Source organism: Pinus tabuliformis, chromosome 9 (assembly GCF_031772625.1).
Source record: "Pinus tabuliformis cultivar Carrire ecotype Pingquan chromosome 9, CPIR1, whole genome shotgun sequence".
NCBI lineage: Eukaryota > Viridiplantae > Streptophyta > Pinopsida > Pinales > Pinaceae > Pinus > Pinus tabuliformis.
In genome coordinates, this window is record NC_142307.1 from 1,242,522,423 (window position 1) to 1,242,594,511 (window position 72,089).

Consider the following 72,089-nt stretch of genomic DNA (forward strand, 5'->3'; position numbering starts at 1 on the left):
GATCCATGATTGGAAGTCTTCTTTATTTGACAGGCACTCGACTAGACATCATGCATGCAGTGGGAATAGTTGGAAGATTTCAGGCAAATCCTAAGGAAACCCATCTTTAGGCAGTAAAGAGAATTTTCAAGTATCTCCAAGGAACTCAAAACTATGGCTTATGGTATCCAAGAGATACAGATCTCACTCTTCATGCTCATACAGATGCAGATTGGGCTGGAAGCGTGGATGACAGAAAAAGCACAAGTGGTGGTGCATTCTTTATGGGTTCTAGATTAGTATCTTGGTTCAGCAAGAAACAGAGTTTGATTGCTTTATCTACAGCTGAAGCGGAATATGTGGTTGCTGCATCTTGCTGCACTCAACTCCTTTGCATGATGCAAACCTTGCAGGAATTTCAGATCACTTGTACACCACCTATCTCCATCTTATGTGATAATACAAACGCAATCAGTATTTCAAAGAACCCAGTCATGCATTCAAAGACCAAGCACATACCGATCAAGTATCACTTTCTCCGGGAACAAGTGTTGGAACAAAAGGTCAAATTGGAGTATGTTCCTTCTAAGGAACAACTTGCTGATATTGTCACCAAACCACTGCCTAGGGAAACTTTTTAATACCTTAGGAAGATGCTGGGAGTAGTTGATGCATCATGTTGCTGTTAAAACTTGTCTGTTTCAGAGAAAAATGGGTGTACGCGAGTTTCCTGAGGAGGATCCACGTACATACGTCGGTTTGTGCAGAGACAGTCACGTATATGGAGGTTTTATGGATATCAGTAGGGACAAGCTCTGGTTGAAGATATTCTGATATGGGTCTGATAGAGACCATTCGGCATAGGTTCAAGGGGAGTAGATAAACTTCTAATGACGCATTGTTGGCATTATCTTAGAAGCTTTTGGTTCTACTTCACAGCTGTTGTTGGTTTCAGGTGGAACAGAGGCAGAGGGAGAACAAAATGAAATACTGGTTGTTGATCTGAAAGGTGATTGACAGATGCTGCTGATATCAATTATTGAGTCTTGCTCTAGATATTTCGTCTCTATGTCATGTATCTATTTTATGGTGTCAAGGTCATGTAATGGTTTATTTTGGTTTCCCCACTATGCCTGGGATGAAGATGTAATGCACTTGGTTGTCATATGTAAATTTCTGATGTATCCCCACTTGGCTGGGTGGATGATCCGCACTTGGTTGGGTGATGGATGTATGTATTGAGTCTTTTGGTGATAGGAAGGTCTTTTATGATGTATAAGTCATGGTTCTTCTTGAAGAACATCTTTCTGTAGATCTTTCCTATAGTCAGGGGGAGCATGGTCAGCACAGCAGGGTAGAAATTTCAGCATGTACTCAGGGGGAGCACAACCCTTTGCCCTTGATGACAAAGCGGGAGAATGACTTTGAGGATCTTGGGGTTGCCATCAAGTCCAAAGGGGGAGATTGTTGGCATTATGGCACTAATTTATAGCTATGGCACATGTGTTGTCCTTGATGGCAACTCACTTTGGTGACAGATCTCAATACAGGCTCTCAAAATGAAGAAAAAGATATATACGCAGGTTCACCTAGACTAAGGCACGTATACACACGGGTTAGACGTTACAAAGGCACGTATGTATATACACGCACTTTCACGCAAGGAAAAGCGCATATATGTTGGAGAACATACTTTTGGTCCGTGGTAGTTAGTCCTTGGCATTTGAACCAATGGTTTTGGACCATGGCATCTCGTCAGAGGTGTCGATCCCAAGTATTCGGTCCATGGTATTGTTTTATTATCGTTTTAAACCGTGGTATTGTGAAAGGGCTAAGACTATAAAAGAGGAAGGAGATCATTTGGCAAAGAATCATCTAAATTAATTGAATATCTAATAAGTGCTAGATTTGAATTATTGGTGATTGGGGTTATGGTGCAGATCTGGATCTGAATGAAGGAGGAACCTTAGCGCAAAGAGAAGGATAAGTTCTATTGATGGGTCATAATCTTGAATGATAGTATCTTTTTATGATTGTGATATGTTATATGTGGCGCATGCTTGATCTATAAATCTGATAATTTGGGTTAATTAGTGTCTGAATATTTGAAAGAGTGAATTATCCTTTATAGATCTGTATGTACGTTCAGTGAATCAAAGGCATGTATACACGCTGGTTCAGTGAATAGAAACAGCGTATACGCAGGTTGATCCAGAAACAGAAGCATATGCACGCAGGTTTCAGGTTATTGAAGTAGTGTATATCTTTTGAGTTGTGATCTAGCTACTTCTGTTTATTGTTGCAGTGGTCTGGGTTCAGAATTTGGTGTGTGATTATTGTTACCTGTTTTGGGTACAACCGTCAGAGAAGTATCTACTTGATTGAGTTATAATCTTTGAAAAGGAGATAGTTTGATGCAGAAATTTTGATGATTGATTGATGTTCATGGATCCAATCTGAAAATTTATAAAATGTGGTCCCTGGAAGAAAGAGAAGTTTGTAGGCTTCAGTAGGCTAGCACCTATGTACTAGTATCTTGGCTAGTGCAAGAGATAAGGGGGTTGTAGCTCCCTTCCAGAAGAAGTTGGAAAACGAGAGAGGGTTGTAGCTCTCTGCAGGTTGCAGCTTGCGTACTGGTAAAGGACTGCACCAGTACATTGTAAAAATAAGTTTCTAATTAAAAGAAGATAGAGACGAATTGCAGCAGGTGGTTTTCACCCACATTAGGTTTCCACCTTATATCTTGTGTTCTTGTGTGTGATTGTCTTCTGCTCTGTTTTACTGTTTCTGGTTACTGGTTATTTGATTCTGATACACAGATTAATAATCAACATCTGTAAGAAAAAGTAAATTATAAGTTTGCATTGTATATGTGGGTTTCTTTCTACATAGTTGCATATATACACAATTTTAATTAACGGAAGTAGCGTATATTATCTGGATTTGAAAAGGGGAATATTTGACTTGATAATACTGATTCACCCCCCCTCTCAGTATTATTTCAAACAATTGGTATCAGAGCAGGTCCTTCTAAAGAAGCTTGATCGCTTGAAGGAAGATCCATCATCATGAGCAACTACGAGAGAGAAGCATCTATCAAGCCACCAATTTTTGATGGGACAAACTTCGTATATTGGAATGTAAGAGTTAGTGCCTATCTTCAATCTCTTGGTACAGAAGTCTGGGATATCATAGATACAGGGTACACTTTTCCATTAGCAACTCCTACAGATCCGGCTGAGAAGAAGAAATATGAAACAAATGCAAAGGCTGTCAATACTCTATTAGGATGTCTATCTCAATCAGAATTCATGAAGGTTATGCAGTATAAATCCGCAAAAGAAATATGGGACAAGATTGTTCTGAGCTATGAAGGAGATGAATAGGTAAAATGAGAAAAACTTCAAACCCTCAGAATTCAGTATGAAAATCTCATAATGCACAATGATGAAAGTGTGGCTAAATATTTCCTTTGTGTAGATGAGATTGTTAATTGTATGAAAAATTTGGGTGAAGAAATAAAAGAGGCTGTTGTGGTTGAAAAGGTTCTAAGATCTTTGTCCTCTAGGTTTGAATCTAAAGTTTTTGGAATAGAAGAAAAAGAGAATCTACGAAACCTTACCATGTCACAACTGCATGGAATTTCGACTGCTTATGAAATGAGAAAAGGAGGACCATCAGACAGGAGAGAATTTTCCTTCAAGGCTTTAGGCAAAGGAGATTACTATGAGTCAGGACACGTGTCAGAAGAAGAAGAAGAATCAAATTTTGTCAAAAACCTTCAACGGGGTGCTGGACGATTCCGAGGTAAGTTACCTTTCAAATGCTTTGCTTGTGGAAGAGTCGGTCACTATGCTACCAAATGTACTCATAAGGATAAGATTGACAAGGGGAAGGAACCTTTTAGATGGAACAAGAAACAGAATGCAAATAAGAAAAGCTATTACACTCATGAAGATAGTGATGGACTTTCAAATAGTGACGAAGATGAACGAGGTAATAATTATAAACTTTTAATGGATTTTGAAGATGATGATTACATGGATGTTATTGATGAAGAAGGTCTTTATGAGGAGATTTCTAAAATCAAAATTTGTTTAGAAGAGAAAAATGTGATTATTGATTCTCTGCATTGTCAACTGGCTAAAAGGGAAAAACATCATGGAAAATTGGAATGTGAAATTGTGGGACTTACAAAAGAGATTGAGAAAACTAAAGCTCTTAATCTTAGATTTGTTAAAGGATTTGAAACTCTAGATGAGATTATCAATGTGAAGCATTCCCCACTAATCAAGATAGGTATGGGATATAATGAAGAAGCATCTCAAGCACAGAAACCATCCACCTAAAAAAGTTATCTTGATGCAGCAAGGAGGAATGAGCAAAAGCAAAATGGAGATCACCAGGTAAAACATGGATGATTTAAATCAAGAATTAACAAAGACTACAAGGTAAATTGGGGGCAATCCACCTTAAGGATGAACAAAAGCTACAACCAGCCACAGGTAAAATCTTCTCAATTTGCCTCAAGAATGGATGACAATAGAAACTACAATCATTTGGCTGGTAGATTTGATAATCGCAGGAGTTTCTTCAATGGCCAATGTTTCTCTTGCCATAACTTTGGCCACAAAGTAGCTCAATGTGTTGCCTATAAGACAATCATGACTAGAGAAGCTAAAAAACAAAGAAGTATGACTGGAATCACGAAAAGGACCTATAACAACTTTTCCGCCCTTGAAAATGAAATTGAATGTTCTATTTGTAATAACTTCGGTCATGAAGATTCTGAATGCAGGAGAAGGTTTCGGAAGACAACTCAGAAGGAAAAAATCTCAAGTGCCAGAACATGGAGAATGAAGGAACCGCAACCAGAAAGATGTGGGATAGCTTTATATGCAGAATGATAGGAAAATCAACGGTACATCAACAGTGGATGTTCGAAGCATATGACAGGTGACAAAGAATAACATCTATCATATAGTGCTTTAGAAAAAGGAAAGAAAGTTTCTTTTGGAAATGATACCCCTGCAGTCATAAAAGGAAAAGGCACTTTTTAATTGAAAGAAAAAGTCAAAGATGGAAATGTTTTGTGTGTTGATGGCTTGATGCATAATCTACTAAGTGTCAGTCAGATGTGCGATCAAGGAACTGAGGTAATATTTCGATCAAATGGATATAGTGTTCGTGATCTTGATACATGAAAAACAGTGATCAAAGGCATAAGAACTCCAAATAATTTATACATATTTGAAGAAGGACAACAACAATGTTATTTGAGCAAGAATGATGAACACTGGTTATGGCACCAGAGGTTGGGGCATCTAAGCTTTTCACAGATAAGGAAAGCATGCAAATACCAGGCAGTTCGTGGTCTTCCAAACATCAGAATTCCGGACAATACAATATGCAAATCATGTCAGTTTGGTAAGCAAACCAAAACTAACCTCCCTGAGAAGGAAGGATCAACTAGCAGGCCTCTTGAACTAGTCCATACAAATGTATGTGGTCCATCTAGGAAAAGGTCACCTCGAGTAGAAGAATACTTTATATAATTCATTGACGACTTCTCCAGGATGGTTTGGATAGGACTTATGAAGCACAAAGACGAAGCCTTCGAAAAATTCAGATCTTTACAAGCCTTGGTTGAAAACGAATTAGATCACAAAATTAAGTGACTCAGGTCTGATAGAGGTGGGGAGTTTACCTCAAATGAATTTTTCGATTTTTGTGAAGAACATGGAATAAGAAGGGAATTCTCTACAGCTAGGACTCCTCAACAAAATGCAGTAGTGGAAAGGATGAACAGAATGGTTCAACAAATGGCTCGTGCTATGCTTGATGAGTCTGGAACTCCCGTAACCTTTTGGGGGGAAGCTGTATTTACTGTGGTTGTTATTCTCAACAAAACATATGTCCGGGTGAACAACACTCAAACTCCTCATGAGCTTTGGTATGGTGAGACTCCTTCGGTAAAACATTTCAAAATTTTTGGAAGTGAATGCTATATTAAGAATAATGATGAACATCTTGGCAAGCTTGAACCTAGAGCAGATGAAGGCATTCTCCTTGGTTATTCTCCCCACAGCAAAGCATATAAGTGTTACAATAAAAGACTTGGAAGAATTGTTGACAGCATTGATGTAGTGGTTGATGAAGAAGGAAACATTCCTAGGCAAGTAAATTATGAAAATATCGAAGAGGATGAAGACCATCCTTAAAATTAGACTGATGATGAAGAAGAACCTCAAGAGGCACCAGAGGAATAGATAAGGATAGAAGAGAAGACTCCATCCAGGTACGTTCAGAAGAATCATCCAGAATCTCAAATTTTGGGGTAGAAAGAGGCAGGAATACAAACAAGAAGAACAATTACAGAAGCCTCAAGCTATTTTGCATTTCTCTCCTCCACTGAACCACAAAATGTAAAAGAGGCATGCAAAGATGAATGCTGGGTCAAGGCAATGGATGAAGAACTTGAGTAGATCGAAAAGACTAACACTTGGGAGTTGGTTCCTAGACCAAAAGATAAGAATTTCATAGGGACAAAATGGATCTTTAAAAACAAGTTGAATGAAAATGGTTTAGTGATTAGAAGCAAGGCCAGAATTGTTTGTAAAGGGTATGCTCAATAAGAAGGAATATACTTTGAAGAAACTTTTGCTCCTGTTGCTAGACTTGAGGCCATCTGAATGTTCCTTGCTCTCTCAAGCTTTCAGAAGTTCAAAATATTTCAAATGGACGCGAAATCAACCTTTCCGAATGGAGACTTAGAAGAAGAAATGTACATTGAGCAACCAGATGGTTTTATTCTTGGGAATGATCCAAATCTTGTATGCAGACTAAAAAAGGCTCTCTATGGTCTTAAACAGGCTCCAAGGGCTTGGTACTACCGTTTGGACAAATATCTTCATCAACAAGGTTTTTCAAAAGGATCAGAAGATAGCAATCTTTATATAAAAATTGAAAATGACAAATTGCTAATAATTGTTGGGTATGTAGATGATATTATCTTTGGCAGCAATGAAGAAGCTATGAGTCAAAGCTTTGCCTTGGTGATGCAGAAAGAATTCGAAATGTTTTTGCTTGGAGAACTGACATATTTTCTTGGATTGCAAATCCAACCAAATGAATGCGTTATCTTTTTGTCTCAAACCAAGTATCTCAAGCAAATCTTGAAGAAATATGGCATGGAAGATGCAAAACTATTATGTACACCTATGGTTACAGGATGCAGCCTTAGTGCAAATGATGAATCAGCAGCAATGCATCAACCAACCTATAGATCCATGATTGGAAGTCTTCTTTATTTGATAGGCACTCGACCAGACATCATGCATGCAGTGGGAATAGTTGGAAGATTTCAGGAAAATCCTAAGGAAACCCATCTTTAGGCAGTAAAGAGAATTTTCAAGTATCTCCAAGGAACTCAAAACTATGGCTTATGGTATCCAAGAGATACAAATCTCACTCTTCATGCTCATACAAATGTAGATTGGGCTGGAAGCGTGGATGACAAAAAAAGCACAAGTGGTGGTGCATTCTTTATCGGTTCTAGATTAGTATCTTGGTTCAGCAAGAAACTGAGTTCGATTGCTTTATCTACAGCTGAAGCGGAATATGTGGTTGCTGCATCTTGCTGCACTCAACTCCTTTGGATGATGTAAACCTTGCAGGATTTTCAGATCACTTGTACACCACCTATCTCCATCTTATGTGATAATACAAGTGCAATCAGCATTTCAAAGAACCCAGTCATGCATTCAAAGACCAAGCACATACCGATCAAGTATCACTTTATCCAGGAACAAGTGTTGGAACAAAAGGTTAAATTGGAGTATGTTCCTTCTAAGGAACAAGTTGTTGATATTGTCACCAAACCACTGCCTAGGGAAACTTTTGAATACCTCAGACAGAAGCTGGGAGTAGTTGATGCATTATCTTGCTATTAAAACTTGTCTATTTCAGAGAAAAATGGGTTTACGCGAGTTTCCTGAGGAGGATCCGCGTACATACGCCGGTTTGTGTAGAGACAGTCGCGTATATGGAGGTTTGATGGATATCAGTAGGAACAAGCTCTGGTTGAAGATATTCTGATATGGGTCTGACAGAGACCATCCTGCTCAGGTTCAGGGGGAGAAAATAAACTTCTAATGATGCATTGTTGGCATTATCTTAGAAGCTTTTGGTTCTAGTTCACAGCTGTTGTTGGCTTCAGGTGGAACAGAGGCAGAGGGAGAACAAAAGGAAATACTGGTTGCTGATTTGAAAGGTGATTGACAGATGCTGCTGATATCAGTTATTAAGTCTTGCTCTAGATATTTCGTCTCTATGTCATGTATCTATTTTATGGTGTCAAGGTCATGTAACGATCTATTTTGGTTTCCCCACTATGCCTGAGATGAAGATGTAATGCACTTGGTTGTCATATGTAAATTTCTGATGTATCCCCACTTGGTTGGGTGGATGATCTGCACTTGGTTGGGTGATGGATGTATGTATTGAGTCTTTTGGTGATAGGAAGGTCTTTTATGATGTATAAGTCATGGTTCTTCTTGAAGAACATCTTTTTGTAGATCTTGCCTATAGTCAGGGGGAGCATGGTCAGCAGAGTAGGGTAGAAATTTTAGCATGTACTCAGAGGGAGCACAACCCTTTGCCCTTGATGACAAAGGGAGAGAATGAATTTGAGGATCTTGGGGTTGCCATCAAGTCCAAAGGGGGAGATTGTTGGCATTGTGGTACTGATTTAGAGCTATGGCACATGTGTTGTCCTTGATGGCAACTCACTTTGGTGATAGATCTCAGTACAGTCTCTCAGAATGAAGAAAAAGATATATACGCAGGTTCACCTAGACTAAGGCACGTATACACGCGGGTTAGATGTTACAAAGGCGTGTATGTATATACACGCACTTTCACGCAAGGAAAAGCACATATATCTTGGAGAACTTACTTTTGGTATGTGGTAGTTAGTCCTTGGTATTTGAACCAATGGTTTTGGACCATGGTATCTCGTCAGAAGTGTTGATCCCAAGTATTGGGTCCATGGTATTGTTTTATTATCATTTTGGACCGTGGTATTGTGAAAGGCATAAGACTATAAAAGAGGAAGGAAATCATTTGGCAAAGAATCATCTAAATTAATTGAATATCTAATAAGTGCTAGATTTGAATTATTGGTGATTGCGGTTATGGTGCAGATCTGGATCTGAATGAAGGAGGAACCTTAGCGCAAAGAGAAGGATAAGTTCTATTGATTGGTCATAATCTTGAATGATAGTATCTTTGTATGGTTTTGATATGTTATATGTGGCGCATGCTTGATCTATAAATCTGATAATTTGGGATAATTAGTGTCTTAATATTTGAAAGAGTGAATTATCATTTATAGATCTGTACGTAGTTTTAGTGAAGCGAAGGCACGTATACACGCTGGTTCAGTGAATAGAAACAACGTATACGCAGGTTGATCCAGAAACAGAAGCGTATGCACGCAGGTTTCAGGTTATTGAAGTAGCGTATATCTTTTGAGTTGTGATCTAGCTGCTTCTGTTTATTGCTGCAGTGGTCTGGGTTCAAAATTTGGTGTGTGGTTACTGTTACTTGTTTTGGGTACAGCTGTCAGAGAAGTATCTACTTGATTGAGTTCTAATTGTTGAAAAGGAGATTGTTTGATGCAGAAATTCGGATGATTGATTGATGTTCATGGATCCAGTCTGAAAATTTATGAAACGTGGTCCCTGGAAGAAAGAGAAGGTTGTAGCCTTCAGTAGGCCAGCACCTACATACTAGTATCTTGGCTAGTGCAAGAGATAAGGGGGTTGTAGCTCCCTTCCAGGAGAAGCTGGAAAATGAGAGATGGTTGTAGCTCTCTGCAGGTTGCAGCTTGCGTACTGGTAAAGGACTGCACCAGTACATTGTAAAACGAAGTTTCTAATTAAAAGAAGATAGAGACGAATTGTAGCAGGTGGTTTTCACCCACATTGGGTTTCCACCTTATATCTTGTGTTCTTGTGTGTGATTCTCTTATGCTCTGTTTTACTATTTCTGGTTACTGGTTATTTGATTCTGATACACAGATTAATAATCAACATCTGTAAGAAAAAGTAAATTATAAGTTTGCATTGTATACACGGGTTTCCTTCTACATAGTTGTGTATATACGCAGTTTTAATTAACGGAAGTAGCGTATATTATCTGGATTTGAAAGGGGGAATATTTGACTTGATAATACTGATTCACCCCCCCTCTCAGTATTATTTCAAACAATTTGTATCAGAGTAGGTCCTTCTGAAGAAGCTTGATCGCTTGAAGGAAGATCCATCATCATGAGCAACTACGAGAGAGAAGCATCTATCAGGCCACCAATTTTTGATGGGACAAACTTCGTATATTGGAAGATAAGAGTTACTGCCTATCTTCAATATCTTGGTACAGAAGTCTGGGATATCATAAATACAGGGTACTCTTTTCCATTAGCAACTCCTACAGATCCGGCTGAGAAGAAGAAATATGAAACAAATGCAAAGGTTGTCAATACTCTATTAGGATGTCTATCTCAATCAGAATTCATGAAGTTTATGCAGTATAAATCCACAAAAAAAATATGGGACAAGATTGTTCTAAGCTATGAAGGAGATGAACAGGTAAAATGAGAAAAACTTCAAACCCTCAGAATTCAGTATGAAAATCTCAGAATGCAAAATGATGAAAGTGTGGCTAACTATTTCCTTCATGTAGATGAGATTGTTAATTGTATGAAAAATTTGGGTGAAGAAATAAAAGAGGCTGTTGTGGTTGAAAAGGTTCTAAGATCTTTGTCCTCTAGGTTTGAATCTAAAGTTTCTGCAATAGAAGAAAAAGAGAATCTACGAAACCTTACCATGTCAGAGCTGCACGGAATTTTGACTGCTTATGAAATGAGGAAAGGAGGACCATCAGATAGGAGAGAAGTTGCCTTCAAGGCTTCAGGCAAAGGAGATTACTATGAGTTAGGACACGTGTCAGAAGAAGAAGAAGAATCAAATTTTGTCAAAAACCTTCAACGGTGTGCTGGACGATTCCGAGGTAAGCTACCTTTCAAATGCTTTGCTTGTGGAAGAGTCGGTCACTATGCTACCAAATGTCCTCATAAGGATAAGATTGGCAAGGGGAAGGAACCTGTTAGATGGAACAAGAAACAGAATGCAAATAAGAAAAGTTATTACACTCATGAATATAGTGATGGACTTTCAAATAGTGACGAAGATGAACGAGGTAATAATTATAAACTTTTAATGGCTTTTGAAGATGATGATTACATGGATGCTATTGATGAAGAAGGTCTTTATGAAGAGATTTCTATATCAAAATTTGTTTAGAAGAGAAAAATGTGATTATTGATTCTCTGCATTGTCAACTGGCTGAAAGGGAAAAACATCATGGAAAATTGGAATGTGAAATTGTGGGACTAAGAAAAGAGATTGAGAAAACTAAAGCTCTTAATCTTAGATTTGTTAAAGGATCTGAAACTCTAGATGAGATTATCAATGTGAAGCGTTCCCCACTAATCAAGACAGGTCTGGGATATAATGAAGAAGCATCTGAAGTGCAGAAACCATCCACCTAAAAAAGTTATCTTGATGCAGCAAGGAGGAATGAGCAAAAGCCCAATGGAGATCACCAGGTAAAACATGGATGATTTACATCGAGAATAGACAAAGACTACCAGGTAAATCGGGGGCAATCCACCTGAAGGATGAACAAAAGCTACAACCGGCCATAGGTAAAATCTTCTCAATTTGCCTCAAGAATGGATGACAATAGAAACTACAATCATTTGGCTGGTAGATTTGTCAATCGCAGGAGTTTCTTCAATGGCCAATGTTTCTCTTACCATAACTTTGGCCACAAAGCAGCTCAATGTGTTTCCTATAAGACAATCATGAGTAGACAAGCTCAAAAACAAAGAAGTATGACTGGAATCACGAAAAGGACCTATAACAACTTTTCCGCCCTTGAAAATGAAATTGAGTGTTCTATTTGTAATAACTTCAGTCATGAAGATTCTGAATGCAGGAGAAGGTTTCGGAAGTCAACTCAGAAGGAACAAATCTCAAGTGCCAGAACATGGAGAATGAAGGAACCGCAACCAGAAAGATGTGGGATAGCTTTCTATGCAGAAGGACAGGAAAATCAATGGTACATCAACAGTGGATGTTCGAAGCATATGACAGGTGATAAAGAAAGACTTCAATCATATAGTGCTTTAGAAAAAGGAAAGAAAGTTTCTTTTGGAAATGATACCCCTGTAGTCATAAAAGGAAAAGACACTGTTCAATTGAAAGAAAAAGTCAAAGCTCGAAATGTTTTGTATGTTGATGGCTTGATGCATAATCTACTAAGTGTCAGTCAGATGTGCGATCAAGGAACTGAGGTAATATTTCGATCAAATGGATATAGTGTTCGTGATCTTGATACAGTAAAAACAGTGATCAAAGGCATAAGAACTCCAAATAATTTATACATATTTGAAGAAGGACAACAACAATGCTATTTGAGCAAGAATGATGAACACTGGTTATGGCACTAGAGGTTGGGGCATCTAAGATTTTCACAGATAAGGAAAGCATGCAAATACCAGGCAGTTTGTGGTCTTCCAGACATCAGAATTCCAGACAATACAATATGCAAATCATGTCAGTTTGGTAAGCAAACCAGAACTAACCTCCCTGGGAAGGAAGGATCAACTAGCAAACCTCTTGAACTAGTCCATACAGATGTATGTGGTCCATCTAGGAAAAGGTCACCTCAAGGAGAAGAATACTTTATATAATTCATTGATGACTTCTCCAGGATGGTTTGGATAGGACTTATGAAGCACAAAGACGAAGCCTTCGAAAAATTCAAATCTTTCAAAGCCTTGGTTGAAAACGAATCAGATCACAAAATTAAGTGCCTCAGGTCTAACAGAGGTGGGGAGTTTACCTCAAATGAATTTTTCGATTTTTGTGAAGAACATGGAATAATAATGGAATTCTCTACAACTAGGACTCCTCAAAAAAATGGAGTAGTGGAAAGGATGAACAGAACGGTTCAACAAATGGCTCGTGCTATGCTTGATGAGTCTGGAACTCCCGCAACCTTTTGGGGGCAAGCTGCATTTGCTGCGATTGTTATTCTCAAAAAAGCAATTGTCCGGATGAACAGCACTCAAACTCATCATGAGCTCTAGTATGGTGAGACTCCTTCGGTAAAACATTTCAAAATTTTTGGAAGTAAATGCTATATTAAGAATAATGATGAACATCTTGGCAAGTTTGAACCTAGAGCAGATGAAGGCATTCTCCTTTTTATTCTCCCCAAAGAAAAGCATATAAGTGTTACAATAAAAGACTTGGAAGAATTGTTGACAGCATTGATGTAGTGGTTGATGAAGAAGGAAACATTCCTAGGCAAGTAAATTATGAAAATATCGAAGAGGATGAAGACCATCCTTCAAATCAGACTGATGATGAAGAAGGACCTCACGAGGCACCAGAGGAACAGATAAGGATAGAAGAGAAGACTCCATCCAGGTATTTTCAAAAGAATCATCCAAAATCTCAAATTTTGGGGCAGAAAGAGGCAGGAATACAAACAAGAAGAACAATTGCAGAAGCCTCAAGCTATTTGGCATTGCTCTCCTCCACTGAACCACAAAATGTAAAAGAGGCATGCAAAGATGAATGCTGGGTCAAGGCAATGGATGAAGAACTTGAGTAGATCGAAAAGAATAACACTTGGGAGTTAGTTCATAGACCAAAAGATAAGAATGTCATAGGGACAAAATGGATCTTTAAAAACAAGTTGAATGAAAATGGGGAAGTGATTAGAAACAAGGCCAGACTTGTTTGTAAAGGGTATGCTCAACAAGAAGGAATAGACTATGAAGAAACTTTTTCTCCCGTTGCTAGACTTGAGGCCATCCGAATTTTCCTTGCTCTCTCCAACTTTCAGAAGTTCAAAGTATTTCAAATGGACGTGAAATCAGCCTTTCTGAATGGAGACTTAGAAGAAGAAGTGTACATTGAGCAACCAGATGGTTTTATTCTTGGGAATGATCCAAATCTTGTATGCAGACTAAAAAAGGCTCTCTATGATCTTCAATAGGCTCCAAGGGCTTGGTACTACCATTTGGACAAATATCTTCATCAACAAGGTTTTTCAAAAGGATCAGCAGATAACAATCTTTATATAAAAATTGAAAATGACAAATTGCTAATACTTGTTGTGTATGTAGATGATATTATCTTTGGCAGCAATGAAGAAGCTATGAGTCAAAGCTTTGCCTTGGTGATACAGAAAGAATTCGAAATGTCTTTGCTTGGAGAACTGACATATTTTCTTGGATTGCAAATCCAACAAAATGAATGCAGTATCTTTTTGTCTCAAACCAAGTATCTCAAGAAGATCTTGAAGAAATATGGCATGGAAGATGAAAAACCAGTATGTACCCCTATGGTTACAGGATGCAGCCTCAGTGCAAATGATGAATCAGCAGCAGTGCATCAACCAACCTATAGATCCATGATTGGAAGTCTTCTTTATTTGATAGGCACTCGACCAGACATCATGCATGCAGTGGGAATAGTTGGAAGATTTCAGGCAAATCCTAAGGAAACCCATCTTTAGGCAGTAAAGAGAATTTTCAAGTATCTCCAAGGAACTCAAAACTATGGCTTATGGTATCCAAGAGATACAGATCTCACTCTTCATGCTTATACAGATGCAGATTGGGCTAGAAGCGTGGATGACAGAAAAAGCACAAGTGGTGGTGCATTCTTTATGGGTTCCAGATTAGTATCTTGGTTCAGCAAGAAACAAAGTTCAATTTCTTTATCTACAGCTAAAGCGGAATATGTCGTTGCTGCATCTTGTTGCACTCAACTCCTTTGGATGATGCAAAGCTTGCAAGATTTTCAGATCACTTATACACCACCTATCTCCATCTTATGTGATAATACAAGTGCAATCAACATTTCGAAGAACCCAGTCATGCATTCAAAGACCAAGCACATACCGATCAAGTATCACTTTCTCCGGGAACAAGTGTTGGAACAAAAGGTCAAATTGGAGTATGTTCCTTCTAAGGAACAAGTTGCTGATATTGTCACCAAACCACTGCCGATGGAAACTTTTGAATACCTCAGACAGAAGCTGGGAGTAGTTGATGCATTATCTTGCTGTTAAAACTTGTCTATTTCAGAGAAAAATGGGTGTACGTGAGTTTCCTGAGGAGGGTCCGCGTACATACGCCAGTTTGTGCAGAGACAGTCGCGTATATGGAGGTTTCATGGATATCAGTAGGGACAAGCTCTGGTTGAAGATATTCTGATATGGGTCTGACAGAGATCATCCGGTACAGGTTCAGGGGGAGCAGATAAACTTCTAATGATGCATTGTTGGCATTATCTTAGAAGCTTTTGGTTCTAGTTCACAGCTGTTGTTGGTTTCAGGTGGAACAGAGGCAGAGGGAGAACAGTAGGAAATACTGGTTGCTGATCTGAAAGGTGATTGACAGATGTTGTTGATATCAGTTATTAAGTCTTGCTCTAGATATTTCGTCTCTATGTCGCGTATCTATTTTATGGTGTCAAGGTCATGTAATGGTTTATTTTGGTTTCCCAACTATGCCTGGGATGAAGATGTAATGCACTTGTTTGTCATATGTAAATTTCTGATGTATCCCCACTTGGTTGGGTGGATGATCCACACTTGGTTGGGTGATGGATGTATGTATTGAGTCTTTTGGTGATAGGAAGGTCTTTTATGATGTATAAGTCATGGTTCTTCTTGAAGAACATCTTTTTGTAGATCTTGCCTATAGTGAGGGGGAGCATGGTCAACACAGCAGGGTAGAAATTTCAGCATGTACTCAGGGGAGCACAAGCTTTTGCCCTTGATGACAAAGCGGGAGAATGACTTTGAGGATCTTGGGGTTGCCATCAAGTCCAAAGGGGGAGATTGTTGGCATTTTGGCACTGATTTAGAGCTATGGCACATGTGTTGTCCTTGATGGCAACTCACTTTGGTGAGAGATCTCAATACAGGCTCTCAAAATGAAGAAAAAGATATATATGCAAGGTCACCTAGAGTAAGGCACGTATACACGCGGGTTAGACGTTAAAAAGGCGCGTATGTATATACACGCACTTTCACGCAAGGAAAAGCACATATATCTTGGAGAACTTACTTTTGGTCCGTGGTAGTTAGTCCTTGGTATTTGAACCAATGGTTTTGGACCATGGTATCTCGTCAGAAGTGTTGATCCCAAGTATTGGGTCCATGGTATTGTTTTATTATCGTTTTGGACCGTGGTATTGTGAAAGGCCTAAGACTATAAAAGAGGAAGGAGATCATTTGGCAAAGAATCATCTAAATTAATTGAATATCTAATAAGTACTAGATTTGAATTATTGGTGATTGGGGTTATGGTGCAAATCTGGATCTGAATGAAGGAGGAACCTCAGCGCAAGGAGAAGGATAAGTTCTATTGATGGGTCATAATCTTGAATGATAGTATCTTTGTATGATTTTGATATGTTATATGTGGTGCATGCTTGATCTATAAATTTGATAATTTGGGTTAATTAGTGTCTGAATATTTGAAAGAGTGAATTATCCTTTATAGATCTGTATGTAGGTTCAGTGAAGCGAAGGCACGTATACACGTTGGTTCAGTGAATAGAAACAGCATATACGCAGGTTGATCCAGAAACAGAAGCGTATGCACGCAGGTTTCAGGTTATTGAAGTAGCGTATATCTTTTGAGTTGTGATCTAGCTGCTTTTGTTTATTTCTGCAGTGGTTTGGGTTCAGAATTTGGTGTGTGGTTACTGTTACTGTGTTTTGGGTACAGCTGTCAGAGAAGTATCTACTTGATTGAGTTCTAATTGTTGAAAACGAGATTGTTTGATGCAGAAATTTTGATGATTGATTGAATGTTCATGGATCCAGTCTGAAAATTTATGAAACTTGGTCCCTAGAAGAAAGAGAAGGTTAAGCCTTCAGTAGGCCATCACCTACGTACGAGTATCTTGGCTAGTGCAAGAGATAAGGGGGTTGTAGCTCCCTTCCAAGAGAAGCTGGAAAACGAGAAAGGGTTGTATCTCTCTGCAGGTTGCAGCCTGCATACTGGTAAAGGACTGCACCAGTACGTTGTAAAAATAAGTTTCTAATTAAAAGAAGATAGAGACGAATTGCAGCAGGTGGTTTTCACCCACATTAGGTTTCCACCTTATATCTTGTGTTATTGTGTGTGATTGTCTTCTGCTCTGTTTTACTGTTTTTGGTTACTGGTTATTTGATTCTGATACATAGATTAATAATCAACATCTGTAAGAAAAAGTAAATTATAAGTTTGCATTGTATATGCGGGTTTCCTTCTACATAGTTGCGTATATACGCAGTTTTAATTAATGGAAATAGCGTATATTATCTGGATTTGAAAAGGGGAATATTTGACTTGATAATATTGATTCACCCCCCCTCTCAGTATTATTTCCAACAGAGTGATCCACCTTACAACTGGATCCATGGATCCCCCAACCATATTGTAAGCTCATAACTCCCACTTCTAACAAGATGTCGTTGCGTAGTGCTGCTACTTGTTGGAACCCATATGGACCTAATATCTAAACCCTCTATGTATCCCATGGGTGGACCCCAAGTATCGAGATTCTGTCCCACACAAGCCAACCTTCCCTACTTCTGCTAGACCACGCAGTGAAATCTGCTATCCCAACTCTTGACGACACACCTGGATACTGCTTGGAGTCTCGGTGCCCTACTGTAGACAAATTCTACCATCCACTATCCTTTGGGCTCTTATGATACCTCAAACTATCTCTCTATAAGTGCATCATGCAGTTCCCTTACAATTGACTCCCCGTGTGTGAGTCCGGGAGTGGAGCCTATGCTACCTCAGTGATAAACCACGCCATCCCTAAGCCTGTATCGATCAGCTCATGCCTCCACCAAAACGTCTCAACTAGAGAGTCATGGGTGGGTAGTTCCCTAAGGATAGGATCAAGAGTCTACAGGGGTACCGAAGAATAACCCTATGGATTCCCCTCTCTCTACCTCAAATCTACCGATAAACTAGTCAATGAATGGTCTCTGTTGAATATGGTGTCCTTAGGAGCTCAACCACGTCCTCATCGATCCTGGGTGAGCTACAGCCATCAATAAATCTAGTGTCCTTGTCCACAAGTCTCATTGGAGGCAATGCTCTAAGGGCCCACCATGCCACACCATATGCCACTTCATAGCACCAAGTACCACCGCATTCCTCAAAATTCCATTGTATGCCGCAACCTGTCCCTGTACACCGCAAGATATCACCGACTATCGATATACCACCTTGTACCATCCCTTGCCATGTCTGTGTGAAGGCACCATTCACTCCTCACGTGTACTGAATGTGATGTAAGACACTCCTACTCCAAAACAAAATCCAACACACTATGGTACACCACCATACATCTCCATGTCTACTTGTATACAACTGTTCAATGCTAGATGTGATGGCCTATAGCTGTGTCTCTACATGTTGGGCCACACCTGATGAGTATCATCACCTCCACCATCGCATCATTGTACCAGCCGATGAATGCATATTTACTCCAAATCCTCCCTGAGGGACCCAAAAAGTGAATCTCCCTATGTGTCAGTAGTGATGCCCCCACTGCTCTGCCCCTTTACATCATATGTGCCCCACACAAATGTGATGAATTCCCAACTCCATACAAGACATCGTCTGGTGGCTTGCTAATGCCACCTCCTCCAACAAAATCTTGCTAGAGTATGCTGATTAGCATGTGATCCCGTGTACAATCATCATATGAAGACAACCCATGGATTCTTTCCATAAATTGGTTGGCCACTGGTGATGGTCGAAATTCCCCTAGAAAATGTTCACGCTACCCTACTAGGTCAATTGTACCATCCAGGTCGTAGTCAATCGTCATACGTGGGAAATGATAGGTAGTCCCACAAGGATCTGAATGCCAGTCTGGGCTTCTATTATCCCCAGTGCATAGAAACTCTGATGAGCTACACAATGGTCCACCACCATCTCCATAGGCCACTCCTCCAGATACCAACTCAAAATCTCTTGCCATCCAACCCTAAGAAATGGATTGAATCCATGAACTCTCGCATATAGAACAACCCCAACATGTGGATGTTGCACACTGTGCAACTCCAATCATCTCATCCCGTTATCTTGGTCAACACATGAGATCTGACTAGGTAGCTCTGTCTCCGTCTCTATCTCTCTCTCTCTCTAATCGGCAAAGGTGACCTAATAGTTATGCTAGCCCTGTCTATGTATGCATGAAGAGGGCTACTTCAACTCTCCAATGTGCCCTCTAACGATACCATTAAGGAATCGAACCATTCCCCAATGTGAGCCAACTTAGCTACTGACTCTTCACAAACCACTGTCATGTCATCCAACTACTCGTTTTGTAGTATAATAGCCTCTCATATTGATGTGGCCTTCCTTTTTAATGATAAAAGGTCGGCGTGAAACTGATGACACTATTGTGTGTGACAATTGTCCAACACCTGTGTATCTCCTAGCGCCTCACCAATGGTGGATACGTCTCCTAGCACCTCACCCATTTGATATGTGCTACTATCCCCCAAAATCTCAGACACGACCCTGGTCACCAACTCAATGGATTACACTACTAAGGTATGCTCTACTCTCTCCACTAAGATATTAATTGGCATGATCAGGAAAGTCTCCAACACAGGTGATGTAAGTTCCATACTAGGTGTATCTACTTGCTCCCCACAATCCTGTGTAGATGGCTTCACCCCCACGGCCTGCGCAAATCTAGTGTCTCTTATGTAAGGAAGAGGATAGATCTGGTCCAACACCTTCATCAATCGGGTCAAAAATTCGTGCATATTAAATCCCCTTTGAGCCATGGGTCATTTATGGTTAAACCTGTCACTATGTATACATGCACGAATCTTCCCTGATCTAGTTGGCTACCCCACAACTAGCCAAGATCATGGCTCTGATACCACTGTAATATTCCTAATGGAAATTTATAATGATAAAGAAAGAAAACATAACAAAAACACGTACAAAAATCTACATCACATAAAATGACCAGAAAATTCCAAAATTTGCGTTGAGCTAAGCCTTTTTATTGATATAATTGTTGGGTATAAAAGTAAGATCAAAACGCATGCACCTAGGCTTTCCCAAGGCAAGCTAACAATATCCAAGTGATGAAATCAGTTCCTCTAACTTGCAATTTGGTTGTCCCCAACAATCATTGTGTTGTCCTGGTGAAAAATGTATGACCACCTACAAATAATAGCTATTAGGGCCTCCTTTGATACTTAGAAATTCCAGGAAACTAACCCCACGCTCTCCACCAATAACCCACAAAAACCTACAAAGGAATTCACAAAATGTTGACCTCAGAATTTCGACCCAATTTTTCCTATGTCCTCTAGCTGCTAGATGACTTGGGACCCTTGTTTGACCCCTCAAACCTAAACAGAAAATTCTGTTAAATTATTCTTGGTCTCTCCTCAATAAACCCAGAAAAACCTGAAAAGTATTTGCACTAGTTTTGATGCTCCAAAATTGACCACCCAAAGGCTTGGTCCTTCTCCACTGCCAGAAAATGTCACCTATAGTAGATATTGTGTTTGTTGATCCTGAAAAGAGTTGAGAACGCTCCAAAAATCTCCTCCAATTAAATTCCAAACACCTCAACTCCTCAATTTCTCTCTTCAAGCCTTCCCCATACTTGCACCCCACAAATGACTACGTAGTCCTGGGCAAGATGACATAGGCTCCATCCCCAGAAATTTGTACTACTAAATGTGAATCTCTCTCCTCCTGCAATTTCCCTTCTTCCCTCCTGAAATTTGGACAATGAAAGATCAACAATCGATGTGGCCTCAATTAGCGACTCCCACTCTCCAAATTAGTTGCGTACTCATTGGTTCCACATCCCAACTGGCCAACGAAATTCATGGAGTTGCATGGTATCCTCTCAACTACCAAACATGAGTAGAATTTTCCTCCCTAGGGTGACACTCGTGGTCCACCAAAGAAGAGGGCGAGATTTCCCCTTGGAAACCTCTGGTGCTAAACAACACCTGTGAGTCAGCTGAAGAACTTGAGCAACAATGTGAAAAACATCAAATTATGAAAAGTGTTGAAATGATGTTGCCTTCCTTTTATTTTTAATTACTGCCCGCTTCCTTCACGTGGTTGCCTTCACCAAGAAATTTGAGCTCCCTCCTTAGCCATTCAAATTTCTCCATCAAAGGGGTGTGTGTTTCATCATGGGGTGGTCCCCGCATCCCTTTATGTGATTAATCTTCCTTTTTTCTATTGTTTGGGGCCTCGACTACCACACAACATTAAATTAGTTAATGTCCATCCACTTTTCATAGGTTTGTATCCAAAATTTTCCCCATCCATAATTTACAAAAATTGAGGAAGGCACTTAGCAATTTTTTATTGGAAGGGATATTACAAGGAAAGAGCCATTACATTAAAAAAATATCACAAAAGTAACCACAGGATGGGCCATGACTCAGGTTACAATTGTTACCACCATGAGAGGTATCTGTTTCGAAGACTTTTAGACCTTTGTCCACTTTCTCATTGCCATTCAAATTATTGTTTAATACTTATAATCCCTTAATGAAGCTGCTACAACGAGACTCATGATGTTGTGGTTGTATGTTGAAACCTTACCCATTGATGTATTGGAACAATGCCTCAGAGAAGTTGAAGTAAACAATAGGGGAGTGAGTACCAACATATAATGCACTATTCTAGTCATTTTCTCTCATAGAGATATCAACTCCTCAAACTTAAACAATGGTTTTAAAAGGGCCAAAATGGCCAATAAATAGGCTTGCTACCTTAATACATCATTGAAATTGGAATCCATGGGGTAAAAAACACCACACTCTGAGAAAATGAAGAAATAAATGGTTGCAAATCCACATTGTGGGGTTTTTATTCATGTACTGTTCATTTACTTTGAAAACGGTATTGTGGGACTCTCTACTCTATACATATTAATACTAAATATGATGAAGAAGGTTTCCAAATGAACAAATAATGACTCTATTGTAATCAACATTTTGTTACTAGATACTGTGTCAACATATTTTCTACCGTGTACCTCACAATTCCCCCCTATGAATTCCTTGAACCAATCCATTCTTGGTGATCGATCCAATAGTTTCAAAACCATTCCAAAATTAGGCGATAGGGGGTTTCTAACTAATTCTTGGTGCTAATTGTAGCACGTCAACAGTAAAAACCACACATTAAAGATATTAATACAAAAATATTTTCATATTATTCAAATCATAAATGCCAAATGTTAAATGCAAGCTCTAGGCATATTACAATGGAGATTCTATAATAGTCTTATTTATCAATCAAGTACAAGAGGGAAACATAAAAAAGTTGGCTGGCATGCTTTCAAGGCCACTCACATCAAATATAAAAAATTTAGAAACTATGATGCACGTGGATCCTTTACCCATGCTCCATACATAGAGGAATATATACAGGATCAAGACTTCAAGGAGGTGTTTCAAGATATACAAAGCTAGAGCCATGTGCACAATGGTGATAATGTAGCTGACTCTCATCTCAAGAATGGACTACTCTATAGGTTAGATAAATTAAGTGTTCGTAAAGGTAAGCGATTCCAGTTTATCATAGAGGCTCACACCTCCAAGGTTGTAGGTAACATTGGTGTAGGGAAGATATTGGCCAACTTGCAAAGGTATGTGTACTAGCCTAGGATGCAAGAAGTAGTAGTTAAGTGCATAAGAGGATGCATTCTTTGTTATATCGACAACCCTAGCAATAAGAAAAATGATCTATAGCATCCCTTGCTTGTACCTACTCATCCTTGGGAAAAAAAATTCATCAAGTTTGTGGGAGGCTTATGAACAACTAGGAAGGGATATGACTACTTTTTCATGATAGTATATAGGTTTAGCAAGATATGCGTTCTAATGTCCTATAGAAATACCAATAGTGGGAAAGAACTGATGGATTTGTTCTTGGATAGGTCTGGGTGAACTTTGGGATACCAATGGTAATTATTTCATATAGGGACATGATATTTCTCAATGAATTTTGGAATACAATGTGGAATAAGATGGAAACAAAGTTGAAGAGGTCTATCACATTCCATCCAAAAATAGATGGGTAAACACGAGTAGTCAATGAGTCTTTGGTGAAATTTTTGAGGTGTTATAATCAGAACCATTTGAAGCCCTGCGATGAAAATACAATATATATACAACACTTTTATAATATATGACTCATTACTTCTATTAGTATGTCCCCATTTGAAACTTATTTTGGATATTTTCCACCTCCACCTTTGGATATTACATATGAAAAAAAAGGAAGAGGGAGAGAGGATATTATAAGGGATGTGTTTAGGTTATAAATATTTGTTGAGAAAATCACACATATCCATCTATTGGTATAGCAAACACTACAAAAGCCATAGAAAACACAAGGCCACACATGATCAAAATACAATAGGGAAGTAATTCAACGTGGGAGACAAATTATAATTATAGTCAGACAAGGAGAGGCTACAGGGTATTGGTGAGAAAAACCAAGGCTCTGTGATATGGTCCCTTTGAGATATAAGAAAAGGTGAGAGATAATGCATATGGACTCCGTCTATCCCAATAAATGCACATTTACTTATTGGTGAATGTATAAAATTTGAAACTCTATGAGGCTTCCGTGTTGGGTTAGGATGAGGAATAGATCCTCCTTTTTGTAAGGGATTTGGTACCAGATGGTTAAGCATAGTTGACAGAGGATACAATTTTGCACAGGAGGTCAATAACTACAAGACAAGGCCAACATGAACTTTAATAGATTGGGTTGAAAGGATAGCTTCCAAGCAAGGATAAATGGCACTCTAGGAAAAATGTAAGGAAAAATTTCCTTGCCTCATTTAATAGAAGCATTTGGGGACTAAAATTGTCCCAAAATGTGGAGGTATGATATGGATTGGATTATTATATTAATTTTAATCTATATCAATGTTTTTAGAGTGGAAAAAATGGAGGAATCAACTCACATGACCATTTTTACCTCGAGGTCTCACTTTGGTAAATTGGGGTCTATAATCTTTTGGAAGCAATTTGAGATATTAAATGACATTTTCCATGGGGTTAAACTTTTACGCTTAAGCAAAAGACCCCAAAAGACCCCTTAATCTTATCTTTCACATAAATAGCTTTCCAACGACGCAAGAATCACCTCAATTGGAATTCACATGCAAATGCTATGCCAATTGAAATTTGACCTTCTTGTATTGACTACCATGATTTGAGATGATGCCATGTTGGCCCCCATCATTCGTGGAAAATGGGTTATCCATGTGACCATGATGAAGGGCACTCTAGAAGAGTCCATATTGTAACTCTAGCTCAAAATTGAAGGATTTAAACTTAACCACTAGTAAGCTATAGACCCATGTTATAATGTAGCCAATGAGAGGGAAATGAGTTCCATTATATTCGAGTATATTTTCTTCCATAGATGAGTAGATTTGTTGAGAGTGCATAGAGAAAAAGAGAGAACAAATAGAAAGGGTTTATTGATTTTTATATTCCACAAATCATAGGTCCCACTCCTGTATACTTGTACCCATTTCCATTTAGAGAAAGAAAGAGCAATGTGGCTTCACTTTCCATTTTGGTTTCTTCCCATAAAAAAAATCTCATATCATATCTTGTGTTATTATTGTTTTAAATAATTATAATTTTATCTATTCTATATTTTCCAATATTACATACCTAAAAACAATAACTTAATAAATCCATAAATATAAAAAAATAACCTTAGAGAATACATTTTAAATTTAAAGTTAAATTTTATTAAATTTATTATGACAAATTATACTATAAAATATCCACAATATTATTATATATATAAACAAAATAATTGAAAAATAATTCAACGTAACATTAATCCTTATTCTTAATATATTACATAATATATAGAATAAATATATCATAAACATAAACCTAACTTAATGCAATAATCATATAAACATAAAAATATTCCCAGGTTGATTTTTTAATATTTATCAAGAATATAGGTAAAGTAAATATTTACTCCTATTCAATTTTAAAATATCATATTATATTTATTTTATTTATAAATTAATATTAACAAATAATTAATTATATAATTAAAATGACTCTAATTCATTAATTTTTTACACATTTCCTCCCCTTCATGATCGCAATCTATAGGATCGCAATCCACTTAGATGTATAATGTTTCTTCTAGGTTACGCAATCCACTCTTATACATAATACTTCTTTGTGATGCAACAAACATAGACCCAAGCGTTTTGTTATTTATTGTCACCACATCTCTTCTCTACTTCATATTATTTCTGATTATGTTCTATTATCACTTTCTAAATGACATTGCCTTCTCGTATCATCACTAGATTCAAGAATGGTTGGTGCAAACGAAATGTTCAATTACATATTTCTTGTTATTATCGCCTGACTTCAATGACTGGCTTTTGGAAATTTAAACATGAGTTGTTATTGACACATGACTTTAAACACTCACATGTTGAAATTTAATTTAAATGTTAATAGTTTATATATATATATATGATGTCTCATCAACCTCACCACCTACCCACTCTATGTTGTTTAGCTTCTTCCATTTTGGCCGCACAACAGACTAGGATTCCAAATGAAATGAATATATTATCACCCCCTAATGACTTCCAGGATAAAGATAGAGAAACGTGAAGGAAGGTAAGGATTGGGAATCGTGAAGGAATGTATTAGAATCTTATTGTTAACAGCTGACTTCAATCACTCACGCTTTGAAATTTAAAGATTAGTTGTTATTAACACCTGACTTTAATCACTTACATTTAGAAATTTAATTTAAATGTTAACAGTATCTATTTATATATATATATATATATGATGTCTCACCACCTACCTTCTCCGTATTGTTTAGCTTCTTCCATTTTCTCTGTATTGTTTAGCTTTTTCCATTTTAACCGCACAACAGACTAAGGATTCCAAATGAAATGAATATAATATCACCCATTTTGACTTTCATAGGAGAGAAAGGAATCGCGGATGAGAAAATGGAAACGTGTCATGCAAGAAACAAATGGAACTCCAAACTTGTTGGCGCATTAAGTCATTGCGCCTGTCCCAGACCTGAGAACAAGTTTCGCTCGTTGCCAACTTTGAAATACAATTGGGCGTAAAGATTGATGTATTTAAGCAGCTTGTAGCAAAATGCCTCTTCTGTAAATTTTGACAGGTAATCACTGTGCTTCCCCAAAAAAGTTTCACGTTTCTGCAGTCCATCTCAAATATTTATGGGAAAAAATATCCCATGAAAGCTCCATCACTGTAAATTTCACAAAGCTGGCGATTATCCTATTACAAAATTGTAGACTGGAGCTTACTTCTCGGGGGTTGTACGGCCTACTTCTTACGGGGTTGTACATTTGTCTACAACAGAGAAGCTAAGCTACTTCAAGGATTTTCGATTAAGAATTCGTTGAGAATGCTTAGTCGGTTTTCGATTAAGAATTCGTTGAGAAAGCTTAGTGTTCACTTATCTCGGTTCAGATGGTTCCTTCCTTTTCTCACAGTACTTCATTTTTCCAATCTTGATGAACTATGCACATAGAATAACATGTTTAAAGTGAGTGATTGTCCGCGTTTTACCTTTTAGGTTGAATTCCTGAACATCTTGATTGTAGGTATAGAGTCAGCGAAAAGCTAAATAATTTTTTAGGGAGGAAATGGCCAATAAATGTGGGAACATTATGAACCGTTTTATTTTATTTTTTTAATTTTTTTTTAAAGAAAGTGTATTTAAATTACTGAAAATTTGATAAGGTAGGTGTTGTTATATTGTGTTGTCTTAAAGTTGGATAAGTTAGATGTTGTTATGATGTATTGCCATAGGTATTCTTTCCATTTAAGCAGTTTTATTCACATGTTTTTAATATATTTATAAACAAAGTTCTATGATGCAGTTAATGGATCTTAAATATTCTTAGAAAAAAAGTTTAATTATAACAGAAAATATGAGGACCATTAAGAATTATAGAAAGGTTTCGTTTTCACATAATAGATAAAGGAAATAGTTTGATATAAATGTATATTTCAAAGGTATTTGAGAATTGAATAAATATTTATAGATATCTTTAAAGTTTTTGAGAATTAAATCAATATTTTTGAATATTTTTAAGATTTTTATATGATTTATGGTGGAGTTTGAAAATTATTTCCTTATAGTTGGTTATTTGTAATTTTATATGGGGCATACAATGCAATAGTTAATATTTACTATCAATATTTTGTATTAAAAATTATTAAATTAATTATTTATCATATGGTAATAGGGTAAATATAATTGCAAGTTTTTTATTTACATTTTATAACTTTGCAATCTTCTTTTACTAACTTTGAATTATGTTAATTGGTTGCAGTAAATGATGTTAAAAGAATAAGTATTTCTATCTCATTTTTCTTTATAATTCTAAAAAATGAAATCATTTTTATTATTTTTTTTATAGAAAAAATTTAATTATCCTTTCCCATGTTATATGTTATATATCACTATCAATCTATATTAGAATATTTTATAAACTATGGAAATATGTTTTATCTAACTGTATTATATATTTATTTTACTAATAAATATTTTTTAACGTATGTTTTTGTTGTTGTTAATTTCAAAATTATTTAAACAAGTAGTTTATAATTTATGTTAAATGAAAATTATGTTTGAAATATTATTAAATTTTAACTTTTTTTGTAAGTTTCAATATATTAGAAATAAATTTTTAATTTACACAATTTTATTTTACTTGTTTGTTACATAACTAAATATTGTTGTTTATCCTTTCCACATTATTGTTCTAAAAATCATGAAAGATAAAAAAAATATTCGAACTAAAATGTAAAAATACATAAAAATGTTAATAATTTAAATAAAATTATTGTTTCCAATAAGTTGAAAGCCTATTTGTAATTTTGTTTCCAATAAGTTGAAAACTCATTTGTAATTTTAAAATTCACACTTATTGTAATGTTTTTTCTTATATAAAATTTAAATTTTGATGTTTATTCAACTTACGTAAACATTAACAATTTTAATTTTTACATATTTTTGAAATTTAGACTTACTATAATGTAACTTTGATAAATATTAATAATTTTCTTTTTTAGATATTTTTAATGTAATCATTATTTATCTTAAATGTAATTTTTCATTTTATAATTATGTAAATATATTGATTTTTAAATTTATTACTATACACCTTTATATAACCATCTATAATTTCATGTATTTATTCACTTTGAAAGTTTATCATTTTTTGATTGTATATAGCCATTACATTATTCATTTACTATTAAGAAGTATTTTGAATAAATATTTCTCTAGTTTAACTTCAATCAAGAGTAATATCAACTAATTTGATTTTAAGAAATAATATACATTTTTCAATAACGATAATTTTTTTCTAAATTTAATTTTTTAACATGTATATTTCTAAATAATAAAAATGTGTTAACTCAACACAATTATATTAATGCCCCAAATGCAGGTGGAAATTGTCCATCATTGTCCTCAGAAAATTAATCACCCTAATGCATTCTCATCACAAGTGGCGACCTGCAACCTCCAATCCTTCCACACATACACATTGATCTCAATGAGCTATAACTTAATCAACCATATCTATGACTTGATTTCCAGGTACTTTGACAACATGCCTCATTTACACCGCTCTCCACTCCCTCATCTTTGGAGCTCCTTCTAGTTATCCAACTCCCTCCTATTCATTTTCCTCATTATGAGCCCTTATCTCCCCCTTAGCCATCCTCTCCATGCCCATCGAGAGATTAGCAAATACACATTCTACAAATCATCATTCCCCTGGTTTGTGAGCGATGCAAGGAGGTGGAGTTCATGGTCGTGGGCGACCTCCGCAAGCAGTTGACTAGGACACGAATTCAACTCTCTATGACTTGGACATTCCTCTGAGCATTTGACACAAGGTTACTTCTTTGGAAGCTAATGAGTGCATGCATCTAAGAGATGGGAAATGGGTTGTTTGGAATCTTCTAGCCAGGCACCTATGGAAATAAGAACAGGCTAGAAATATTGTTGAGTTGAAGGTTGCAGAAGCCAATGGCCAAATCAGTCGCTTCCGCTAGTCCTTGTGTCACTTTTCTCGTTTCTTTCATATCCCCTTCCCTCCAATTATGCTTAGTGCCTCCTCCTCCAACTCCTAAGATGGAATTTGGTACCCCACTAATGCACTTTATTCTCCCTCTACGTTAGCTCAGACAGATGATGTTCTGAAGTAGGGTCTAAAAAATGTGGAAGTTGTGAAGGCACTGACTCAACAGGCTTCTAGTTCCTTTTGGTGTCCCATCGTCGAAGACCGTTCAAAGGAATTCGTAGCTCCAAAGTTGACCAACAACATACAGGATACCTCTGTGACTACCATAGGCAAGCGATATGTTTCTCTAGTATTTCACAATGACACATAATCTCAGTTTTCAAGCATATCATCACAGGGTCTTTTTAGTTTTGGTATATAGTTCTTATTGCCATACTCTTTGGCTCAGTCTAAACTTGTTACTCTATCTTAAAACTTTGTTTACCACTAAGTTTTTTGGACCTCATGCTTCAATCTGGGACCTTCTGGTTTCCCCATGAAAGGAAGTTGGTCCCATAATGGTTATCTTCGACATTATCACAACTATGTAAATTATGTATATCATTTTTTCTAATATGAAGTTTTTGTCTTACTTACAAAACAAAAACATAACCATATTAATGTCATGCAAAATTGGTATTTACAATTAGTCAATATAAAGAGCTAAGTTAATCAATAAAGTGTATTAGTCTAAATAAGACTTATGTTTCACGTTGGTTTATGGTAAAAGTTTCTATAGATTATCTTACAATAAATCTAAAGTGTATCGAGAACAATATATGGTGAACCCAAAATTTTGAGATTATTGGAAATCTATTCAAAATAACAAAAGGATTTTGATTGCATTGAACAATAAAGGAGTATACTACCTTTCATTTAGAAAATATTTTATGTTAGATAGTTGTACAATAACTACCCAAAAATTAGGGAAAGGAAACATATTTAAGAAAAAAAATTGTAAAATTGATTTTAAAAACTATTTATATTTATTGATTCTTGAAACTAATTAACTTATTACAAAAGTTTTCAAGGTTGAATTAATATCCATTTCATAACTTTATCTCTTTAATGTAAACAAAAAAATAGAGGAAGAAAAATCTTAAGTAATGTGTTTATGTTTAAATATATAGAGAATATTGAATAAGATGTTCACACACAATGATTTAAGTTTTTTGAGAATTATAATTTGAATTAGGATCCATTTTATTTTGAATATAATATTTACGAAAAAAATAACTTCTATATTTGAAATTTAATTTTATATTATTTATGAATCGTGAATTGTCATGGATATTCCACTAGACGATTCGTCATAACAAATCTGAAAATATTATATTAAAAATATGAGATTCTACAATATTACAGTTTTATTAAACTTTAAGAGATGTAAACTTAATTGTTAATAATGCATGCATGCAAATAAAAATTATGCAGAAAAGTATAGAATGAAAAAATAACCTCTCACACACACACACATAAGAAACAAGATATGCTCTCTGGGAAACTCTTTTAGGAAAAAACCCATTTGGAAGGTAAGGTCACTTTGCTCTCTTTCTCTATCTAGTAATATGTCTACAAGTGCAAAGAAGTAATTCCTGTGGCCTGTGGGATGCTACAATGCACAAAACCCCTTCGTGTTCTCTACCTCCTATCTCTCCTGGTTATCTTGTCTCAGTTATGGAAAAAAAAATTCTGGAAAGAATGGAATGCCTCTTCCTCCTTGTGGCCTAGTTATAACACAACCCGATAGCCTATTAGTGGTTTATTTTGACAACATCAACTCTTAAATAGAGTTACAATATAGAATATTCTAGAGTATTTTACATCATAATCATGTGGATAGCCCCTTTTCCATGAATAATGGGGGCAGACGCCGCATCCTCATAAACTATAGGTGTGAAAACATGAAGGTCAACTTTTGAGTGGCATAAGTTTTTCATACAGTCTTTGATTCATGTGCTTATTGCATCTTTGCAAATAAGTTTGTGTGTAGGATAACATGAAATGGTGCGGTCTTAATGAGGAAAATCGTTTCCCCCAAAAAATTTCCTTTAATGCCTCAAAACGCTCCCGAAAGGTTTCAGACCTCGTTTTGCCAAACTAGGTCCCGTTGGTAAAAACAATCCCATGAGATGATTCCTTCACCTTTTCCACTCCCAATGAATCGATATGGATGATAAACAATATAATTATCCAAACCGGATCAGTTTAATTTGTTTTAATTTGTGGTTTGTATTATAACAAATATTTATATAAAAATAATAATAAAAACAACTTAAAGAGCTTGAAAGATAATATTAGTTTGAGATTTATAATTTGGATTAAGCTTTAGAATAAATGTTTAAAAAAATTGAGGAATAAATTAAGAGAATTGTTACCATCTCTTCTAACTTCTAGTGTACATGGTTATTGTAATTCTTAACTCTATGGTCAATCAATAATCTTAATAAATTATTATTTGTTCCTTGGGAATTGTTTATGAAATTATTAGATATGTTGATAAGCACATTTTGAGCATGAGAACCTAAGAGTGGAAGATTGAAAACTAATAAAAAAATTTCAACTCATCTCCATTTAAAGAGGTTGGGTATATTATTGAAAAGACTCAAACACAAGAACCATGACCACAAGAACTATGATGTGGGAAATCTGATTTTCAAAGGAACTATGACATTTATTTGTGAGTCATAGTTCTAGGGGATAATTCATTTGTTAGTCAAGAACCTTGATTCACAAGAACTATGACCAATGTTTATTAGTCATACTTATATGGAATTTCTTGATCAAGAACCTTGATCAGGGAACTATTATGACCAACAACCTATAATCATCTTATTCATTCATTGATCAAAGTTCTTCTCAGTTAGAGTCATTGTGGTAATAGTTCCCATTGGTTCTAGTTACTATGGGTTGTATAACTTCCTATTGGCTAGAGTTCTTAAGGTCATAGTTCTTCTTGAATTGATTCCAAAATCTATTTTTTCATGTATCCATTATTTAATGAAAACTTTTTGAGATGGTTAATTCCATGTTATAGTTATTCCTTATCCAAACCCTTATAGCTCAAATCGTTTATTAACCTAACTTTTGTGATGGGTGGTCAATCAAGAACTTTGACCAATAGGAACTATGGTCACAAGAATTATGATGAAGGAATGTTGACCAACAAAGGAACTATGACCTTCATTTGTCGGTTATAGTTCCAAAGAATTGCACATATCAATCAAATTTCTTGAGGTCATAGTTCCTTTGTTAATTATAAATTTGATGGATAGGTGGTTTATAGGATTTGAAAAACCTCCTTGCAAAAATAGAGAAACATCTTTGTATCACCATGGAAAATTGTGGATAGAGTTGATTTTAGGTCACCATGTCAACTACTTTGACAATGGTGAATTCCAAGGGGTGGGTCATGGGTCCATGCAGGATAGAGACTATTATATATACTACTAATATAGTATTGTGGTACATATATCTATTTTAGTATATTAGTATAGTGTATATACCAACATACATGTAAGTCGATATATATAATACTATATATACTATTATAATACACTAGTATAAATACTGGAAATATACTAATGTCAATAGATACTAGTGTACATACCAATTCTTGGCTTCAACAAAGGCACATGTACTAAGACTCATCAAATCTCTAAAATTTTCATAATATAAATAATCCTAGAAAATAATTTACGACAAAAATTCCAAGTTGACCTATCATTAGGAGAATTTTGAGGTAAAAAATGGGCCTCAAACAAAAAATGTACTAGAAAAATTAACTTAAAAAAATCAATAGGATTCAAGATGATGATGTCATCCCCAGGGGTAAATAATTTGGAGGGAAAAGAAGAAAATTACTTTTTTTAGTTGTATTTTCAGCTTATCTCCTTATAGGTTTACGTAGATCTCAATTCCAGACACCCGTTGAATGTATAGTTAAATTATACATTCAACAAGTACTCATTCTACATACTTTTGAGTAAATTTGCATGTAAAGAAATTGAAAATACATTAAAAAAAATGTGTTCAATATTTTTCAAGTATTTTCAATTTTTTTCTATGTGGGTCTACTCAGAAGTAGACATTCTAGGTACATGTTGTATGTGGAATTTAATTTTGTATCCAATAGGTATTTATACTTGAAATTTTAGTAAACTTATAATGAGATAAGCCAAAAATACAATAAAAAAAGTAATTTCCTTTCTTTTTCTTTAAAAACTCATAACTCTTATTTTATTATTTTCACTATTATTTTATTATTTTTCTTAGGAGGTCCATTTTAGACCTTAAAATTCCTCTAATGTTGAAATTGATTTCAAGATCATTCAGAAAACTAACTTCTACAAACCATATCTTTGAAAGTTTAGTGATCGAAAGTCTATTTTTTTTTTTATCATGGGTTCTATTGATGACCATAAATGACCATATCCAACATTAATGGGATTACTGAGTCAGGGTCCCAATTAGACCCTTATCAGTCTGGTATGGTAATTCCAACTTGTTCAATGGGTCTCCAGTTACCCTTACGCTAAGACTAGCCTAAGTTTAATTTAGCCTAAACCATTTGATATGTACAGTATGCACAATATCTTCAGTTTGTCGATATATGATGTTAATTATGATTAAGAAACTTAAGGAAAATGAACCACCTATATGATATTGTTTTAGAAAATATGATCCTTTTGAAGTGGCTGAAATCATGGCTTAGTCCAGCCACAATAAGGCTTGCTCCTACGAAAGGAGACTTAAATAATTAAATAATTAAATCTAATTGCAAATGCAGATTATAGTGAAGTGAACTAATACCTAAAATTTTTACCACAGATACCTAAAAAACTCACCTATAATTTCTCAATAATTAATGGTCTATAATATCCCAAATGACGAGTTATAGAAAAAATGTCAATATGTCTCGTTTAGTTCAAAAATCACTTTTTTTCCCCACCTTTAAAACCTTGAGAGTATTCATAATTTTTTTTATGCGCTTCAAATATTTATTCCTTGGATGATATTCAAAGGCACTCATAAATCATTTATTTATAGTGTCTTTTCATTCACTTATGGGGCTCACTTATAAAAATGATTGGGCCAACCTATGCTTTCTAGTTGGTCTAACCTGACAAAATATTTCAAATTTCCTCATTCTTATGGAATTAAAGAGAGTACCATATACTATTCGAAAGGTCTCGAAATAAAATTTTGAATCATATATCCTATTCTCCCATTTGATAGGTATTTAGAGTAAAAATGTCTTCAAAGATAGTGCATTAAAAAAACTAGGTATCTAAACAATATTTCCAACAATCTTCATCTTGCAATCTTTATCTTGGACATTTGTAGTCTCCCCCTATCTTTCTCATCAATGGAAACAATATTTTAAATGCACACACACACAACAATATATATACTAGTATATATTTATAGATACCAATATGTATAGATAATAGTATATATACTCGAGTATATGTATAATACTATTGGTAATAGTATATACATTGGCACAATAGTTTATATATGTCGATTTATATGTTACATATACTAATTGATATGTCAATTTATATGTGAATTTAGTTATGGCTACTGATTTTTTGCAAAGCATTTATGTTATTTTTCTTTTTAGTTTAAATGATAGACTTGTATCTCTTCCAATATGTAATGTAAAAATTTTGAATCTCTTCTAGTTTGGATTCACAAATGGTAGCCTAATAGCACATGAAAAATAACTATGTATCTCTTGTTGAAGGTAATATAAATTTCTTATCTTACAAAGAAAAGGGTATGCTTGATAACAAATATAGATTCTTCGAAAATAAGGTAGAAAATAGAATATGAGGGTTACAAACTAAATTGAATAAAATTAGAACTACATTATAATAAATGGAAAAATAAAACTGATCAACTCGAAAAGTGATGTATAAAAAAATCATAATTTGAGAGACAAGATTGAAACACTAAAAGAAAAATTATCTAACAATTTTGTCCTAAATAGTTAATTGAGTGGGAAATATGTGTGTGTGTGTGCGTGTGTGTGTGTGTGTGTGTGTGTGTGTGTGTGTGTTAATTGTGTTTGATCATGATCTTAACAAGAGAGCCTTGAGTCTCATAATCTTTGGCATAAAAGAGTGGAAAGGCGAGTATACACTAGCAATAATAAATGAAGAACTAAAAATTAATCATGAATTTAAACAACTTCTTGGAAACAATATTAATACTGCGAGGGGGGGTGAATTAGTATTAAGGATAATTTTACAATTATTGTCAGTATAATATTATTCTTTTACATGGAAACCATTCATGTAAACAACCAACAACATATTATGTAATCAACAAATTACATCAACACATGAACATCACAACAACACTTTAAGTAACATACAAATATGAACTTAGAGGTTTAACGTGGAAACCCATAAAGGGAGAAAACCACCAATATTGTTTTGTTATGATGTGAACCTAAAGCCACCACTTAGATTACATCAAGTTTTTAGTGAGCACCCACTCACAGGAAGAACCAACTCCCATAATTGTTTTGTTGGCCCCAACCAATAGGAAGCACCAACTCCCTTGATTATTTTTCTAGCACCAACTCCCCCCTTAGAAGACATCTTATCAACTTACAATCAGTCGAAACTCCTTTATTATGCAAGAACCAACTTGCAAGAGGCACCAACCCTTAAGCTAGTTTAGAAATCCACTTAGATGGAAGCACTAAATTCCTAAAGTGCAGGCACCAACCCATTGAACTTGTAGACAACTATTTCATAAGATTTTTAGATTGTATCCATAAGTGTTTGTTCAGGAAATTGCTTCACACTGTTATGGCTCTCACTTAGCCTGATACACAACCTCAATTATCTCTTTTTCCTCTGGTACACTCACTCACAGTCTCAATGTGGCTTTCCCACTAGGTAAGGCCAAGGCCCTCTATTTTTAGTTGAGGAAATGAAATATTTTGTTTTTCCTCTATATGATGAACACTAAAATAAAATTTTAATTATTGCAACTAGTGATTTAGCTTTAGAGTGTTAATATCACTTTCATATGGTTCTATGTCAACCTTCTATTCCATTTTGAATAGGGACTATGAATGGTTCACAACACTCAAACTGGATTGGTCCTTTTCAGATTTTTTCATAGGTTCCCTCTCTTTTTCTTCCTAATCTATCGATTTCCCCTCTAATTCAACCTCCAATTTAGAAAATCAATATTCTCTGAATAAGATGATATTTTTGGAGAGTAACATCATGAGGAGGATCAAATTATAGTTTATATTTGTGACTTGTGCTTCAATCAATGCAAACCTCACCTTTATAGGATCATGAGGGTTATTCACAAACTCATTGACCATGACGAGGGTTTTATGAATTTTGGCTTAACCGATATAGATCCCTTATATATCCCCAAGAAACATGTTCTAATGGAAATATGATCTATAAACAACCATGGATATTCCACTAGACAGTTCATCAAAACATATCTACTAAAATATTTTAGAAAATTTGAAATATACACTATGAGGGTTTATTTCTCCTTATATTTTTGGATCTGTTAATTATTTTTTATTTCATATGCATGCAAATTATAATTATGGAGAAAATAAATAACAATGAAATAAAACTCACAAACCACAAATTAACACAATATATACCCTAGGAAATCATTTAAGGAGAAAACCTAGTTGGAAGGTGAGGTTGCTCTGCTTTCTTTCTTTGAATGGAAAAATGGGTGCAAGTACAAATAACTGAGGTCTGTGGTTGTGGACTTCTATAGTGCACAAAAAATATGTTTTCTCTCTCCATCTCCATTCTTGGCTACTCTACTCATCTATGGAACAAAATGCACTCATATAGAATGGAGCCCCTTTTTCTCCTAGTGGCCTAGTTATAGGACATCCTAATAGCCTACTAGTGGTTAAATTTGACTCCTTTAACTATTAAATATGTTAATTTGGAAGCTCAGTGACAAATTTCAACCATGTTACTAGATTCCTCTTTTCGAGAGGACCAATTTTGATTATTGAAGCACTCAATTTAGACAAGGGAAAGTGCATTTTTTAATTAAAGCCAATAATGTCACATTTGATAAGGTCAGCCCTAACAGGAAAATGGAGACCCCCGAAAGCCTATAAATAAAAGTGACATCAATCTCATTTGGAAATCACCAAGCATATTCTTCTTCTCCTCTTCATTAATAGGTTTGTGCAGTTCTAAGGCTGGGTCGAGAAAAGTGGTTCATACAGGTCCGAGATTAAAGGGTTCGAACCTAACACGTCTTTTAGGGTTTTTTGCTTTCCAACCGCACGCTACACACAAGAAATTTGCTAGAAACACAGGCTTATAGGCTTGTCCCATGTAGTTGGAAGGTATCAACCTCACACACACCTCTTCCTCCATGCGGTTAAGCTCTAGGGTTGTATTTTGACATCTGATCACACTTGACTGCAATTGACCAAAGGCAAGATAGATTGACTCTAACCTAGATTGATGTTGGGTTAATTGTGATGGATGATTTCTTATTGGGCTCATTGTACTCTCTACTGAACATTTTATGACAATATAATAAGAAGAATAATTTCAAATGGTTTTCCCATAGTGGGGTTTTCCTTGGTCTTTGACCAAGTATGTCTCTTGTTGATGTGTTATCTGTCTCCATTGTCATTGCCTTTATTTTTTAATCTTAAATTACTATTGATGGTTGGAAATATTAATTGTTATTAAAAGATTTCTAATACAAGAATTGAATTAGGCTAAAGTAATTGAATCAACATAGAACAATCTAAAAATTAATAAACTAGAGTTACAACATGGACATCTAAAGAGTTTTATTTCATCACGATCACGTGGTTATCCCCTCTTCCACGAGTAATGGGGGTTGACATCGCATCCTCTCGAATTATGATTGTCAAAATAGGAAGGTCAACTTCCAAGTGGCATAACTTTTGCATATGACTATGATTGAGGTGATTCTTGCGTTGTTGGAAAGGTATCTATGTGTAGAATCATGCTACAAGGTGTTGTGCTTAAGAAGAAAAGTTTAAACCCCCCCCCCCCCCCCCCACAAAAAAAAAAGTTACCATTTCATGCTTCTTTTGAAAGGTTTCAGACCCCAATTTGGTCGATTGGGACCCACTGGAAAAAATAGTCCTATGAGCTAATTCCTCCATTTTCTCCACTCTAAAAGGTTCAATATGGATGAAAAATAATATAATGATCCATTGTGGATCATAAATTCAAAGTTGGACATATATTCATAGTATTTAACATATTCTTTCAACCATAAAGAATAGTCATAAACTTGGTGCATTTTATTATTTCCATAATGAAAATGCTCAATAATGGAGTTTTTTTTAACCATGAACATATTTTTTTTTAAATGACCACATCCTTGAAAGATCAATGGTTCTTTGCAATATGTATTGTTGTTGTTAGGGAATATTAAAAATGACATAGAGAAGGACAAAGAAGTGTTGAATCATCCATCAACTTGACACTCTTGATCATGGTAGAAGATCTTAATCGTGGTAGAAGACTCGGTGACAGGGGTATTGAGTGTCTTCTCTTGAGCTTTTTTCCTAAGCCATTGTTGCATTAATGACGCAATGTACAACATTGATGGACCCTTCCTCGATGTTTTTGTTTTCTAGTAGAGGGAAAACTGTCCCTCGTGTTTTCAGATCTGCATTCAGAGCTTCATGCTCTGTTGGTATTTCCAATTCTATTTGGCACTATGGGCCAATATCTTGGTCACGAACACAATTCATTTCGTGCCTGTTTGACCTCTAATTTAATTTGAAGTCGTAAGCAAGGTGTCTAGCCATGAACACAAGTCAAACATCTAACCAAACTCCAAAAAAAATAATTCTATTGTTTTGACGACCCAAGCTCTAATCTACATGATGCTCTATTAAATCTTAGAACTTGTACTCTAACTCCCATCGGCTCCCCAATTATATGGTACACAAGTCCAAAACAACCCAAGCTCTAATCTACATGATGCTCTATTAAATCTTAGAACTTGTACTCTAACTCCCATCGGCTCCCCAATTATATGGTACACAAGTCCAAACCATTGGAGACCACATGAACCTTAACCCAATTCAACGATGACGTAGTGTTATAAGATGTGGTCAAGGAATGTATTAATGGTGGGAATATTACATCAAAATTAACAGTCGAAGAACCATATTCACAACTTCCACAATTGATCCACTTTCTTAAGTTCGATGGGCATTTTTTCCTAGGCTATATAGGCGTATTTGGTGTGAAGAAAATCACTCATGGTCCCCACTTTCTTTATCCGACGGAATCTTACTGACTAGGGATACGATGGCTGTGATTCAATATTGAATTGATAACTAGCTCAAATTTCCCAAAAATTTGCTCAATGACAGAAATTTCAGGTCTTGTAGCTTAATATGTGGTGTAATGGTCAAATGGATGACCCTCATCGTTGGAAGAGCTCATGATCATCAATTGATTTATCTACTGGTATTTCTAGGCATATATATATATATCTATATATATATATATATATTTCACTTTGGATTACCACAATAATTTGGCCAAGTAACGAGAGAACGTTGTACATGAAGAACTACACTTAGACTAACATAAGCTAGAGAAAAGATGCCATAAAACATAGACTAGATAGATTTATTACTTTGAACTTCTAGGTAAATACACATACAAAGTCTTTCACAATTCATGGGCTTGGACAAGTGACTCTTTCAAGGACCCTCGTACCTTATATTATTTTTACATTAAGCAAAATATCTTCTTAAGACAAAATGGTTGTAACTAACAACTTTTCTAGAAAATTTACATCTGTCCAAGGCTGTAGAAACCAAAGGACACCTCATGCTTATCAAATATTTATCCTTGTTCTTTTGGAAACCTCAGAAAAACTACCAGATTCATGGGGAGAAAAGATCTTCTCCATAAATGCTTTAATTAAAAAAATAATGAAAAAAAAAAAATCTAGAGGATGCTCCTCCATCAATTAATAGGGTAAAAGAGAGGTTGAATTAGTTGTCAAAAGCAAGTTGTGCCTTGAAGGAGGGGGAATCCCTAAATCATTGTGTTTGGAGTAATCAAATGTTTGACAAACTGAACCCATATTCCCTTTATTTCCCTTTATTCTTTTATGTATGTATGTGTTTAATATTCTTAAAATATAATTTTAAATATTTACGTAAAAAAAATCAACATGAATTCATTTTAATTCAAGCTCTTTTAAACATCTAAATATTTATATCTTAAATTAGTTGTATCCTTTATACTACTTAATAAATTTAAATTTAAAATTAAAAAAATTTACGTTAATAATTAAATGTTTGACAAATATAAATGTTTGACAAATATAACCCATATTCTGTTTATTCTTTTATGTATGTATTTAATATTCTTAAAATATAATTTTAAATATTTACGTAGAAGCACTAATATGAATTTATTTTAATTCAAGCTATTTCAAACATCTAAATATTTATATCTTAAATTATTTGTATCATTTATACTACTTAATAAAGTTAAATAAATTTACACTAATTATATAAAAATTTGAAAAATATAATAACTTGTTCAATATAAGATCATCCAAATTCTAGTTTTATAATCTAAAAGGACTTATTCCACTTTCAACTTATGTTTGTGCTATCTTCATTGACTTATTCCACTTTGAACTTATGTTTGTGCTATCTACATTGAGCTTTTCCAAATAATTCAAAGAAGCATGTTGTTAAAAGTATAATAATGATTGTGATTAAAATAAACTCTGAATTCATAATAAATTAAATGGATGTTTAGGTTTAATAAAGTTTCCATAATGTTAATGATAAATTAATTTTCTATTCTACATATAGTTAGTTAAGTTAGTTTAAGTTAACATAAATATATAAAGAAAAATAAAATTATTAATTTAATTTAGCATTATCCAAAAGTGTAGTTTTATAATACAAAAAGACTTCTTCCATTTTAAACTTAGGTTTGTTTTATCTTTTTCCCAAATAATTCAAAGAATCATGTTATTCAAAATATGATAAGGATTATGACTAAAATAAACTCTATATTTATAATAATCCAATATAGATTGTTCTTAAGCACAGATTTAACATGAGCGAGAGGGATCAAATTTATTGAGGTGCAAACTTATTTTAGAGTGCAAGAAACAATGTATACTTTTCACTGTTTAAATTGTATTTTAGAATGTTATACAGATTACATAACTTAAACTTGTAAGTCCAAAATATCTTTATTGAATTTCGACACAAAAACATATACCTAAAAATTGCAAAACACTGAACCACTTCAAAAATTTTGACCATAAAAACTTGTTTTTTCAATAGCTTTATATGATATATGAATAAATTTTAAAAACAATATATAAAATATTCTCCCTTACATATGCATTTAGTAATTCATCAGAACACATTAAAATGGTTTTTTGTTATTAAGTATATTTCAATATTAATTCATATTTAAATATTTTATTCATAATCCACATTGAACATTTTATTATATATAACATTCATATGTATCTATAGATAGAGAAAATGTTAAAAGAAAATATTTTAATGTTGTATATAATAAATATCCATTGTGAGTTAGGAATAATTTATTTAATATGAATTAATATGGAAATATATTTAAATATATATTAATAACAAAAAAACCATTTTGATGTCTGATTATCTAGTTTGGTTATAATTCACATTGCTTTTTTATTTAGAGAATATTTTTTATTTATTTTTATTTTAAGAGGGACACTTGTCAACTCCAAGTTGAACACAGACATACTTACACATAGCTTTCACACTAGGCTGTAGAATGAGCCTCTCGACTCAATTAAATTGGGTTTAGGTTTAATAAAGCTATCATAATCTTGATGATAAATAGTTTTTCTTATATATTGGATATGATGATAAATCTTTTTCCATATATTTTTATTCAATATATAGATAGTATAAGTTTAAGCTTAAAAAATAAAAATAAAGTAATAAATAAAATATTATTAAAAATAATTGATTTTAAAACTAAGATTAGTAATAGTGATTCTAAGTAACAATATGAATAAGGTGATGGACCTTGTACTAAGGGAAAAAAAATATTAAACGACTAGGAGGAAGAGTGCTACCTCAAAAGCTAGGTCTCCTAGATAAAACATGGAGATAAAAACACCATATTCTTCCATAAAGTAGCTACTAAACAAAGGGTTGTCAATTCTATAAGGAACATCAAGAATTCTCAGGGCATGTTTCTCACTTCACAAAAGGAGACTATAAAATAGGCTTTTAGCTTAATGTGGATACTCCGAAGCAGGAGACTACAAAATAGGCTTTTAGTTTAATGTGGATACTCCAAAGCTTAACTCATCAGAAATGAACCACATATGTCTAAAATCCAGGCTTTTAGCTTTTTTAGTTGATAGCACAAAGAATAGATGGAAGATAACATCTTATAAAGTTGACCCGAAAAATATCTATCCCTGGTTTGTAAATGAGGACTGTAATGCCCCTTGTAAATCGATAATGTTTTAAGGCAGTAAAATTTAACTGTTGACTAAGGTTCTGTTTGGTAAATTAAAATAACTATGTTGCTACTGTTGTTAATTAATTATGATAATTAATTGTTGCTACTACTGTTTAATTAAGTATGTTGATTAATTGTTGTTAGTAGCTATTGAGGTAGTTGGAAAGAGAAAACCTAACTACTTTCATGAGACGGTTGAGACCCCATAAGAAAAAGGGGAAAAAAGGTTATGCCAAGTCTGGTAGAGATCAGATGGCAGAGGGAAAAGAAAGAGAGTTACTCTTTGGAAACAAAAAAAAATGCTATGTCTGGTAAAGATCAGATAGCATGTGTTTGGAAGGCGAAAGCTTCCTGAACCGCTACGTCTGGTAAGGACCAGATAGCGTGACTCTGGTATAGCCAGAGAGTTGCAGACAGTAAGGATCTGCAGAAGTGCTTGGGGGTGGAAGATCGAGGAGGATCTTCCTAAGGTCGGGTGGTTGACAAGCACAATAAAGAGGTTTGCCTCTGCTAAGGTATGGTCTACTAAGAAATTTAATAGTTATTAAGGATTTATTTATATACTGTGAAATTAATTAAGGTTTATGACAGACTAGACTGTGCATGGGATTGGAAGGATTTCTGTAATTATGCAGGCATTGGTAGAGATGGAAAATGAAAAACATATTGACAACTTTTAAGAACAAGTTTCTGTGCGACTCGCAGAGATTAAACTATATTTTAATTAAAAAAAACAGAGATTCCATACTGGAACAATTCCTGTAGCATAAGTGGCAGTTAAACAAAAAAACTGAATACTGTGTATATTCATTTCAGCCTACATAGATGAATTGAAAACAATAAATATTGTACACAGAGATTCAAAGAATGCTACTGAGGAAATAAGAACTTTTTTAGATCAAAAACTGAATTAATACATATACTCTTAGACCTAACAACTAATCAAAGATCGCAGTATCATCATCTTAACAGTGTGTTTTAAGAATGAATGAATCGATAACGAAAATACTCCAGTGCTCGAAGAATAAAGGAAGGGCAGCGCCCACATCATATACATAATAAATGATAATAGACAATTCAAACAAATCAAGATCGAGCCTGTAAAGAAAAGGCCGTAGCTTGTGTGAGCATTATCGGGTAGCCAGCGAGGGCTTCCGAATTTGAAGGCGGCAACCCGTTTTCTCCAACAGGAAAAAGTAACAGTAAACAAAAAAAGAACATAGAGATATGTTTCTTTAATTAAATTCACAGGAAAAACCTCCGAAGAGACAAGCGTATCAAGAATACACAGCGAATAATAGAAACTTTGAACTCAGGTGAGAGTCTATCCACAATAAACGAACAATGTTCTCTTTTAAAAAAAACCTGAATCGTAAACAATTCTGTGGAGAAAACCACAATACATTAACCAGTCAAAGTTCGACTAACATTAACAATTGATAACCCTCGAATATGAAACAAATTATACAGTAAAGGTTGGGTATCAAACTCAACCCAACTAGGGTTTCTGCCTGGTTTGTTTGGCACAGAACCCAATTTAATTTACAAAGCAACAGAGACGGGGAAACCGTTAATTTCCTCATGGAAGGAAACCCATGAAACAGCAATGGACTTCCATGCACAAGCATAACTCAGATAGCCTACCGAGAAGGACAACGACTCAGTTCGTTACCCAGGGACCTTCCTCAAATGTTAAACCACAGAAGTATACAACTCTTACCCGGAACATGGAGTGGGTATGGAAGCGGAACAGGCCCTCCATCGCGCGCCGGCCTCGACAATGAGACTCTGCACCTGAGACTCATTCAAAATAAAAAATAAGAACAGTATAAGATTTAACCCTGCGAAAGAAATTTAATGAAAAGGAAATGAACTGAAACCAAATTGACATTCATCAGGGTGAGCGGCTTACCATGCCCGGGGACGGAAGGCAGAGTTCCTTCCGCATAACAGACCGCCTGAAGGAAAGATCTCCTGTGCAAATGCGAAGCGCCAGAGAACTGTGAACGACAGAGGGTCATTCCAACAATGAAACGCTAAAGAATTATCACAAACGCATAAAAGGCTTCAAGGCATACCACTGACCCCTGGATCGATTTCAACCCTCGATCTGGGCAGGTTCATCTCCGCCGTGGGATTGAACATAGAAAACCCGGGAAACAGCTATCATATGGTAAGTTCGAGGTAAGTGTCAGACCACATTAACTCCTGGAGTCCTGAGCACGCGAGAGCACATGGTGTCAACCGGTCGATCGTTCATCGTGCCAGATGGACGATGTGGAGAAGGCCAGTTGGACAGTTGTCAGTTGCCCGAGTGATTCTCGGCAACATTCATTCCAGGCCAGCGTAAAACATTAACTCGAATAAAGAAATTACTATATAGCCAATTATTTTCCGTAGTACCAATGATCAAATTCATATAACACCTTTGTACCGTATAGATATTATTGAGAGCCGAATGATGATTCCCAAGATTGAAACATAGTTACATAGTTAATGTTTATGTGCTATGGTTATCATAGATGTGTGCTATGATTAGCATAAATATAACTTAGCACTAATACCTTTTTATGTAAATAATTATATATTCCTTATTGCATTCGGATGATTAATGTTCAGTTATACTATTATTAAGGTAAAAAAAAATTACTCCTGTATTGTAGTGTTACAAGTGGTATCAGAGCCCAGGTTACAACTCTGTGACCTCGGGTTAATCATAATGGAGACAGCAATACATAAGTAACCAAACTAACAAGCAAGCAAGGGGTTATTCTAAAATATTGCAAATCACATCTGTTGAAATGAGCTAATCTCTGTTCAGGTGACAACAGAATGAGGAGAACGAGCAGCGCTCCTCATGGAAATATGAATCGACCAGACAACGTTACTCACCCTCAGGGAAATCCTGAGATATGGGTACAGCTAGGAGAGGAAGCCCGCAACACTAATTTGACTATATTGGAGACAGTCCAGGAACTGAAGAACGAAATGGCCCGTTTGCGTGAGGACAACGCCAGATTAACCATGGAACAAGAAAGGATCCTGAAAAGTTTATCAGATAAACAAAACCAGCAACAACCTCATCCTAGCCCTGAGCAAACACGAGTATCAGATGAACAGGGCTATCACACCGAACAGGAGGAAACAGAGGAAAGAGCGGAGGTTCGAGGAGAGAAATCTGATAACGCCTCTGAACATCAAACCCCAAAAGACAGCGGATAGAACTGCAAGGGGAGTTTCGGAAGATCAAACCACCACATTTTGACGGGGAATCCGAGGAGGCCGTAGAAGCTTGGTTAATCAAAATGAACAAATATTTCCAAGTCTACGAGTATGATCACCATCTTAAGGCACGACTGGCCATTTTCCAGCTGCAGGCCAAGGCTACATTATGGTGGGAGGAAGTGGGGGGTGAGTGAGCAAGATGTAACTTGGGAAACTTTTCAAAGATACTTCAAGGAGAAGTAGTTGACTGAATGTTTCTATGATGAAAAAGCACGGGAATTTCATGATCTACGGCTTGGGCAGCAGACCATGGATGAATTCATTACTAAATTTACATCTGTGCTTCACTATGTACCGTATATTCGGGAGGAAAAGGAAAAAGTGCAGCGGTTCGTTAGCAGCCTACCCCAGGCAATGCGGGAAAGGATCGAATTTGATAATCCGAATACCATGGACGAAGTGATACGGAAAGCTAGAATATGTTATCAGCAGAATAAACAAAAAGGAGAAAATTCTGGGAAGCGCTGGGCAGATAAAAAGGGCAGCAGAATAACTATGGGAGTTAAGGGAGCTCGCAGCAATTTCAACAAGGGATTCTCCAAAGGGGCCAGCAATAGAAACCAGTCCAGAAATCAGCTCAGATTAAAGCCACCTAATAAATCTAAATACAGTGAGCAGTCAGGTAGAGCTAATAATGAGGATTCAGCTAGGCCACCAGTACAGTGATGGGGTTGTGGCGGGCCACACTATATTAAAAATTGCCCTCACCAAAAGGAAAGTGATCAGGTGTCCCAGGTTTATGAAGCCTCCACAGTGGGAGACGTGGCTCGGTCCATACCCAGAATAAATGCTGCCCTCGAGGATCGTCAAGCTGATTACCAGCCAACAATGATAGAATTTGAAGGTAAGATTTTTGATCAAACTGTTTCCATTTTAGTAGACACAGGAGCTACCTTAAGCTGTGTTAGTCCCAAAGTTGTGGAAAACTGTAGTTTGCAAACCATTAAGTTTAAGAATCCATGGTTAGTACAGCTTGCAACCGGGGCTAAAAGACGAGTGCTGGCTAAGGTCAGCAACTGCCCATTAAGAATATCCAGTCAGACAGTGATGACAGAATTGAGTGTACTCCCTCTCGGTTCGTATGATGTGTTGATCGGGATGGATTGGCTGGAAAGGCGGTGGTCTATAATAAACTGCAAGACAAAAACAATTTCTTATTGGGACGAACTGGGAAAACAAAAGGAAATTCAGGGTATCCTGAAACTAGTGCAGATCCAGCCAATTACAGCCTCACAGCTAACTAAAAACATCAGGAAAAAATGTCAAATATATGCAGTACAAGTAGGATATGCTAAATCTAAAGATAAAATTGCTGCTATGGGAAGCATACCAGTAGTGCAAGATTTTACAGATGTATTTCCCGAAGAAGTACCAGGGCTGCCGCCCAAAAGAGATTTAGATTTTACCATAGAATTGGTACCCGGTGCAGCCCCAGTGTCCCGAGCACCATACCGGATGAGTGTGCCGGAATTAACAGAATTAAAAATGCAGCTGCAAGAGCTGTTAGACAAGAAGTATATCCGTCCCAGTGTATCTCCTTGGGGAGCCCCTGTACTGTTTGTTAGAAAAAAGGACGGAACCCTCCATATGTGCATAGATTATAGACAGCTGAATAAATTGACAGTTAAAAATAAATATCCACTACCCCGCATTGATGAACTGTTTGATCAAGTGAAAGGGGCGACAATCTTTTCAAAGATCGATTTGAGGTCTGGTTATCATCAAATCAGAATTAAGGAGGAGGACATAGCCAAAACAGCTTTTCGAACCCGTTACGGGCATTACGAGTTTGTGGTACTGCCTTTCAGGTTGACCAATGCACCTGCAACATTTATGTGCCTGATGAATAGTGTATTTCATTAGTACTTAGACAAATTCGTATTAATTTTTATTGATGATATACTTATATACTCTCAGAATATTAAAAAGCATGAGGAGCATCTCAGATTAGTGTTACAGACACTACGGGAACATCAGCTATATGGTAAATTTATCAAATGCGATTTTTATAAAGAGTAGATCTAACATTTGGGGCATATCATCACCAAGGAAGGCATTGCTGTGGACCCTGAAAAGATCAAAACCATAATGGAATGGCCAACACCAAAGGACGTGGCAGATATCAGGTCTTTCATGGGGCTGGCTGGATATTACAGACGGTTCGTGGAAGGCTTCTCCAGGGTTGCATACCCTATCACCTCCTTGCAGAAGAAAGGAAAAATATTTAAGTGGACAGCAGAATGTCAACGGAGCTTTGAACAGCTCAAATACCTGCTCACCACTGCACCTGTGCTGAGTATTGCAGACCTGGAAAAAGATTACGTAGTCTGCACAGATGCAAGCAAAGAGGGTGTAGGTGGGGTGCTGATGCAGGAAGGGAAAGTGATCGCGTATGAATCCAGAAAATTGAAAGAACATGAGCAGAAGTATTCTGCCTATGATCTGGAACTAACTGTTGTAGTACATGCACTGAAAATGTGGCGCCATTATTTGGTGGGAAGAAAATTTTTATTGATGACAGATCACCATAGCTTAACTAGCTACTTTAGTCAACCAACTTTAAACGCTAGGCAAGCTAGGTGGGTGGACTTTTTGGGCGGTTTTGATTTTGAAATCAAACACCTAAAAGGAAAAGAAAACCGGGTGGCCGATGCACTGAGCCGAAAGGTGCATTGTCTTTATGAAATTGGCATTAGTGAAGGACAGTCCACCCTTGGCAAAGAAATTGAAGAGGCTGCTGAACAAGATCAAATCTACCAACAAAAGAAGCAACTAGTGTAGAACTTAAATACCCACATAATGCAACAAGGTTATGAATTGAATGCAGCAGGCATTTTATGCTACCAGAAAAGAATATATGTACCCAATCAGGGCGATATTAAGGAAAAGATTCTGGATGAATATCATAAAAGTCCTTATGCGGGACATCCGGGTTATCAAAAGTTAATCACCTCGCTTCGGAAGGAATATCACTGGCCAGGCATGAAAAGAGATGTAGTAGAATATCTGGCGCGATGCTTAGAATGTCAACAGGTTAAGGTTGAACATCAACACCCTGCGGGTTTGCTACAGCCATTACCTATACCAGAATGGAAGTGGGATATTATCACCATGGACTTTATTATAGGGTTACCAAAGTCCAAGAGGAATAATGACTCTATTATGGTTGTAGTGGACAAACTCAGTAAGTCAGCTCACTTCATACCAGTTCAATCTACGTATCGTGCAACACAAATTGCAAATGTTTTTATGCAGAACATATTTAAACTCCATGGGCTGCCAAAAACTATAATATCTGATCGCGATGTTAAATTCACATCAGCCTTTTGGAAGACCTTGTTTGAAGGTCTGGGGACTCAATTGAATTTTAGCACCGCTTATCATCCGCAGACTGACGGACAGACTGAGCGGGTGAATCAAGTGGTGGAGGATATGCTGAGGTCATATGTGATGCAACAACCCACTCGTTGGGAAGAGTATTTACACCTTGTAGAGTTTGCCTATAATAATGGATATCATGCATCCTTGCGGATGAGTCCATTCGAAGTACTTTACGGCCGAAAATGCCGCACGCCATCCAGTTGGGGTGGACCAGAAGACAGACTCATGCTGGGTCCTGAAATGTTAACAGAGATGGAAGCAATGGTTAAGAGAGTGCGGGCTAATTTAAAAATAGCTCAGGACAGACAAAAAAGTTTTGCAGATCGAAAAAGGACCTTTAGAGAGTACCAAGTGGGTGAACATGTATATGTTAGAATTCGGGCAAGGAGAAGTACTCTACAATGGAATGGTTGCGCCAAATTGGCACCCCGCTTTTGTGGACCCTTCCAGATTTTGGCACGAGTGGGGCCGGTAGCTTATCAGCTAGCCCTACCTAGCCACATCCGGGTCCATAATGTTTTCCACGTGTCCGTTTTAAAGAAGTATGTTTATGACCCTAGACACATAATAAGTTGGCAGGATATTCAGGTAAGAAGATGTTGTAAGATAAACATGAACCAAAGATGGATTGATAAGAAACTACTAATCTGAATATTATGTGTTTTAGGTGGAACCGGAAGGAGAGTTCCTGGTCGAGCCAGTGAACATACTAGATCGGAGAAGGGTCGAGCTGCGGAAAAGAGTCATCACCCAGGTTAAAGTGTAGTGGCATCACTTTGGACCAGATGAGCCCACCTGGGAAGATGCGCAGAGCATGAAAGAAGCCTATCTCGAATTATTTCTGGATGGTCAACAACATCGGGACGATGTTGAACTGCAGGAGGGGGAGATGTAATGCCCCTAGTAAATCGATAATGTTTTAAGTAAGGCAGTAAAATTTAACTGTTGACTAAGGTTCTGTTTGGTAAATTAAAATAACTATGTTGCTACTGCTGTTAATTAATTATGATAATTAATTGTTGCTACTACTGTTTAATTAAGTATGTTGATTAATTGTTGTTAGTAGCTATTGAGGTAGTTGGAAAAAGAAAACCTAACTACTTTCATGAGACGGTTGAGACCCCATAGGAAAAAGGGGAAAAAAGGTTATGCCAAGTCTGGTAGAGATCAGATGGCAGAGGGAAAAGAAAGAGAGATACTCTTTGGAAACAAAAAAAATGCTATGTCTGGTAAAGATCAGATAGCATGTGTTTGGAAGGCGAAAGCTTCCTGAACCGCTACGTCTGGTAAGGACCAGATAGCGTGACTCTGGTATAGCCAGAGAGTTGCAAACAGTAAGGATATGCAGAAGTGCTTGGGGGTGGAAGATCGAGGAGGATCTTCCTAAGGTCGGGTGGTTGACAAGCGCAATAAAGAGGTTTGCCTCTGCTCAGGTATGGTCTACTAAGAAACTTAACAGTTAATAAGAATTTATTTATATACTGTGAAATTAATTAAGGTTTATGACAGACTAGACTGTGCATGGCATTGGAAGAATTTTTGTAATTATGCAGGCATTGGTAGAGATGGAAAATGAAAAACATATTGACAACTTTTATGAACAAGTTTTTGTGCGATTGGCAGAGATTAAACTAGATTTTAATTAAAAAAAATAGAGATTCCATACTGGAACAATTCCTGTAGCATAAGTGGCAGTTAAACAGAAAAACTGAATACTGTGTATATTCATTTCAGCCTACATAGATGAATTGAAAACAATAAATATTGTACACAGAGATTCCAAGAATGCTACTGAGGAAATAAGAACTGTTTTAGATCAAAAACTGAATTAATGTGTATACTCTTAGACCTAACAACTAATCAAAGATCGCAGTATCATCATCTTAACAGTGTGTTTAAGAATGAATGAATCGATAACGAAAATACTTCGGTGCTCGAAGAATAAAGGAAGGGCAGCGCCCACATCATATACATAATAAATGATAACAGACAATTCAAACAAATCAAGATCGAGCCTGTAAAGAAAAGGCCATAGCCTGTGTGAGCGTTATCGGGCAACCAGCGAGGGCTTCCGAAGTCGAAGCCGGCAACCCGTATTCTCCAACAGGAAAAGTAACAGTAAACAAAAAAAGAACATAGAGATATGTTTCTTTAATTAAATTCACAGGAAAAACCTCCGACAAGACAAGCGTATCCAGAATACACAGCGAATAATAAAAACTTGGAACTCAGGTGAGAGTCTGTCCACAATAAACCAGCAATGTTCTCTTTTAAAAAAAAACTGAACCGTAAACAATTCTGTGGAGGAAACCACAATATATTAACCAGTCAAAGTTCGACTAACATTAACAATTGATAACCCTCGAATATGAAACAAATTATACAGTAAAGGTCGGGTATCAAACGCAACCCAACTAGGGTTTCCGCCTGGTTTGTTTGGCGCAGAACCCAATTTAATTTACAAAGCAACAGAGACGAGAAAACCGTTAATTTCCTCATGGAAGGAAACCCATGAAACAACGATGGACTTCCATTGCACATGCATAACTCAGATAGCCTGTCAAGAAGGACAACGGCTCAGTCCGTTACCCAGGGACCTTCCTCAAATGTTTAACCACGAAAGCATACAACTCTTACCCGGAACATGGAGTGGGTATGGAAGCGGAACAAGCCCTCCATCGCGCGTCGGCCTCGGCAATGAGACTCTGCACCTGAGACTCATTAAAAAAAAAGACAAGAACAGTATAAGATTTAACCCTGTGAAAGAAATTTAACGAAAAGGAAATGAACTGAAACCAAATTGAGATTCATCAGGGTGAGCGGCTTACCATGACCGGGCATGGAAGGCAGAGTTCCTTCCGCATAACAGACCACCTGAAGGAAAGGTCTCCTGTGCAAATGCGAAGCGCCAGAGAACTGTGAACGACAGAGGGTCATTCCAACAATGAAATGCTAAAGAATTTTCTCAAACGCATAAAAGGCTTTCAAGGCATACCACTAACCCCTGGATCGATTTCAACCCTCGATCTGGGCGGGTTCATCTCCGCCGTAGGATTGAAGATAGAAAACCCGGGAAACAGCTATCATATGGTAAGTTCGAGGTAAGTGTGAGACCACATTAAGTCTTGGAGTCCTGAGCACGCGAGAGCACATGGTGTCAAACGGCCGATCGTTCATCGTGCCAGATGGACAATGTGGAGAAGGCCAGTTGGACAGGTGTCAGTTTCCCGAGTGATTCTCAACAACATTCATTCCAGGCCAGCGTAAAACATTAACTCGAATAAAGAAATTACTATATAGCCATTTATATTCCGTAGTACCAACGATCAAATTCATATAACACCTTTGTACCGTATAGATATTATTGAGATCCGAATGATGATTACCAAGATTGAAACATAGTTACATAGTTAATGTTTACGTGCTATGGTTATCATAGATGTGTGCTATGATTAGCATAAATATAACTTAGCACTAATACCTTTTTATGTAAATAATTATATATTCCTTATTGCATTCGGATGATCAATGTTCAGTTATACTATTATTAAGGTAAAACAATTTACTCTTGTATTGCAGTGTTACAAGGACTACATAGGATTTATGGACAATCATGTTTCTGAAGAGGAGCTCCTACATTCGCTGAAAGAAATGGCCAAAGATAAAAGTCCAAACCGTGATGGTTGGCCAGTAGAGCTTTATATTTCTTTCTTGGACATTATGGGGCCTAATCTGTTGCAAATGGTGGAAGAATCGAGGGTAAATGGTCTTATCACATGTGCCATCAATGCAACCTTCCTTGCTTTAATTCCAAAAAAATCAAATTTTATAAGCTTTTCTAAATTTAGGCCTATCTCTCTTTGTAATTCTGCTTATAAATTGATATAAAAAATTATAGCTAATAGAGTTAAAAAGATCATTTCTCCCCATATATGTCCAGAACAATTTAGATTTCTACCTTCACACGAGAATACAAGACGTTGTTTCCATCGCACAAGAGTGCATCCATTCGATCAAATCCACTAAACAAAAAGGCTGCCATATGAAATATGATCTCTTCCTGGCATATGATCGAGTGGACTTGGATTTTCTTGGCCCCATCATACACAAAATTGGCTTCCCTTATTAGCACCTTACATGGGTAATGGCATGTGTGACTTCGGCTTATATAGTTTTCTTAATTAATGGATTTCCCACAATTTTTTTCAAAATCTCCAAGAGTGGCTTTCCTCATTAGCACATTACATGGATAATGGCATGTGTGACTTCGGCTTATATGTTTTTCTTAATTAATGGACTTCCCACAATTTTTTTCAAAATCTCCAAGAGTGTGAGACAAGGATGTTTTCACTTGGTAAAAGTTTCAGCAAAGCAAAATCTCTTGGAGTCGTATATGGCTGCAGGGTCTCTTCCATGACTTCTACAACACATCTTCTCTTAGTGGATGATGTCCTATGCTTCAGAGCTACCAAATTCTCAAAATGGGAAGCTTTTTATCCAATTTTGTTTAAATTTAAAGGAGCCTTAGCCCTGATAATTAACAAGGATAAATATAAGCTAATAAGAGATGAGATGGAGGCTGAGATCTGCCAGCAAATATGGACCCTCTTTGGGATAAAATCTGTGCCTTTGACTTCGGGTTTCAAATACTTAGGGTCTTAAATATTCAAGATACCATTTTTTTCTCTCTTAAAAAAAGTGATTGAAAATAATATTATTTTGTTACGCAAGGTAAGTTGATCTGTTGTTACAAGTTTTCAAGTCAAGCATAAAAGAAAAAAAAACTTACTATAATATGATTTTTATAAATAAAAATGTGAGGATACATTTGTCTTAGTGATTACTTGCTTAACTTCACAGAAAAACCAAATAAAACTGAGGCAAAAATTTAAATTTAAATTTATACATTCTCATAAATTTAAATTTATGTGAAACCCAAGAGGGAAAATAGTCAATTGTTTTCTCTAGGTTTTAATAAAAAAAAAATAAAATATTGAAACACTTAAAATTAAAATAAAATATTAAATTGATATAAATAAAATCTTCTTTATTTTTAAAAATAAAATTATGACTGAAAATAAAGTTAAAATAAAAATAAATTTATCAGTGTTTTTATACCTGCAACTAATAAATCAATTAAAAACTGTCTATTGAAAGTAGCGTATGAATCGGTATAAAAAGAAATAACATTCAACAAAAATTACATTGAAATTAGAATATGAATTGGGATAAAAGGCGATTAACATTTGATAAAATTATTGATTACATTTCAAATACAACCAATTTTATTTCGTTCGCTTCCGGAAATCATATTAGTGTGACTGTAAACGTCGTTGTTATAGTAGCCAATCTGCAAACGAACACATCCAAAGGTTGTATATGAGTTATCATTTCCATACATTCAAATATAAGCATAAACCTAAACCTCTAACAGTAAGCCATCGATTAATGTTACCTGTTCTCGCATTCCCTTGGCTTTTCCGGCTATAAAAGTTGCATGATATATTTCTTCTTCCATTCTGTTCCCCACCCATTTACTGCAATTTTCTATTAGTGCTTCGTCTAGCTCATTCTTTATGCAATGAATAATAATATTTGCCAATAAGCATCGTAAATCATAGATTGCATTATCTGAATTAGCATCCACTGCTTTCCATGTTTTGTGCAAATTAAATTTCAGAGCTGCAGTCATCCATTCCTCAAAGTCGTACCTATCTATGCTCGGTGGTGTTCCTTGTTTTGAAAGTTGTTCCATTTCCTGTACAAGTGGCCTGATCTTTAGTTGCAGTAAATGGTTGGACTGTTTATTCCAAATGTGTTGGAGAGTGTCAAATTCTTTGTCCGCTGCTAGACTAACTAAATTGGCTTCTGGATCTGAACTGTCCACAAAGTCTATGAAGTCCCATGCTTGGAAATAAACATTCATAGCCTCATCAATGACATCAGAATTAGTACTGTACTCACAAACGTGGATCATACAATATATCAATGACACTGTTTTCATTTTCCAAGACTTTGGCTGCGATTTATCGTTGTCTTCATGTGATTTAGGTTATGAATCCTGTGACAGCCATGGTTTTCCATCCATATTCTTTTAATTACATTACACCAGAACCATATTCATCTAATTACATTACACCACAATTGATTCAAGATATTCAAGAACGGTGGCTTATCCAATGGAAAATTCCGAGACAATCAAGGAATGATTTCCCCATAACAGTAGAATCGCAAAGTCTATCTACTAAATCTCTGTGTAAAATAAAAAATGAAACAAACAAATGAAAGTTCGAAACAAAAATTGAATTTGATTCTGACAATAAATAGAGAAAATTTTCTCACTTACATGAGTTGGATGTCTGCAATACAATGAGGGGCGATGTTTACGAAGTTGCAAGTGACGCTCAGCATATGGAAATTTTTATTTTATAGACCATAGAAAAGTAAATGCTGTCTGACATGCCAACCATTTACCTTTCCCCCTCTCTCTCTGGAGACTGCTATCTCAATGGGCGTGCTATCACTCAAAAGGCGAAAAATAAATACTTGACATCTCAGGCAGCATTTACTTTTCTATAGTCTATGAAATAAGAAAAGCCCTGAGCATATCATCCCAGGACTAAAATGACACAGAATCATCTCGCCCCTATTCAAGAATTTGAAGCAAAAAATTGGTGCGCAAATGTTTGATTTGAAATATCCTGCAAGACTGGCCATGTTTGAAATATGGTGGGAACTTGGAATTTAATGCATATTCCACCAACCAGCCATTTATGTTAATAAAAATACAATAAAGGCGTCCGAATAGTTAATTCGGAGTGGTGTTGCCTGCCGATCCCAGAGAAATGGATATGATCGCAAAATTAATGGTGATGGTGTAACATGCATACGACCATTGGACCATGCAGTAATCACGTATGCTAAGTACACTGAAAAGACCTGCCAAGGGTTGTCTATTGTAAATTTCCTCGAGATCAAGCTTCAAAATTGACGCCCATTTACCCGTCGTAAAATACATTTTATTTCAAAATAAACCATCACTGTTGACTTTGAAATAATTTTGAAAAATGTCAAAATGATGGGCTAGTAAGAAAATTGGAAGTTTCACGATTTTATATATTTATTTATACTAGCTTGGCATTCTTTCATACTCATTACCTCCAGAATCATAATCAAATTGACCTCTTGTCTCTAACATGTGATTTAATCTTTGTGTCCGAAAACCTGCAAGATTCCAAATGAATGTGTTGTTATAAAAGTACTCCAAATCAAACCAATGGCGAAATAAGAAATTACGCCTTGGGGGATATGATAAAGTAGGCCTTTATTCGAGGCCGACCATCCATAAATGCGAACTGGACGGATGGTTGTAGACCATGGGAAAAAGGGTCATATTGGGTAAATATTAGATATCGGCTTTCTCTAGTAGTAAATAAATTCAGAAAAGGGCTCCACAGCTGAACTGGGGACAAGCCTTATTTACAATGTTATAGAATATTTAACCTGTGACATTTCCATTTACAATGTTATAGGGCCCGGGTCATATTGGGTAAATTTTAGATGTCGGCTTTTCTCTAGTAGTAAATAAAATCCAGAAAGGGGCTCCACAACTGAAATGGGGGCCAGCCTTATTTACAATGTTATAGAATATTTTATGTACCAATAACTATTTTTAACCTCTGACATTTCCATTTACAATGTTATTGGATATTTAATATATCAATAACTGTTTCTAGCCTCTGACATTTAGTATAGGATATTTATGCCAATAGGCCTCCCCTATCGGAATGGGTAACTTAATCATTTTCTTAATTAATTTTTTTGATCTGAGATCTAAACTAAAAGATGTCAGCATATTCTCGTAGTCTCCACTAGATCAATCACTGAAATTAAAAGCCATAACTTCCTTGCATATCTAAATCGGGTGTTTAAACTCTACTTAAATTAATTTTACTGTGTCTCTCATTTATCAGCACATATAAGGATTAACAAAAATAATATTAAAAAATAAAATAAAAATGATATGTAACAATATAGGATGGAACAACAGTTTTCCTTGCAAATGCACAACCTCGCAATATGCAGTGATCCCATCATTTAATCATGAAAAGCTTGACTGTTTGCATTCTCACCATTCCTCGTCCCCCTTAGTATGAAAATGTATACAGATACCTCGGTCGGCACCCTCCTCCCCACCGTTCTCCGAATGCTTTCCCACGTTGCAGGGACGGATCGTCGGCATTTACTCAACCTGCGCAGCTCGACGCCATGAACGAATGCTATGGAGGAGCTACAGGGAAATAACTACGGTTTAGTTTTAGCCAGTTTTTTCATTATTGTTTTGACCTAATGGGTTAGCATTTCTGATTGTTTTTTTCGTTTTTCTCCCATGCACGATGTGATTTCGTTCATGTGAATGGCATAAATTAATCAATTTAAGAGCTTGGAAATCAAGGGTCTGTCACAGATCAGGAGGCTATCTTTCTTGTTGAAATTCTAAAGCGCGTGGAGAAAGAATCCTTGCGCTCATTGTAGAACAGAATGGGAAAACCATAGATACATTCTCCAACGTTGCCAGTCAATACGCAGTGCAGAGAAATTTCATGTTTGTTTGCCATGTTTATGTACACCTTTGTACATTCATGCTTCTTTACATAGCACGTGCAACACTTATAGTATTACAGGTTGGTTTATAGTTGGCCGTGGGACTGTTTTTTTAACTATGTACAGAGAGTTGAAGTCAATGTATGGATTAAATAAATAAAAAGGTTAACTACGTAACTCAACTCAACTCTGTGTTGGAGAGGTCGTTTTAGGGTTGGCATGAAGATTGTAAATGCGCCTTAGTTTGATAATTATAAATGAAAGGTCCAACAACACCATGCCTTAGTTTGATAATTATAAATGAAAGGTCCAACAACACCATGCAATAAGTCAATAAGCAGTGAATTGGTTTACTATCTTTTGAGCATTCTATTCTATTTTAATGTTCTAATGTAATTGATATTGTGACAACCGAGTGAGCTAATGATTGTCTTATTACATCATGCTTGATATTTGACTAAAAAATCTGATAATGCCAGTTAAATTTAAATAACTACTATAGTAGCTTAGCGTTTGAAAACGAAAAATTATTACATAGACTGTATGTTTCCACAATAACTCTAAATTTAGGTGTCAGAGAGAATCATAGGGCATATAAGATAAAAGTTCATGGGATCTCTGTTGCTTGTAAAAAACTATAATAGATTTAGATGGCAGTAATGTGAGGTAATAGTGCTTATGGAAAACTATAATGGACGAAAATTTACAGTCGAAACTGCTGGTCATCTCTCTATTTTACTGTTAAATCAGTAGTCTAGCGATAAAATGGAAGACACTTTGAAGACTAGATCCATAGAAATGTGCAGTTTAACGTAAAAACATAAGGAGAAGATCTTCGTAAATCTATAATATTCATCACAGCCTCATATTTCTCATCCTATTGAGTTACAGTGACGTGGATCGTATTATGGTTTCCTGTTAAACTATATATACCAATATTATGTTTCCATTATGGATTAGATCATAATGTCAGGAAATTCCAATGTAATGTTTTATGCTTCCAACTTGAAATCACACCCCCCCTCCCCCGAAAAATAAAAAAAACAAGTATCGTGGTTTAGGTTAACCATTAAGTCCTCCTAAAGGCTAAACGAGGTTTTAGAGATGTAGATGGTATATAAGTTTATAAATCTGATTGATGCAATAGCTATGTGAAAACCATGAGTTTGAAAGTGATAAGGATCATGGAAACTAAGAAATTTCATTCCCTTCCTTCATCTTGTAAGGATTCTGAAGTGGAGAAGCAAAATTACACATGTATTCAATTAAGTCAGTCAATACTCTACTATTACTAGGTTTTCTGCGACAGACAAACTTAAAGTAACGATTAATTGGTAAAGCTCCACACATGTCTGATGCATTGCTAAAGCTCCAGCCACATCTGAAAATTTGTAAAAACGTATAAAGTATAAATGATGATCATGACAATTAAATTTGTGTTTTTTTTAAATGGTTCACATCATGATTTATATGAAGTTTGGAAGTTGATTTGAAACATGCATGTTTTAAAACGTGCTATGTTATATTTCAAGAAGTCCTTTTTTCAAAAATCCTAAACCCCCACATATCAATTTGATCATTCATTACCAGTTTTATTCATTGGCCTTCATTAGGAATTATATCTTAGGTTGAGTAGAGGTTTCCAGACTTATTTATTGTTCAAATATGTATTTTTTTGTTGAGGAAACTATATCAACCTAATACAATTTCCATATTTTTAAATTAAAAGACTTAATTAGATGCTTATAAACCTGCAATAAACATGTAATGGATTAATAGCTTGGATCTTTCTATAAATTTGTAGGTACTTTGATTTCATTTTTATTGAAAATGGATATATAAACTTGATCTACAGTCCATCGAGATAATGAAATGAATCATTTTAAATTTATATTATTATGTTTTAATCTATTCATTCATGAAAACTTACAAATATATAAACTTAATTGTAAAATTAAAAAATATAAAAAAATAACAATGCAAATACATAATAATATTTAAAATGGTAAAAACTAATCATTTTAAACCAATTTACAACTTGAACATGTAAAATTATGTTTCAAAACTTATTTAAACAACCACAATTCACAATTACCCCTTAATGTTTGGTTTATTTATATTCAAGTGATTAATAATATAATAAGGTAATAATAATTGAAAAATATATTTTTTTTTGTTTTAATTTACTAAATCTTAAAAATATATAATCTTTTGTTTTCATAAACAGGGAAACCAAGATAATGGTGGCATGAAATGTAGCTTAAAGAAAACATTAAATTTGAGAGGGGCCATAAGCAAATGAGTATAAGAAAATGAGTAATTTTAGATTTATATTATTAATATTTTTATTTAAGATATTCTTAAAACATACAATTTTCTATTTTGAGAAAATTTAATTATTTCATTAAATTGGATAATAAACTTGTTATTTATTAATGTTATACTTAATTATATTCATAATGATATTAATATAAATATCTACATTTTTTTTTTACTTAAGCAAGTATGGATCCTTCTATATCATTGCGTCAAAAAATATTGTACAGTATAAACCACTGTCCACTCGATGACGAAGAGAAAGAAAGGCAAAGAAAGCCAAGCCTCCAAGGGCTACCCCGTACCGCAGTACGTAAAAAGGAAAGAGCCTAAGACAATACTGACAAGACTCCAGACCCACCTACGGAAAGCCCACGTGCTAACGCGTGGCCCCCTTCCAGAAAACCCCTGTCCAACACATCGACCCTTCAAAATAAGAAGATCAACGGTCGAGAAAAAGATGCGCTTCTCAAAACAGCCATAAGTTTACCACCCTAGCCCCACCAAGTTGCACTTCGAAAGACCATCATTGATTAGCAACACGCTAATCCAACAGATGAGAAGAATTTTGCGACAGATAAAAAGGTGGAAAGTTATTTCGCAATGGAGGGCGGTTTTCCGCCCCCCCCACCCTGCCATGCATCGCTAGATGAATGGGATCACTGCGACCACTCAAAAAACCATTTCCGCTCTGAGGGTCGCGCGATCAGTCTGAAACCACCAGGGAGGTGGTTTTGCTATCTAGACTTCATTGATTGAAACCTCCAGTTTCCGAAAGACCTGATTCCTCTGTCAAAGGTAGAACTACCTTGCCTTGGATTGGGAAAAATCAAGGGTAAAAGTGTTCCATCGAGCCAAGGCTTACGAGAAACATCAGAGATTCACATTACTCTTACACCTTGAGTCTGGGTAACCAGACAAGGATCATTTTCTTCCACAAACATTACCTAAAAGGAAGGCTCAACAAGGGGAAAATCCATTCGAGCTATTTCCCAAGGTGTTGAGTCTAAACACCTCCTTGTCATCATCTACCTGATTGTCGCATTGAGCTCTTAGTCTACTAGGCCTAAACTCCTGCCACTTCATCAACCCATTTTTCCTTGTGCAGCTGACCCCCTGGTTAGCCAGAAGATCCGCCAGCTTGTTTGCCTTTCTGCGAACGTGGTGGAAACTGATAGTGCACAGGCCTTGAATATGGCTTCGAATCCTTTGGAAAACTTGAATTAGTTTCCAATGTTTAGAGTCTTTATCTGGTGTGGTTCCATTGTGAATTTTTTGCACTGAGTTGATAATTAACTCTGAATTTGCCTCTATCATGACAATTTTACAGTTGTCCTACTTTAGCAAATCCAGGCATTGCTCCATAGCCATTAGCTTAGCCATGTTGTTGGTGGTTGTACCTAGGTGGTAATGAAAGATGCTAAGTACACTTCCCTCTAAATTTCTGGGAACACCTCCATACCCTGCTGTTCCTGGGTTCCCCTTAGAAGCCCCATCAATTTTGTATTTTAAATAGCCTGCCAGAGGAGGATGCCAAAATTCCTTTTCCAAATCCGACGAAAGAATCCTCCCTTCAATGCCTAGGAGGGAGAGCCTCTGCAGCCCCAACCGCCTGAGAATTTTTGAATCTGTGTCTGAGGGGGTTTTTTTTGGGAGGTTGCGAACAATGGTTCTCACAGTCTCCTTGAGCTGTTTCAGGATTAACTCCAGCAAGTGTTGAGGGGGCTTTTTTCCTCCCTTAAAAATTCTTTTAATCCTCTCCTTCCACACGTTCCATATGATGAAGCTTGGTACAAGAGCCCACGCTGAGTTAAGAATTTCATTATTCGAAAATTTTTTCCTTCAATTCGTGATGGTACTAATGATGCTCCTTCTATCCCTATCAGATTGTTGGAAGATTGCAGCAAATAAATCCCCTAGCCAGGATGTGTAAATGCAATTGTCGAGTAAATGTTCCAAGGTTTCTTCTTGATCTTCACATAGCGAGCATCTTGAAGGACCCTGTACACCTCTCTTCCTTATGTTGTCCGAAGTCAAAATTTTCTTGTGATAAACAACCCACATGAAGATTTTGATTTTCATCCACCCTAGATGTTTCCAAAGGTTTTGCCAGATTTTGTCTAGAACCAGGGGATCCAACCCAAGGAGAATGTTTTTAGCTTCCTTAAGATTAAAGGTGCCCTCTTTGTTCTCTCCCCATCTCAGTTGGTCTTGTCCCTCTACCACTAAGATCTTCCTTTGTTCTATAATTTTCCTGAGTTCCTCTACTTTAGGAGATTGTTATTACTGCAATCTATGTTTCTCCAGACTCTCCACTTTTCCATGAGATAAGGATGTGTCCAGAAATCTTTAACCTTTATTAAACCTTGGGACTCTGACTCCTGTTTAAGATCTAGAAACTCTTCTTTTACCAGAATTGATTCTTGTTGCCATTTATCTTCCCATAAAAGAGCAACATTTCTATCTCTTATTTCCCAGAAGATATTCTCTTATACTAGTCTCTATTTTCCCAGGCTTTGTTCCAAATATAAGAACCCTTTATATTTCCTAACATTCTTATAAGATCACTGTTTTGCCAGGAATTAGCGTATTTTTCTTTCCAGATCTTTGCCCATTTAGTTTTTGGTTACTGGACCGAGTGCCATCAAAGTTTGGCCCCTAGAGCCTTATTGAGAATCTCTTGATCATCCAATTCAAGCCCTCCATGGTTCTTGGTCTTACAAATTTTATCCCAAGACACTAAGGGCCACTTTCTCTTGGTCTCCTCCCTACCCCAAAGGAAATTTCTTTGAATATCTCTGAATTGCTGAAGGACCCCTTTTGGAGCTGGGAGGGTTGATAACATGAAGATGGGGATTGCTTGAAGCACTGCTTTGGTAAGAATTAGTCTGCCAGCAAGGTTTAAAGATCTGATGGTCCATTTACTAACTTTATCTTGCAACTTGTTGATCAAAGGTTCCCATATACTTTTGTAGATTGGTTCTGCTGTTAGAGAAACTCCTAAATATTTTGAAGGAAGAGAATCCCTTTGGAAGCCAAGAATTCCGGAGATGTTTTTCTGAATAGCAATATTGGTATTGAAGAAAAAGATTTTATATTTGGAGAGATTTACTTCCATACCTGAAGCCGAGGCAAAAAGATTCAGAATTATTTTGTAGTTTGAGGCTTCTTGGACTGTGGGGAGTCCCTAAAGCATGGTATCATCTACAAATTGTTGGTGAGTCAGAGCTTGCCCATTATCAGTAAGCTGCAGGCCTTTAATTTTTCCTGTAGATTGTGCTTGTTTTATAGCTCTCCCCAGCCCTTCCATCATGATAATAAAAAGGAAGGGGGAGAGCGGGTCCCCCTGTTTGAGGCCTCTAGAAGGATTGAAAATCTCTGAGGTGGAGCCATTGACCAGTATAGAAAAACTAGAGGAGGTCACCAGTGCCTTTACCCATCTAACCAAGATATGATCAAAACCAGATGCAATCACCATTTTCTTTATGAAGACCCAATTTACTTTGTCATAAGCCTTGGCAATATCTAATTGCATGATCATACCCGCCTACTTCTTGCTAGTTAAAGAGTGCACCACTTCTTGTGCTTGAATGATATTATCCAGAATTTGTCTGCCTTCCACATACCCTAATTGCTCCCCAAAAACTAGGATTGGAAGAAAAGGTTTGAGTCTTTTAGCTACAACCTTGGATATAATCTTGTAGATTATGTTGCACAGGGCTATGGGTCTGTATTTATCCGGTGTAAGAGCAATATCCTGTTTGGGGATCAGGGTGATGAAGGAAGTATTGAGGGCCTTTAGAATAGTTTTATTTGACCTAGAATCCTCCACAACATTCAATATGTCCTGCTGAACAATGTTCAAACAAGCTTTGAAAAAGTCCACATTGAAGCCATTCAGGCCCAATGCTTTTCCATTCTGCATGTCTTTGATTACATCTCTTAGCCCCCCTTCCATTACTGGTCTATTAAGGTTGAAGTTGTCCTCCCTGGATACCAATTTCGGTATGTTTCTAGTAATTTCCGTGATGGCTTGCTCTCTATCTGAAATGTTCTCTTGTGTTATACCTTGGAAGTGGTAGACTAACACAACTTCTATAGCTTTATGGGGTATCTGAAGTTCCCCTGCTTCATTCTTGATTGAAGAGATATTGTTGTGAACTCTGGATTTTTGTCTCTAAAATATTTCCTCTTGTTTACATAGATCTTCCCATTTTTGATACTGTTTATCCGCTTGTTCATTGATCTCTTTATCAAAGCCTTCCTTGATTAGAACTTAGTTGAGAGCTTGCATTTTGTTTTCATCTGCTCTCTTTTCTTCGAAAATATTACCAAAATCCTTCTTATTCCATTCCTTAAGCTGGCATTTTATGTGCTTTAATCTCTTGTGAAGAAGATACATTCTGGTTCCCTGAATCTGCAAGTCCTCTAACCACCATTTCTCAATGTTGTTTGTGAAGTCTGGGTGTGACAGCCAGATATTTTCAAATCTGAAGGGTTTATTTCTAGGAGTACCTATACCCTTGATTTCCAATTGGATTGGCCAATGATCTGAGCCACCAAAGGGAAGAACTCGTGTTGTTGCCTCTTTCCCATCTATCATAAGATTCTCAGAGATGAAGAATCTATCTAGCTTTGAGGCGACTAGGGCGTCTCCTCCTCTCCTGTTATTCCAAGTAAATAGGCCAGTATTCCAATTAGTATCCACTAGATTAATGTTGTCAGAGAAAGTTTGGAAAGCCATGGAGTCTCTACTTAGAGATCTTGTTCCTCCTTTCTTCTCTGAAAGGGATTTAATCATGTTAAAATCCCCTCCCATGATCTAGGGTATGTCTGCATGTCTGCTCCTGAGATCCACCAGGGTATCCAGAAACTTAAGTTTGTCATCTATTCTCTGAGGGCCATAAACATTTGTGACCAGAAAGGTATCTCTTTCTCCTACTGGTTGAATGACAATCGATAAGTAATTTCTGGATGCCTCAGCATCCAGAATGCCAATTTTGTGGGGATTCCATAGAGTGAGTAAACCCCCTGCTGTATTCTCTGCTTTTACTTCAAGAAACTCATAGCTGCTGAGCCATTTACTGTGGATTTGTCTTACCTTTTGAATGGAACATTTCGTTTCTTGGATAAACATTATAACCAACATTTCTTGTTTCATTATGTTGCTAAGCATTCTCTGCTTCTCTTACTCCCTATACCTCTAACGTTCCAAGATGTCAACTTCATTATAAAAGATTTGTAAAGGAGTAACTAGCTAGATCTTTCATCTTGCTTGAATCAATCATCAGTTTTCCACACTCCATCAAGAGTTCATTTTGATTTTTCCTGCCTCTTTTCTTGCCTAGGTTTCTATTGACTAGTCCCAGTGTAGTTTTCGTCGTTTTCACTCCTCTACTATCCTGCTTGTCTCTATTGTTACTTCGCTCTGGCTCCCCAGTTTGTGATCTCCATAGAAACAGTTGTTGTATTTTGCTGAGTTCCTCTTGAGGTAGCAAATCCACTCCCACCTTGGTGCCCCGCCTCAAGAAGCCTTCTAGGTCTAGGTTTTCTTTATCAAGAATTTCTAGAATTTCATGGTCCTCTGGGTCCATGTCATTCTGGGTCATTTCCTGATCCATTTCTTGTTCAACATCACTCATAGTGGCTTCTTTCTGGTAATCATCATTTTGTGTTTGTTCTGTTTTTTTCCCTTCCTCCGTTTCTACAAAACTCCCTTCCATTGCTTGTTCTCCTTTAGTATTCTCTTCCTCTTCCTGAAGCACCTGAAAACTGTTTTGCCTAAACTGTTGTTCTTCGCACTACTGAATCTTCAGACCTCTCTTACTTCCTTTACTTCGGTTAACCACTTTCTGAAAGCTATCTGATTCTTTCACTATATTACTTCTGCTTTTATTTATTTGTTTGTTGAGTGGACAGTCTCTAAAAAGATGTCCATGTTCATGGCATTTGTGACATCTGAATGGAATGTGCTCATAATCTACTCTTTGCACCCATTCTTCATAAAAAACATCCAAGATTTTCTCCTCTGGCAGAGCTCCTGATAGATCCATTTCCACACAAATTCTGGCAAAGGAAGTATATTTTCTCCTTCTAGTGGCTCCAGAGGCTTTAACATAGCGACCTAATTTATTGCCTATGGCCGCTAACGATTCATTTTGCTAGTAATCAAGAGGTATAGAGTAGAGTCTTACCCAAACCAGAACTAAAGTAAAAGTCTCCTTTTCTGGGACAAAGTTCATTACCCAAGGTCTCATATAGAGCCCTACCGCAGCATAGAAGTAGGGCCCTCCTTCAAATATTTTGTCCTTGTCTTCAATATTTGTGAACACCACCGTAAAGAAACCCTTAGACCCAAGATGAACATCTATGCTTCCTTTAGGTTTCCAGAGGTATCTGATCCATGATTGTAGAGTTTTTTCAGTGGGCCATAGTCCCATGAACTTACAGATGATAGCATATGTCCCCATGTGTTCCCTATACACCTACAACTCTGGATTATTTAAAATCACCCTGGGAGTTATATCTGTTTTGGGTTTGCAGGGTCCCTTGTGTTTCCTGTCTTTAGTTTCCTGTTTTTGGTTTTCTACCTCCTTGTCTTTTGTGCCATTTTGATCCTTTTCTGTGGGTTCTTCTGTTCCCGCTTCTGTGCTTTTTTTTTCCTTCCACCCCTGTTTCCTTAACATTTTCTAGAGGCTCTTTCCCCTTGCCGGCGAGGGCCTCCTTGTAGGAGGGAGTGGATCCCCCTCCTCTGCCACCCTTCATAAGGTTCTTGACTATCCCTGCATGCGTTGAACTCTGTTCGCGCTTCCCTGCTCCCGCTTCCCCATGCGCTCTTTAGGGCATTCGAGTCTCGGCTTGAAATGAGTTATCATTCCATATAAATATCTACATTTAATAACAAAATTAAAATCTAATTTTATTAAAATATTATTATTTTAATATTGATATTTTTTTATGTTATATTAGGTATTAATATGTTTTGACATTATATTAAGTTTAGATTATTATGTTTCTATTTTTAGGTTTGTATTATTAGAATTTAATATTAGATTATTTAATGTTTTCAATATTGCAGGTTTTCAATATTAGAACTTATAATATTGGGTTATATTGAATTTTTAATATTAAGTTTAATTTATATTTATCAATATTGACATTAACTTCAAAAATTTGAGTCAACAATCAATAATAACAATAAAAACTTAAAAATAATATAAAAAATAATAATACTTTTAATCATAATATATAAAATAATAATACTTCTATAAAATTATTGTTTACAATTACAATATTAATAATATTAATATAATAAATAAATATAAGATAATTAATTTAAGTATATAAAATTAATAACATTTAAATCATATTAATAAAAATGTTAATTATAATAGGAATTTTAATTAAATTATGATTTTAGTTTTAATTATTAATATTAATAATATTAATATTATTAATAACATTAACATTACAACTATACATAATATTAACAACTTTTAATATTGATGATAATATTAATAAAATTTGATATTAAATTTAATTTTAATATGAATAGTTAATATTAATTTCAATATTAATTATTATTAATATTAATTAATATGCACATGAATATTACTTTTAATAGTGTTAATATTTTTTTTTCTCAATTGGACTAATTCTATTAAGCAAAATATGGTACAAGAGGATACATTCATGAGAAACAGAAAACCGGCAACCGGAAATGATAGGACTATCAACCTCGGTTCCGGAGAAGGTGTAAAACAAACAAGGAGCTACAACATGAGGCTGGGAGCCAGAAGAAACAATGACTTCTACCCTGAGAGGGTAGAGGCCTCAACACGAATCTTTTTCCCTTTCCTTTTTTTGACTTCGACCCAACCATTTTGGGGTGGATGAGCCATAACAATTTGAAGATTGGGGCTCTCCTCAGGGGAGCCCTCCTTTTCTGAATCAGAGGACCCGGACAAATGGGCGCGTTTCTGAGCAATGGCTGTGTCAGAGGAAGGCGCCGGACCATCAGTGGAAGGAACCACGAAGTTAGGGGCCTGTTTCTGTTCTTCATCACTATCTTCATCTTGAGAGCTGGAGGAATCCGAATCCACAACTGGAGGTGGAGAGCAAGGCGCCCATCGTTTGGATTTGGGCTTGGAGACGTTGGCCTTATTCTTTTTTGCCGGACGAGATGGGCAAGTATTCTGCAAATGCCCAGATTGGTGGCAATGGCGGCAACGAAATGCGGTATTCTCGTAATCCAATGTCTGGGTCCAGACAAAGTCATTTATCTTGAGATTGATCTGTTCTGGAAGTCCTTTGCTTAAGTCTAACTCCACACATATTCTTGCATATGAGTAGAGACCTTTGGATTCCCGCCATAAATCTCCGCTAATGAAGGTACCCAAGGTATTGCCTATAGCTCTAAAGACACGAGTATTCCATAGGTGGGCCGGTAAGTTTGGAAGCCTGATCCATACAGGGGTCTTGGTAATGACAGCAGTAGCTGGATCAAAATCAGGGAACCAAGGAGTCATGAAGAGCCCTGCAGTTCCCATGAACCAAGGACCCTCTTCTAAGGCCTTTTCATAATGCTTACTGTTATCAAATAGAACAATGAAGTACCCTTTTGAACAAAAAACGATCTTACAATGATGTGTCTAGTTTGCATGGATCCATGCATAGAGGTCTTGAGATCGCAGCCACAGTCCATTAAATCTGCAAATGCTGGCTCTTTCTGCAAGTTCTTGAAGTTGGGTTGCCAGATCTTCATGGGCGAGTTCAGCAAAAGGAACTTCTTCAATCTTGTCAACCAAGAAGGCCTTAGATTTAAGGGCTTCCGGGGGTTTGGGGTTCTCAGAGTGGACTGCATCTTTGTATGAGAAGGGCCGAGCAGATGATGACTGTCCCGCTGCACCTCCTCTCAGACGAAGGGTTACCACCACAGAACTGTTCCTGGAAATGCTGTAAGAAGATAGGGGAAGAGGGTCTTCAAGTTGTTTACCTTGAAAGAGAAGTCGTTGAAAGCTTGATGGAATCCCCATCCTGCGTTCTAGATTCAGTTTGAGTTCTTGCACTAGATCTGAAGGTCTGACCCATTGCATGATGGTTCTGCCTGTAGGCTGAGAAATTTGGATCTGAAAGGGATCAGAGATGAGCCTTGACCCCTTGCCAGGGCTTCTTGTGCTTCCCAGATCAGATCTGCCGTGGCTATTTCCCATCCGGGGAGTCGGACTTGCAAGATCTTGGCCGATCTGTTTGTTGAGAAATTTCTTGACATCTCATTCAGGCATTTCGTCAAACAGTTCGCATGCGATTTCAACATCGCCGGCAGAAGGAAGCGCTGGGTGATTTTTCTTGAAAACCGGAGAAAGCCACTTAACGGCGCCCTGAGTGATCAGACGGGAGGCCGGATCGACGATCCTCGAGAACCAGGTATTGCCGCTCCCTCTATTATCAGCGGTAGCCGCTGCCGCTCTAACAGCGGTAGGTGCATGGCGTCCAAGCTGCGGGCGCTCATATGGGGTGATGTTCCTGCGGCCCAAGCGGGAGGTGCGAAGCTTGCCGCCTGCGCCACCGCCTTCGAATGGCCGTCGATCCTCCTCCTTCGCCATGTGACCCTGAGAACTGTAGTCGGATAGATCCTTTCGGGGGTTCGAAGCTGCAGCTCCCAATTCCTTTCTCTAATAGTGTTAATATTTATAAATATTAATTTTAATATTAATTATTGATATTAATGACATTTAATTAACAACGATTGTCTCAATATGAAAATCAATCATGGTAAAACATGGTAAATATGAAAATTAAGGGTGGTCAACCATGGTTAAACGTCAAATTGTGACAAAAATTGTCTCAATATCGAAATCAGCCATCGTCAACCATCGTCAACAATTATCAACCATGCTCTAATGTCACATTGTGATAAAGATTTCCTCAATATCAAAATCAACCATGGTAAATCATGGTCAAAGATCATCAATATACATGCTTACAATATGACAAAGATTGTCTCATAGTACAATGTCACATTGTCACAACCATGGTCATCCATGGCCAACTATGGTTAACCATGGTCGAGTGTCGCACACTGACATAGATTGTCAACATGAAAATCAACCATGGTCAACCATGCTCCAACGTCACGTTGTGACAAGGATTCTCTTTATATGAGAATCATGATCAACCATGGTCCAATGCCACATTCTGAAAAATATTGTCTCAATATGAAAACCAATCATCGTCAACATGATCAACCATGCTTGTTTTAGGGATTACGATATTTATCTTAGGGATTATATACCTTGGGTTTACAATATTAATCCTTTGGGTTTTTTATGCTTTTAGTATTAATCCATTGTTTTTATTAGTACCTTTGGTTTAGAATATCAATCCCTTGGGTTTATTAATTTTAGGGTTTATATTCCTATGGTTTAATATTCATTCTAGGGTTTAATGTTATTCCCCTCAATTTTTAATCCATTGGGTTTTTAATATTAAACCATGGTCAACCATGTTTGTTTAAGGGTTTATAATATTTATCTTAGGTTTTATATACCTTGGGTTATACTATTAATCGTTTTGGTTTTTTAGGTTCTCAGTATTAATCCCTTGTTGCTATTAGTTCCTTAGGTTCATATTATCAATCCCTTAGGTTTATTAATCTAAGGGTTCATATTCCTAGCATATAATATTATTGATAGGGTTTATAATATTAACAAGTGTTTAATATGGATTCTTTGGGTTTATAATCAATTAGGTTTATGACATAAATTCCTCGGGTTTATATTATTAATCATAGGTTTTATATTCATAGGATTTGATATTAATCCTAGTGTTTACAATATTTATCCATTGGGTTTATTAATCATAGAGTTTAATATTCTTCCCAGGGTTCAATATTCGCATTGTTACATTACAAAACTTGGGTTTAATACAAGGTTTATAATATTAGGATTTTTTAATATTTAGTTTATAATACTAAATTTTAATATTGGCTTTATAATTTGCGATACTAGGGCTTATAATATTAATCATAGGGTTTAATATCACTCCCTTGGGTTTATCGATCACTTGGATTTTTAATATTGATATTTTGAGTTTATTAATCCCTTAGATTTATAACATTAATCCCTTGGGTTTAAAATTATTCCCCTCACTTTATAATCCATTTAGTTTATAATATTAATCCTTTATGTATATTAATTTCTTGGATTTTAGTAATAATATCTTGGGTTTATAATATTAATCCTAAGGTTCATAATATTAAATTAGGGTTTATATTCTTAGTGTTTAATATCAATCCCACGGTCTAATGTTATTCCCTTCGGTTTTTAATCCATTCGGTTTTTAATATTAACCCAATGCGCTTAGTAATCCATTGGGTTTATAATATTGTTCCTAAGGTTTCTAATATTAACCCCCCCACCCAATAAGTAAATTGAAACTTTAGTTGCTCGACCTTAAGGGCCGCCATCGAGAGGAGAGGGAGAGGATGCGGAGGCAGGCTCGACTATTAAGGCCGCCATCACCGGCAGGGTGCGTAAGCATGCTCGACTAATAAGGCCGCCACCGGCTCGACTGTTAAGGAGAGGGAAAGTATCTCATCTCAAACGACTTAAGGAAGTGTGTATGAATGAATGAGAGACATTGTCTTTGACTGGAAGACAGAGGAAGAAGGTTCTGTCTTTAACCCGAA